The sequence below is a fragment of the Chenopodium album genome, chromosome 10 (genome assembly GCF_948465745.1).
Source record: "Chenopodium album chromosome 10, dcCheAlbu1.1, whole genome shotgun sequence".
Classification (NCBI taxonomy): domain Eukaryota; kingdom Viridiplantae; phylum Streptophyta; class Magnoliopsida; order Caryophyllales; family Amaranthaceae; genus Chenopodium; species Chenopodium album.
The window spans coordinates 17,540,317-17,612,405 of record NC_137843.1 but is presented as its reverse complement, the minus strand read 5'-3'; the positions used below and the strand labels follow the sequence as shown (position 1 = coordinate 17,612,405).

At 33.9% G+C, this 72,089-nt stretch overlaps 2 protein-coding genes across 5 annotated transcripts in view; one reads left to right on the top strand and one right to left on the bottom strand.

Moving 5' to 3' along the window:
• Positions 1-6,470, bottom strand: part of LOC145562309 (uncharacterized) — a 6,506-nt gene extending 36 nt beyond the window's left edge. Inside the window, exons 1-4 of one of the 3 annotated variants that reach the window (XM_081622534.1) lie at positions 6,320-6,470; positions 2,239-2,460; positions 2,012-2,143; positions 1-934 (exon numbers count right to left, since the gene is read on the bottom strand). The exon at positions 1-934 is cut by the window's left edge and continues 36 nt beyond it. In XM_081622534.1, coding sequence (XP_081478660.1) covers positions 216-934; positions 2,012-2,143; positions 2,239-2,416 — 1,029 coding nt within the window. In that variant the 5' untranslated portion in view covers positions 2,417-2,460; positions 6,320-6,470 and the 3' untranslated portion in view covers positions 1-215. Of the gene's footprint in view, positions 935-2,011; positions 2,144-2,238; positions 2,461-2,734; positions 2,935-6,319 lie in introns of those variants that run through there. The other 2 variants (XM_081622536.1, XM_081622535.1) reach the window with 2 other exon arrangements.
• Positions 6,471-36,259: 29,789 nt separating this feature from the next.
• On the top strand, positions 36,260-57,368 carry LOC145562307 (phosphoinositide phosphatase SAC7-like). 2 transcript variants are annotated; one of them, XM_081622532.1, is made up of 22 exons: positions 36,260-36,449; positions 36,779-36,947; positions 37,066-37,149; positions 37,911-38,038; positions 38,131-38,222; positions 39,152-39,209; positions 41,521-41,577; positions 41,747-41,780; positions 41,868-41,948; positions 43,727-43,833; positions 44,455-44,541; positions 44,668-44,745; positions 45,555-45,625; positions 45,712-45,810; positions 46,604-46,703; positions 46,987-47,095; positions 47,354-47,426; positions 53,371-53,464; positions 54,537-54,629; positions 54,749-54,815; positions 56,725-56,897; positions 57,015-57,368. In XM_081622532.1, exons 2-21 carry the CDS (start codon positions 36,800-36,802, stop codon positions 56,853-56,855), a joined length of 1,791 nt encoding a protein of 596 aa, XP_081478658.1. In that variant the 5' UTR covers positions 36,260-36,449; positions 36,779-36,799; the 3' UTR covers positions 56,856-56,897; positions 57,015-57,368. The 2 variants fall into 2 exon arrangements, with proteins under 2 accessions (XP_081478658.1, XP_081478659.1); XM_081622533.1 differs by having other exon boundaries at positions 36,261-36,449; positions 56,725-56,904.
• The last annotated feature ends 14,721 nt before the right edge of the window (positions 57,369-72,089 follow it).

Sequence of the window (72,089 nt, the reverse complement as noted above, 5' to 3'; positions counted from 1 at the left end):
GCCAAATTACAGCATGGTTCAAAATAAATAAAAAAATTACCTGACAACTTTCACTAGCGCATGCAAGATATATATACAGCTCAAAGCCTTAGCACACAAACGAATTTGGGAAAGAGGAACAAAAGTTCCCCCAACACTATAATCCTAAATTCCTCGCTAAATAAAAAGAAATGAGAAAGGGGGATGCAGGGGCAGTAGAAAGAAAAAGGATTCGTCTACAATATATGTGGAAGCTGAGAATCTAATCTCTGTTGCAGTTCCTTCATTTTGGAAGAGAGCTCATCCTTCTGCTCCTTGAACCCTTCTATTAGATAGTCTTTCCCTTCAACTATTTCTTTCAACCCTCTGATTTCTTTTTTTAGCATTTGAATTCTTTCATCATCTCCGCTTTTCTCATGGAACCCAAAATTGGCATCCCCATTAAGGTACCCATTGGCATGACCATTTCTTTTCTCTGCCGGTGAAGTTGTGGTAGAAAGCTTTTCGTTAGGGTCCCCATGTGCCAAGCAATGATCTGCAATAGCTTTCCTCAGTCGTTGGATCTCTCTCTCGGAATCAAAGAGTTCCTTGTTTGTAGCATCAAGTTGTGACTGTAAGTTCTCAGAATGAGACATCTGTGCATTAAGGGCATTCTGTAGTTCGGCAATCTGATCCTGCATCTCCACTATCAAATCATCTCTTCGCTTCAACTGCTGCCTGAGTTTCTGTATTACATCCCGCTTGCTAAACATGTCAGAGCCAGATTCAGAGACACATGGTGAGTCAGAATTACTTGAATGTTGAAACGGTTTTGGAGGTGGGTCACCACGCTCTGGAGATGATACCCAAACCATGCTGTATTCAGGTGCCGGAACAGTCACTAAAGGTAGTGACACCTCAGGTTCTGTCATAATAGGGCCGTTTGAAGAGCTCTTAACATCTGTAACACGTTCTCCTACATCAACAACCCAAATGAAATTTTTATAATAAAATATATCCCCTTTATTTAATCTAATCACATGCAATGATATATAATGCTCCTTTGTTTTATATTCTTTTTCTCTACGACTATGGCTTTGCCACTTATCAAATACTTCTACTCCCCTTCTGTCCCATACTTGCCCCATATCCTTAAGCACAAGATTTTATGCAAGTGAAAAAGTAGAGAGAAATAATAAGGGTGGTTAAGCATGGGACTTAACTCAAGAAAGAACTTCGGGACTTAAAATTTCTTAGAGAGGAAATGGTGCAAGTGAGGGACATCCAAAAAGGGAAAATAGGGCAGCTAAATTGGGACAGAAGTATTAATAATTTACATAGAGACGAATAAGATCTAAAAGTAGCAATACTATGAAAATAGATGGTACAGAAAATAAAATTAAAAAAGGTGATGGGTTCACAAAGGAAGCAAATTAAAATGGAGAGAACTGAACCATATCCATGTACAATCAGTTAGATATATATGGTGGTTTAGAGATCTGTATAGCCTTATAAGTAATATATCTTTTACTATCTGCAATATGTATTCAGGATCATGTAATATCAACTCACAGCAATCCAAAAACAGCAAAATTACTATTTGTACATGGGCAGTTTAGGGTTCAAATAGAGAATACTCATCCCTACTCCCAAACTTTCAAGTCAGTTAATATCTGGCTCTAGTTTTGAGTCAAGTATTGACAGATCCACAAGTAATGCATCATATGCTCGACTTATCTTAGTTATCTATCATTTGTCATTGACACCCATAACAGTAATTATGATGCCTCTCTTCTCTAATCTGAACCAACAGAATGGAGCTATACACAAATTATCCTATATCATGTATTCTAAAACTTTTGCAACCTTTGAAAAATTCTCAGACCATCAATGTGAAAAATGCAAGACATGTTTAGAATTGACTGTCATTAGAAAGTTAAAAGAAAAAAGGGAAACATTTACTCCATACAAACTTGCAGCATCTTCAAAATTTCCATCTACCACAAAGACATTGAAAACGACAATACCTATATCAGAATTTTTTTGAACCTACCAAAGGTAGTAATCTTGTGGTAATCGCTACCTGAAGCACAATTATAGCAGTTATTCTCATCCAATACATAAGAATGCAAGCTAGAATTTGAGCGACAATTTCCCAACCTCCGTCCAGCAGTTCTTTCATTACCTAAAATTTTAGCATCAAAGTGAGCTACAGAATAGGAAGTCAAAAAAAAAAAAAAAAAAAACCAATTAAGCACAAAACCTTCCATAAATCCAAACCTTTCAAGACAGAATTGTCTTGCTGTTTAGAATCAAGTGCCTGTTTCAATTTGAATCCAAGACGTACAGATAATGTACTTAATAAGGCACCACCTACAACGAGCACCCAATTCGGTCCCTCTCCTTGAACATTCTTAGGCCTCTGAGTCCTAGCTTCACTACTGACTCTTGATTTCATTCTTAAAGCAGAAGTTTGAAAAATAAACCATAAAGGGAAATTACCTAAAACAGAATATTCCGAAAAGATAAAAGTTAGCGTGCCAGTAAAACGTTAAGGAATAACGTGCATAAAATTCACATTTTACAAATAACACTCCCAAGGAACGAAAATAAGCAAGCAGAACCATTGCAGAAGGGACTTCTGTTCAGAAGACACTAAGGATCACTAAATCACACACAACTAAGGAAGATACTGAGCAAGAATGAAAATTATTTTAATTATGTAGCACCAGCTGGTGGCAAACCTACTTGCCAGCCAAAATAACAATTACCACACCTCCTGAAAGGCAGAGAGCATTTCTCGGACATAATTGGATGATATTGATATTGTTCTCGGATTTTAAGTCATCCAAATACAAAATACAAGCTTCCCATGATTCCAAAATTTATTCAGCTTTCTAATTTCAACTCTTTCAAAGAAGTTTCAACATATATGCTTATTCTAGTGATCCTATAATCTGGAAGAGGTCAAAGAAAATACAGAAATCAGAAACAGCCATCTTAAGAATACTACATTACTAAAAGCATTCGAGAGAACTGAAAAAGAAGGTATACATGCCAGCATGTGGAGATGTATGCATATACTATAATTCACATGCACACTTGTGCAAAGCAGAGCTAGAAATCAATTGTGTATGGACACCTAAGACTGCTAAGCGTATTTAGGATATTCTGAATTTGACCAAGAAACTTGACAGGAAAAATCTCATCTAATAGCCGTCTTTTGAAAAGATACTGAACTTAGCATTTGTCCAATAATAATCCCAATTATTAAAGACACTAAGGATCACTAAATCACACACAACTAAGGAAGATACTGAGCAAGAATGAAAATTATTTTAATTATGTAGCACCAGCTGGTGGCAAACCTACTTGCCAGCCAAAATAACAATTACCACACCTCCTGAAAGGCAGAGAGCATTTCTCGGACATAATTGGATGATATTGATATTGTTCTCGGATTTTAAGTCATCCAAATACAAAATACAAGCTTCCCATGATTCCAAAATTTATTCAGCTTTCTAATTTCAACTCTTTCAAAGAAGTTTCAACATATATGCTTATTCTAGTGATCCTATAATCTGGAAGAGGTCAAAGAAAATACAGAAATCAGAAACAGCCATCTTAAGAATACTACATTACTAAAAGCATTCGAGAGAACTGAAAAAGAAGGTATACATGCCAGCATGTGGAGATGTATGCATATACTATAATTCACATGCACACTTGTGCAAAGCAGAGCTAGAAATCAATTGTGTATGGACACCTAAGACTGCTAAGCGTATTTAGGATATTCTGAATTTGACCAAGAAACTTGACAGGAAAAATCTCATCTAATAGCCGTCTTTTGAAAAGATACTGAACTTAGCATTTGTCCAATAATAATCCCAATTATTAAAGATATATATTATAGTATACCGGACTTGCATGGCATACTATATGGTAGTTTCTGTCTTTTTTTTACTCTCTAAACTCAAAAAAGAACTTAGCTTCCCTTTCATTTCCTCACACCAACTCCCCTTTCTGATTCACCTTACCTCCACTAAACTTGTCATCCCTCTCTTCAAATCCAAGAATATCCATTCTTCTCATTATTTATCCCTTCCAGAATCCACCTTCAGTACCACATCCATTCTATGTCTTGTGTCCATGATTTCTAATTCTCAATCAACCCACTTTATAAGGTTAAGCAGACACACCTTTAGTGACTTTTGCAGCTTGATTTAAACTTGTCTTCTATATTTATCAACCAACTCAACAATAAGCAATACTTTTCTAAGGTATCTACTACCTTCTTTAAATTTGACTGCATTTCTCAAATTTCAATATTTAACAAACCCAATAGGTAAATGGTCTAAAATCTAAAGTATTGAAATTATATACTACAGGATTTAATCTGATTATGTATAAGAAACAATTGCTCAATAACTTGCATATTTATTAAATGAGCCTCATTGCTGTAGCATACAACATTTAACGCAATGGAAGAAAACAAAAAAAAGGGGGGGGGGGGGGGGGGTGGTTAGTGAGGGAGAGTTTGGCGTGGAAAGAAATAGTGTGTTTCACAGGAGGAAGATATATTATCGAAGAGTTGGGGTTGTTCCCAGATTTATATATGAAGTATACTGGGATTTTTTTATAAAACAGGAATTGGTGAAGAATTGTCTTATCCTAAACTCAATTTTCTCACACTAGACTCACATGAACTAAATATCTCTCTTTCTTTGTCTCTTGCAGCTGATCTAAGCACTTCATGATTTATTTACATTTAAGAGAGGGTGCAATTCAGTCAATACAGACCTTCACAGGCTGAAGCCAGGACTCTCAAACAATTCTACAGAGATACCCAAAAATGAAGTGAATTTCACAGAGCTCACTCAAAATGCAAGCCTTTTCATATTTATTTCAGCAGCGACTCTTTCTTCAAGATAAAGTATTTCTAGAACTTCCTACAGAGAAAGATAATAATATTAACAACTCTTTGCACCAACATAATCTCAACAAACAAACCTATTGGGGAGAAATAACAGTTCATTCACTAAATTTAAATCTCAATGTTGTAGAAACACAGCAGACTAAGCACGATGGGAGTGTTTTTTGGTATTCCGGTTCACCTTTTGGGCTAATCCGGATTCAGGGATCAATTTTGGATGGTTAGATTCCAATCCCCTCCCAACTGTTGTTGCGGGGGATCAAACACGGGTCCTCCCTACCAAGTCCAGTCCCAATCACCACTGCACCAACAACCAATAATATTAATTTATGCATTATGTGTGTAGATCATAATTAATTTATCTTCACGATGGGAGTGTTTGGTTGGGTGTAAATTACTTTCCAAGAATGTAATGGTAGAAAGCTCACTAATGTTCAGAAACACCAGTACAAAAAAGATGCAAAAGGTAAGCCAAGTCAAGTGGTGAAATTATTCCTAATTCAAAACTTTCTCCCAAATCCTACTTTTCTCCTTCTAGATACACCTGTGAAGGGCAACTAATACACTTCAGTAGCTTGTTATGATGCAAATGATATGCAAACAAGTACAAGAACCGTGAGCAATTTTGGACAAGGAGGATGCAAATGGTATGCAAACTCCTAACTGGTAACCAGGATCACCTTTGACTCAATAAGAAGAACCTGAGACTGTACGGGACATACTTTTAATCCTTTCCATCCTACTTTTCCTCTATTTGTTTAACAACGATGAACAATAAGCAAAAACAAATGTAGCTAACTTTGCCACGCCAAACCAGGAAAACCCTCATTTGGGGATGTCAATCTCCGAAACAACAGAAAGACTGCTAGGAAAAGTCGATACAGAACAGATATTAAGCCAGAAATGTCAAATTCTATGAAAGTTCGTTATATCGAAAACAGTCTTGGATAAACAAAATGACTTGCCTTACATTATAGATAATGAATACGATACTTGTACTACACAACGATCCTCTAAAGTCTAAACTAATAAGCAAGCCGGTCGCCGGGCCAGGAAGGAGCGACGGCCGCCCTCGGCCAAGAAAGAAAAGGTCCATTTTCATGGTTCCTTCCTACAATAAAGGATAACAAACAACAACCTGAAACACATTATCAACCAAATTTGACTCAATTATCAAATTAGGCTCCAAAATTCACATCAGATTTATCTCGCTTAAGAATATCAACGTAAATTGCACACTGAAAACCTCTAGAAACAAAATCAATCGTAAATTGCAAAAAAAAAAACTTGAGTAATTATAACCAAAAGCTCAATAATTCACCTCTAAAGAACCCTAAATTGATTATACAGACAATGAAATTAACGATGAATCCTAGATTGTGAAATTGATAATCGATGATTTGAAAAAGAAGAAATAAAACATTTTACCTGAAAAGCTGCTTCAATGGAGGAGAGAGAGATAGAGAGTGAAAGCGAGGTGCAGCGTAAAAGTGAGAAGCTCTAAATGAGGAAAAATAATGAGAACGTAGGAGCAAGATTAAATGAGTAAATAACACACATGTAGTAGTGAGTAGACCTGTACAGCTGAACAAAAATTATACTCCGTACTACTACTTGTATTATAATTTGTACTTGTATTATTTTTCAACAATTTTGTAGAGTTAAGGTAAAATATATCCCCTTCCGTCCAAAAAAAAAAAAAAAAAAAAAAAAAAGGGTAAAATACATTCCTTGAACTTTGGTTCCCTTAAAAAAAAAAAAAAAAAAAAAACATTCCAGTTATTTGTAGCATTTTAATCCCTCAACTTTTAAGTGAGGCAAAATGGTCCCTCAACCACCAATGACTCACTTTTCAGGTACAAATTAGCTAACTAAGAATAGTTTAGCGACCTTAGTGCATATGTGGTAATAAATTTAATGATTTTAAAAGCAAAGTTTGGGTACCTTCAGATGATGAGTTAGCTTTAATTAAATTAGAAACTAGTTAGTGACCCGGGCGATGCCCCGGTTTATAGATATGGTGATTATAGATATAGTGATATTTCAAACGTTTGGATTTTTTAAATTATTACTCCGTACTACAAAAATTAAGAGAATCAATTCTTGTATATAACTATAAAATTTCATTCCATGATGTTGTGTTGCTAGAATTTTCTACCTAGAACTTGAAATATTTTCTTAAAATTTTAAATAGCATATATATTGAATAGCAAAGAGCAACAATTAAATCTCGTAAATGTAAAAAGAGTCCTGTCAATATGTCTCATTTTTTTCATCTTGTGATGCATCTTTGTTATCTACTGGGAGTTGTTGTTCTTCATCTGCATCTTCTCCTTACATAAGCTTTTCAATTTCCCTGTACAAATTTATATTACAAATTTACGATATTAGTGCTTTTGGGGTTTTTTTGTTCATAATAAACAGACACCCAAATGGAAATATATTCATTATATTTTTAAATTTTGATTTGCGTAATATAAGAAGAGAAAATGAAGTGTCATATGTCAATCATAAAATTTTGTTCCCGTAAAAATCTCAAGAATCTATCAATTCCATATCAATCAAAATACGAGGCACAAAAAAAACTTATGTTGAAATTTACTATCATTGTATTATAGGCAATTAGGCATACAAATCTATTCACATGATGTAAGATGACAATATAACAATGTAAGATGACAATATTTTTTTTTTTGAAACCATGTAAGATGACAATATAACAACGATCAACTTGTATGTTTTAAAAAAAGTGTAGGAAGGCAACAGCCAATACAGAAATTACCTTTCTTTATTCTGGTTTTCTGAATGTGATCAATGACGTTTAGGTGTTTTCGACAATAGTTACGGCCACAAATCAATAAAATATGGATACTTTCATAGTAAAACACATTTGCTTGATCAGTCGACCGCAATAACTACAAACTAAAATCACTGAAATATGGAAACTTTTACAACGATTTCACACCTTTGCTGCATAATTTGGCTAGTTTTATACTGAAAGGTTAAGTGTTAGTAGTTAGTACTAATGTAACGTATATTAATTCAGCCATCAATGCCACAAATTTAGCCCAATTTAACTGTTATAAGATGAGGCAATTCAATGGCTTTGACAATTTTTTTTTTTTTTTTTAAAGAATGGTTTTGACAATTCTAATTTCTCTTTTAATGATTTTAATACTTTATTGAGTCAAAAATATTACAGTCACAAACTTTTTTTTTTTTTTTTTTGAGAGATTATAGTCACAAACTTCATAACGATTACTTACTAAATTAATTTATAATCATCTCAATTTTTTCTATTAAATGGTTTAATTACACAATCAAGACAATTAAATGATTTTAATTATTACACAATAAAGACAATTAGAAACCCAATTTCACCTAGGATACTTCTCAAAATTATTGATCAGTTACCTTTTTTAGGGGTTGCAAGTAAATGCATCTTCTTAGCCCATTGTCATGTACCAGCAACTGAAACTCCTAGACTACGTCGGCAACCAACGATTGAACCTCCACCACGACGGACATGGCTGGCCTTCTCGTCCTCTATTACGCCGACCACCAAGTCCAAACTCTGTGAATCTAATTATTGTTGGAGCGTTTTTTTTTTTTGGAAAAACCATGAAAATTCCATATACTCCTTTGTGTGAGTTTCTCATGTTTCGTGAGAAACAATGAATTCACACTTTTACAATGAGAACCTTTTTTAGTTTACTCCGTATTTCATTTTTGTATTTTTTTTTTTTTGAGGAATGTATAATTTTTTATTGGAAAGAAAGCAATCTTGTAGTACTAAATAAAAAAAATAAAAAAAAATGTATATTATGAACAAAAGTAATGTAACCGCCTAACCGGGTATATGAGTAATGGCTGTAATTTTTTTTTTTAATTTTTTTTATATTGACATTGTTACATTAATATGGGTTGATGATGTGGCAATTTTGATGATGTGGCTAATTAAGGGAAAAAAGTGACACGTGGCGGATTGGAACATCTTGCCCTTGAGTTTTAATAATAATATTGATGAAAGTTTAGGGACTTATAGAATGAGGTGGCTAATGCAATTATTATTGGCCAAAGTTTAGAGACCTATAGAGACACATGACGCTCCCATATAAAAGTGATTATAAGTTTTAACCTATAAGTGTAATTTAGTTCAATTAATTTAATTTGATTTCAACAAAATAATCAAATTAATTTTAGTAAACATTATTAACTTTATAAAAATATATAAGTAGGAGATATTTTAAGTGTGAAATTCATGGTCACAATCCACTTTCTCTCACTAATATATGTTAAGAAATCTCGCTAAAATCTTGCTATAATACGAAATTTGTTTGTGAAAGAAAAATTCCTTCTTAGTTCTTACTCGTTCAGTTAAATATATTTAGTTAATAATCTAGGGCAATTATTATTTTCTCTTAGAAATTAACACAAGAAAAAACAAAAAAAAAAACCCTAAAAAATGTCACACAAAATAACCAAAAATATTGAAAATCATTTAGAACATAAACACATAGAATAGTACTAAAATAAAATATAAATAAAAAAATAATAAAAAAATTAAAAAAAAAAACCCTTGAAAGTTGAAACACAAAACCCAAAAAAAATTGAAACCCTTTTAGAAAGTAAACGCATGAAAATAAATTGTCAATTTGAAGAAAAAGTGGGATGGTATTATTTTTTATTCTGGTTTTCAATCTTTTCATATTTCTATTTAGTTTTATATTACAGAGTTTGGATTTTGTCTTACTCACTCACTTTGAAAACACATTACATTTTTTGGTTTAATTATTTTTAGGATTTTTGGACTTTTACCACCAAAAAAATCAAAAAATTATTTTTTACCCCCAAAACTTCTAAAACTTTTATTTTACCACCAAATTAAAAAATAAAAATTGTTTTTACCACCTGTCGTCAAAAACCTAATGGAATTTTTTAAATTCTTTGATTTTCGTGTCAAACACATGCTCTTTAGGGGTTTTAGGGGGCATTATGGCTCTCGAGTCCAATTTGAGGTCAGAATTGACAAAAAAATCGGAAATGCCTCGATTTGCGTGTTTAAAAATATATCGATTTGCGTAAAAAACGCAAAACGAGGCATTTTCAATCATTTTTTGTCAATTCTGACCTCAAATTGGTTTCATAGGGCCAAAATACCCCCTAAACCTATGAAGAACATGTTTTGTACACAAAATTCGAAGAAATTTTTTTTTAACCGTTAGATTTAACGGTTTTCTTGACGTTAGGTGGTAAAAAACAATTTTTAGAATTTTTTTGGTGGTAAAATAAAAGTTTTAGAATTTTTGGTGGTGAAAAACAATTTTTTGATTTTTTTTGGTGGTAAAATTCAAAATTTCCTTATTTTTATTTAAATTTTTTTTGGTTGTGTCAAATATATAAGGGGTAAGGACTTAAGATTTGAGGATGTGGTTAATGAGTTTAGTTGATTGAGATATATTATAAAAAATTTGATTACGAAAGGCCTGCTCACATTTACTGAACTAATTGGAGCTGATCTGAATATTTTATGAGAGAAGGAAATTAGGAGCTGAACTGAACTGAAATTAAGTTGAAGTGAACTGATTGGAGCTGAACTAAACTGAACTAAAATTAAGCTATAATGAACATGCCAGAAAAAAGGGTAAGAAGAAAATTTATTATAAAAAATATAAAATATATCATGATTATCAAATTTTATTAGCGATTTTTAATTCTTGTCAACTCACTTTATAAATATTTAATTGGTAAAAAAAAAAAAAAAAAAAAAAACCGCTTTATAAATCCCTAAGCTTTAGTTTATATTTAGTTTAATTAATTGACTTGTGATCTAACAACTCTCTAAACTTTTGTTTGAAAAAAAATAGAAATAAATGACTCATCATATTGAATGGTCCCTAAACTTTGCTTAGTTGGCTTGGAAGTCCCTAAACTTTGCTGACTAAGCTTTTCCTCCACCTGAAAGGGTGAGGCTTGGGTGGCTGAGAGACCATTTTGCCTCATTTAAAAGTTAAGGGACTAAAATGCTACAAATACCAAAGTTTAGGGATTGTATTTTACCTTAACTCCAATTTTGTACATAATCGGGTATCCGAAATCAGAACTGGTACCCGGTGATTACAATTTCAATTCCAAAAGTTTAGAAATCAGTTGTAATTGTTCTAATTTTGGTTCCAAAATTTTGGACCGATCCAGTCCTATTTCTTAAATTTTGACCGTGTACCCACTTTGCTCCCCCTTAGTAGAGAGTAATGCTATCAGAAAGTCTAGAAAATGGTGTCTTCTTCTTACCTACAATAGATTTGATCTAGTCATAAGAATTTTTTTAATCAACTTGTTTGATCATTATCAATTGGCACCTTGGTAAAACGTCTTGTATATGCTATTGGTCAATTAGGGCTTTTCTTCTTAAGAAGTGTCAATTGTTATACTCTCATTTGATGATAAATGTTACAGTTAGACTGACACATAATTTTAGTAGGTTTAATTGATACATTAGATGGACTCCTTATGTAAGACAGTAATAAAAAAAAATAAAAAACAAAAAAGGGGGTGTTAAACGCAGCCTGACTTTACTTTGGAACAACCCCACTCCCTTTATTTTTTTTTAAGTTTAAAAAAGAAAAGGAAAAAAAAAAACTTTTGTTTTCTCTCCTCTTTTTCTCAAACACTCCAAGCTAACAATTGAACATTGACTTAACCTAAAATATATTGTGTAATAATTTGCATAGGAGGATGATTTTGATGCTAAGCTAGTTGATTTGAATTTAACAAAGAAGACTACCAATCTTAAATGAGAAAAACCTTGATAAACAATATTTCAAGTAGCAAGACTATAAATAAATCAACAACTTTTTATTAATAATGAGTCCCACATGTATTGATATAGTTACGAAAATGTCATGATTAACCATGTTTGTTGATTTATTTACGATTTTGCAATTTGTTTATCAATAATGTATCAAATTGAGACTTTCTAATCCAAAATATAGATTTCTCATTCTTAAAAAAAAAAGATAGATTTTGTTAAGAAATATGAGAAATCTTAACTAGTGATGTGGTGAATATATTGATGAACTGTAAAATTTACAATCACATGGCTTCATATAAAGGGGTGAGCACGGATCGGATATCCGATCCGAAGTTGGATTTCGGATCGGATATCCGTATCCGAAAATGCAAATATTTGGTATCCGTTCCGAAATCTTCGGATATCCGAAGATCCGGATATCCGAAAATTTCGGATCGGATAGTTCGGATATAGGATACCCGAACCTTGTAATGATTTGGTTTTTTTTACATGTATAATTATGTTAAAATAATAATTTATTGTCAAAATTAATTTGTTTTTAGAGTCAATTCATGACTGCAAACTCAAACTCATAATTACAAGCTACAATTCTTCATATAATTTGAGTTTAATAATTCTAAAAATTTTAGAATATAACAATCCACAAATTTCAAAATCTAAAATCAAAGATTAATAGTAACACATACCAATAGAAAGCAGAAAAAAAAAGCCCCCCAAATAACAAAAAACCAAAATTAATTCACTGTTAAAATGGAATAAAAATTAAAAAAAACTCTTGTAATTATGTACATTATACAAGACAAATAAAAAAACCAAATTAAATGAAAAAAAATGTAGATCTTGAGTGAGGACGACGAAGACGACGAGAGTTGAGTTGAGACTTGTGAATGGCAAGCTTCTGGTTGTGACTTGTGAGGACGACGAAGACGCGAAGGTTTGTAGATCTAAGAGGTTGAAATTGAGAGGCGAGGGGTCTGAATTGTTGAGGGATTTTGAGGAAATGTTTAAGGATTTTGAGGAATTGTTGAGGGATTTTGAGGAAATGTATAATGAAGTAGCCATGTACTCATGAAGAGGAAGGAGGAGATCTGAATTTTGGGAGAGTAAGGAGGAGAGAGAAAGAGAGGAGAGAGAGAGAGAGAGAGAGGAAGGAGGAAACGGCTATATGAGAGAGGAGAGAGAAATACTTAGATTATTAGGGTTTGGTACTTGGGCCTTTGGGGAAATGGGGAGTTTCTAAAAACTGATGGATATTAGAGGTGTTGATTTTTTTCGGATATTCGGATATCCGAAATCGAAATTTTCGATATCCGATATCTGATCCGATATCCGAAATATTCGGATCGGATATCCGATCCGAAAATCTTTTCGGATCGGTTATCCTAAATTTTCGGATCGGATGCGGATCGAATTTTTGGATTTTCGGATTATCGGATAGTTTTGCTCAGCCCTATCATATATATATATATAGGGTCAAATGAGAAGAATAAGAAGGATTTTTTGTGCATATTTTTTAAACTAAATGTGAAAAAAAAAACCTCATATATTGTGCATAAATTTTCTTTTTTCCTAATCATATATACCATGGCATTATAATCCAACGCCTATGAAACAAGTACTAGTCTGGCAATAAAATGTTCATATGTGCATATTCTCATAGTCTAATGTGCATAATATTTACATAGAATATGCATAATATTCAAACAATATGTGCATACATTATGATTGGCGGAAAATGCATGATAAATGTTGAGCACTAATATTGAGCATAATATGGAAATTAGAATATTAGATATACGAGCAAGCATAGTATTAAATTCATCAAAAATGTCTACGACTAGTGGGCTACCTAATCTACTCTCTAATTGACTCTCGCATCTAATTAAATACAAGCAACTCACTAAATTTGTGCTATTGAATGTTGTAATCATCAATAAGATTAGGTGAAATTTATTGTTAATAAAAACGAGTACAGATGCCATGATTTTTGCATAGTGAAAACATGTAGAAGGAAGAGAGATAATCTAAGTTGTACGGAAACGGGAAACGGAAACTGAAAAACGAGGAATCGGGAAAACGGAAATTTTAAAATATTGAGAAACGGGAATACGAAAAAATAAATAAATAAAATAAATTTTAATTAGAACAAAATACCAAATTGTCATAAATAATAACCAAATTTTTTTTTTTTTTAAAATGCTTCCAAATTTTCCTCTTTTCTTACATGTCCCACTCCCCACCTTCAAGGCTTCAATATCTTTCTCTTCCTCTCAAGCAATAATATATGCAGACACTTCAATTGCAAACAAAAACCAAAATTAATCTTCTACTATGCAGTCAAGCAGAGGTCAATGACAATAAGATCGAGGAATTCTTTTATTTCTCCAAATTAAAACCAAAATTAACCTCAAATCAGTTAAATCGGTCGATGGTACTTGCCTTGACATTCTTTGGGCGAGGCGGCTGGCAAAGCAAGGGAAAACGCTTATCTATTCCTTAAATTAAGTTTCCCAAAGGTTTCCAAAGTTTCAAATTATATGAGACGTTTCGTGAAGTAAGGAAACTCTCATAGGCGTTTCGTAACGCGTTTTGAAACGTAGTATTTTTTGAAACGTTTCAGAAACGATACATTGGTGAATTTTAACGTTTCCACGCATTAGAGGAGATAATAGAGCAAGAGTATGTCAATTAAAAGTGCACGTAGTGAAAATTCGGCGAAAAAATTGGTCGAGCTTGATTAAATTAAATGGAAGATTATGAATTAGTGGGAGCTATATGGAAACCAATCCTCAAAGTTCTATAATCTAACGATAGATTTGGTGAGGAAGATGAAGTAAAGCACATAAATTTTTTTTTTGTTTTAATATTAGCTGTTAGATTGTTTCCTATGAATGGCTAAGATCCCGGCCTTCTCATCCTTCTCATTTTAACATCCTTCTCATTGGATCCCAAATATATATATATATATATATATATCCATGATCAAGGCTATGGTTAGTAAGGGCAACATATCGGATTCAGTTTGGATGGAGCTTCACTCGCATTTACTGCTCACTCTATCCGCTCCACTCGATTCACTCTCCGCCCATAAAACCCATCATCCGCATCTGATTCATCCGTCATCCGCAGATGAAACGGGTGGATCGGATGCTTAGCGGGTGATGATTATTTGTTTTTTTTTTTTGAAAAACAATTATTATTATTTCTTATTTTATGAATATATAAAATATTTTGATGTTAATATTAAGAGTGATGGCTATACTTTCAACGAATACATCAAAATTATCGATGTTCGTTTTGTAAAAATAAAACAACATCAAATTTATTAATTTTAGAAATAATTTACATTGGAAATACTTTTAAGTAGTACAGTATTATAAAATATAAGGTCTCAAAAAATTTTGGAAAAAAAATTAATAAGTACTACAGTATAAGGAGTATAATTTAATAAGTACAGTACATCAAAATAACATTTTAGAAATAATTTAATAAGTAATATAATATATAAGGTATAAAAATTTAAAGAAATTATAAATATATATCGGGTGGATTACGGATCGGGTGATAAACGGATAATGGATGAAACGGAGCCCTACCCGAATCCGACCCGATCTGTCACCCGCCCTTCATTCATTTAACGCGGATTTTCCTCCGTTTATTTATATCGGGTGGATTGGATTCACGGATATCCATATATAATTGTCATCCTTGCCATGGTACAATAATTTCTCACATATAGACATATGAGTTCACTGGATTGTATGTATTTTAACATAGTAATCAACTTATTAGGCATTCACATTGGACTTATTTCCTCAACACTCCCCCTTGAATGCCCATACTCATACATGAATAAGGTATATGTTGCCTCATTAATTTCTCATATTATTTGGGAACATGTGTTATTATTAAGATACTAATTATTAATTTGTGAAATGTTATTTGATCGATCATTGATATATGAGATCAAAAGGTTGAGCATTACTATTGTGAATTGCTATTTTTCACAATAGAATTACTCAAGCTATGGTATTAAATGACCTCCATGCCCCTTTTAATTTTGAAAATTACATACTCATCCAACCACCACTAACTTTGACCCACTACACTAACCTTGACCCTCCAAGCTATGGCTCCACCTTGACCATCAACTCCACCACAAGTACCGCCACTAACCCTAACCATCCACCATGACGGGTCCACCTTAACAACTAGCTTGACCACCAACATTGTAGATTCACGACGGTTGACCATCAACGTTGTACTTTCCGACCACTAAAATGAGTCGACGTCGGTATGTGTTCATAATGGAGGCACTTGGTGGGGATGACGAACCTTCGACGCCATCGAGTCAAGTATATGTCGAACTTTTTTTTTACATTTTCCGATGTACACGATCCCATGTATTACGCGACTTTACCATGGTACAGTCACATATTACACGCGACTGTACCATGGGACAGTCGCATATTACATGCAGTCGTGTACCGTTTAAATTTTTAAAATATTTTTTTAATAATAATTAAAAATAACAAAATACATTTAATTAGTAAATTTACGAATTTTTTTTTTAATTTTATTTTTTTCACATGAATTTAATTTAATACTCATAGTTAAATTTAATTTTAATTTTTTTTTGAGGAAAAAATTTAATTTTAATTTTTAATATATCATGCAATAGTTTATAAGTAAAAAAAAAAAATTTAAAAAAATGGAGGGGGCATGGATGGTGAGAAAATTGGGCGGGATGAAATATTAAATTGATAAGGGTAGAAAGTTCATTTAATACTGCGGCATAAGTAATTCCATTGTGGCATTTAGTAACCCCCTTATTATTTTATTCTTGGTTTGAGGCTCGATGTTATATGCCTTAGTCATTAGCATCTTGGTAAAGAGATGATAATCATTAGTTAAGAATAAGGTACACTCTTCATTTTTTATGGTCCTCTACGGTGGGATTTGGTATATATGTTAGTCATGGTTCAAGGTGTTTTTTGGTTATTGAGAGTATTTAAGTTTTTAAACTTGTTGGTTTATTTATTCGAATTAATCATGTCCAAGGCTAGGTATTGAACAAAGAGCGTGACACACTTATTGGTTAAATGAGTTCATCGAGTAAAGGATCGTGTTTACTATATTTGAGGTTGGATTATATAAGTGAAATGCTAAATACCGTCATCCAAATTTATCGCCACCGCCATTATTTCAAGCAAACCGACAATCTTGCCCCTTACTAAACCCTAACCCATTTTTCACCCTTATTTTTTTTTCTCTCTCCTCAAATGCCTACCACCCACCTTTTTCACTACACAACCTCCACAACCACATATTTGGGGTTTACCGGGAAGCAATTGCCGTGCGACCTTAGGCAGCGGGGGCGGCAGAATGGGTGGAAAGGAGGTAAGTAGTTTTCTGATTTGTGTTTTTTTTTCTCGTTTTTTTATGCAATAAGTGGCTAGTAACCGGAGGTGAAATCCGATTTCTAGCACCGGTAACCGACGACCAAATTCTGTTGACCGCAACCAGTAACCAGTTTTCACCTCCAGTTACCAGCGACGGTGAATTGGATTTGGTGTCCGGTTACTGGTAGTGGCAACCGGTTTTCACCTCCGGTTACTAGCTGTAGACACCTGATTGTGTCTCCCCAAAAACCAAACCAAGTGATGAGTATCTTTCACGTGATTGATATATCGAGTAAGGTAAGATGTTGAAGAGTCTCGGGAATTTCCCTTTTTTAAAAATGTTTTAATTAAAAAATCATTCATTTTGTGTCCTATTTATGAAAATATCCAATCCACTTTAGTTTGGTCCATAATATGGATCCAATAATTGTGTAGTTGGATTGGGTTTGAAAAGAGCTTTCGAACGATATATTATAAGTCTAAATCCGAGTTATAATGAAGAAGTTATAGCCAAAATACTAAACCGAGCCTTACCTATGACCCAATGATCATGCGGAGGGTCCATTAACCTTCACCCCATTTCTAAAACAATTATTAGTATTTATTATGAGCTTCTAGAATTCTCTAGAAGGTTCTATTCTATCCTTTTTGAAAGATAAAGATTAAGAGTTTAAAATTGAATAAAACTCCTCTTTTTGAAAATCCTAATTCTATTCGAATTGAAAGAAATTCAGATATGATTTTTGTTCCTCATAATTTTTATCCAAGTTTTAGATGTTTGGATAGCCCTTGAAATTATCTTTCCAACGATATATTATAATACCAATTTCGATTTGAAACAAAAAAGATATGAATGAAATACCAAACTCTATCCAAAACTAACACCCTTCCACTATTTCAGCCATTTCTTTTATTCTACAAAAGATTTTAATCTGATTCTAATTGGGTTTGAAATTAGACTTCAAGAGCTTTCCAATGACATATTATTTATTTTAATTTGATTTCAAGATAAAAAAAGATATGATAAAAACAAAAACCGCAAAAAATTGTTTTGTATCGAGCCGCGAATATTCCTATCGCCACGCGATGAAAGGAGTTATATTCCGATTCGAATTCTGACTCTTTTATGATCTTTTCGGTGGTTTTCCTCTATAAATAGGGGATGATGCCCTCCGTTTTTATTCACCAACAATCACCATCTCTTTCTCTCTCTAAGCTAAATTTTATTCTCTTTCTCTCTTTCTCTCTTAATTTTCTAAGCCTATCCTAAACACATCAAACACAACTCTTTGATTCTTCTTCGATTTAATCACCATTCCTCATTTATGAGACTCGAATACACCTAGCCAAGGTCGAAGTTGCCTTAGACCTCGACGTGAAAGATTGATAATTCTGATTGTTTGGTCCCAAATCTATATTTCAATTCTTATTTGATTTATTTATTTGATTTGATCCTTCTTGAAGTTACTAACGTGTGTATTATTTTGATCGAAAGAGGTACGAGGCATCAGAGTGAGTAAGTCTACTATCTTAATTATTCTTTTGATGTAAAAATCATGCTTAGAATATTGTTTTAATTCCTAGTATCATGTATTATGATTCCTAGTATCATGTTAGGATGTCTTTATGATTTCTAGTATCATGTTTAGGGTGTTAATTAATATTCCTAATATTATGTTTTCTAATATCATGTTAGGCTAAAGCTTTGATTTTTATTATTTAGTGACAGACTAGGATTTGTTATTATTAATCTGTTTAGTATCATGCCTAGGATCTTGCTAATATTATTATTTTGATGAATATTATGATGATGATTGTTGTGTCAATATTAATAATTATGTTGCTTGATTATTTATATATTTGTAGGGAATTATTTCAAGCATCCCACACTTGAGCCCCACTGTGATCATACACTTAAGTATGGTGGCGTCTAAAGGGAAGGAAGCTAGAGCAAAAGAGTCGCCAACAAGTTTTAGAAACTTGTAAACCATTCACAGGGTGAAGGTTACACCCCTTCACGATCCATGAGATCGCTAACTCTATAGTGGTCCTGAAACATGACTGGATATTCGGGGATGAAGGTACAAATCCAACCTAAAAGAGTTTGAACCTGCCCTAAAAATAGGCCTCTACTTTATTCTTCTCATATTCATGTGCGCTTTCTGACTAACATACAATCAATATATTAATCCTAAACCTGTTTAATCTATGTTGGTTGATTATTAATGCATAAACAAATATATTATTCGCGATCTGATAACTTGTTATTTGATACGATTTTAGGGTGATTTTTGAACCTTGTTTACTTGATATATTAGCATTTTGGTTCACTTCTATCCTATTTTCATTCAATTTTTGTGTATCCCTTGCTTCACGGGTTTTTAGTGTTTTTGTTGAATTTTTAGGTCCAAAAACCGATGATTTGAAGCATATGGATAACAAACCGAGGTTAGAAGCCGTGACAAAGGAGCAAAACTGAAGAGAATGTGAAGAAAAGGGCTTAGAAGACCCTGCACGGCCGTGCCATGTCCTGCACGACCGTGCAGGAGTGTCCTAGCCAAGTCAAGCCACTGCCTGATTTGGCACGGACGTGCAAGGCTTAAGCACGTCCGTGCAAGTTAGCCAGCACGTCCGTGCCAGAAGCTGCACGGCCGTGCATCTCACTTGGCCTAAGTTAGAGCTACTGCCCGATTCTGCACGGCCGTGCTTAGGGTGGCACGTCCGTGCCACTAAGGCTGCACGTCCGTGCCACTCCTGGCACGTCCGTGCGCCCCTGTAGCCGTACCCGACTCTTGTTTTCTCCGTCTTTTTTATTTGAGGGTCATATAAATACCCCCTTTTGCTCAATTGTGCGGCAGCCAAGTTTTCAGTACTTCCTCTTAGTTTGTAATTGTAGAAACATAAATACTCTCAAATCATTAGTTAGATTTCAATTATTAGTTTGGAATTCTCAATCTCAATCATTGTAGAAGACAAGTCCCTCCATTGTTATTCAATTTCAAGCTTCAATTAGTAATTTCTCCAACCTTTTTCTACTTAATTTCTGATTTCATTTGCTTTTGCATGTTATTTAAATCTTCTTAAGTTCTTGGTAATTTGTTATTGGATGATAGTTATTTCAATCGTTAACCACTTTTCCCCAATTATTGAAGTAGTTAGAACCCTAATTGTTGATTGCATGTTGATAAATATGAGTTGTGAGTAATCTTCTTGCTAGGGGTTGGGTGAAGCTCAACCTTTTGGGTTAGTTATGCAAATATGGGAGAAACATTGATGTTTGTATTGCAATTAAATTGATTATATGAGATTGCTTGTTAGTTCTTCATGATAGGATTAGCTACCCTTGACTTAGGAGCTTGAAAGCATGATATGCCTAATTTGACATGGAAGTGTAAATTGAGTATGTCATTACTTATTGTAATTTGATTATGTATCATCTATTGCTAGACTAATGAGGAATCTAAGTTTAGTAGTGTGAGTTGTTTTCTTATTGCATGAGGTTGATTTTACTTATAGTCATTGCTATAGCTTATCTATTTTACTCCCCGTTTGCCTAATTGCCTTGGTTGAGTGGATCCCATTCCCTAGTGTCTTTAATCCATTGATTTAGAACCATAGTTTGTTTGTCTACTTGACGAAACCCAATTCACCATTGACTTCGAATTAGCTTAAGTGTTAAGATCTTTAGCAACCATATCCCATTCCTTGTGGACCGAACTCTTACTTGTCATTATGCTTGGTTTGTAAGGTGTTTGTTAATAAATGTGTTTGATTGAGTGTGGAATGAGCGACCGTTCTAACGCCCATCACGATCACTTAAATTAAAATCACATTAGCCTAAACAAAATTGTTAATTATCTTATTAAGCGTGATTTCAAATACAAATTCCCTTTAAACCTGGAAGAGAGAGCGTGATCAAGCAATAACAATAAATATATCAAGCAACGTAATATTATTGATACAACAAATCATCATCATAATAATATCCTCAATCTCATCAAAGCATAATATTATTAGCAAGATCCTAGGCATGATACTAACACGATTAATAACAAATTCTAGCATGTCACTAAACAATAAAAATCAAAGCTTTAGCCATAACATGATACCAGCATGATAGGAGAAATAGGAAGCAACCTAAACATGATACTAGAAAGCAATAAATAACATCCTAACATGATACTAGGAATTAAAATAGTATAAACATGATTTCTAAAGAAATAGAGCAATTTAATTACTCACTTTGTTACCTCGTATCTCTTTCTATCAAAACAATACACACGTTAGTAACTTTAATGAAAATATTAAATCAAACAATTAATTTAAATAATAATTGAAATAGGGATTTGGGACCAAACCCTCAGAAATTATCAACCTTTCACGTCTAGGGCGAAGGCAACTTCGAGCTTGGCTAGGTGTGTCTAAGTCTCCCGTGATGGACGAACGTTGTTTTTTGAAAAGGCAATGCTAGAAAGAGGGAGAAAGAATAAGCTTCTAGCTTTGAGAGAGGGAAGAGAAAGAAAGATGATTGTTGATGATCGATCGTGATTGAAAACAGGGAAATATCGAACCTATTTATATAGGAAAACATCCGAAAATGATAGAGTTTGAAATCGACTCGGAGTAAAATTCCTTTTGACGCGACGCGATGGAATTATCGCGGCGCGATTAAAACAGTTTTTTTACGGATTTTGTTTTTATCATAACTTTTGATTCAGAAGTCCAAATAAGGCATATCATATGTATTTGGAAAGCTCTTGAAGTATAATTTCCAGCCCAATTGGAATCAGATTAAAATATTTTTTAGAATAAAAGATATGGTCGAAATAGTGGAAGGGTGTCAGTTTTAAATAGAGTTTCGTATTTCTTTCATGTCTTTTTCGTTATAGCTCGGAATTATAATATATCATTGGAAAGATAATTTCAAGAAATATCCAACCATATAAGATTTGAATAAAAGTTATGAGTCACAAAAATAATATCTGATCATCTCTGAACGTCTTTCATTTCGAATAGAATTAGGACTTTCAAAAAGTGGAGCTTTATTCATTTTCAAATTCTTTAATCTTATCTTTTCAAAAAGGATAATTAAAATATTTTAGAAAATCATAGAAGCTTCTAATTAATCCTAATTGGTTTAGGAATATAATTAAGATTAATGGACCCTCCACATGATCATTGGGTCGCCCATAAAACTCATGCATTTTAGGCCTAGTTTAGTATTTTGGCCATAACTTCCTCATTATTCATCGGAACTGGGCTAATATAGTTAGAAATCTCTTTTCGAGCCCCATCCAACTACATAATTATTGAACTCGGATTATGGACCATACTAAACTGGATTGGACGTTTTTCATAAATAGGATACGAAATGAATGATTTTAAAAAACAGAAAGAAGTATTTTTATTAAAAACAAGTGAATCACGAGACTCTTCACATTTCAACTTTCTCGATATTCAGTGACGTGAACGATATTCATCACTGGGTTTGGTTTTTGGGGAGACACAATTTGGTGTCTACAATATTATTGTTACTGCTTGATCACGCCTTTTCTGTAGGTTTAAAGAGAATTTGTATTTGAAATCACGCTTAATAAAATAATTAATAAATTTGATTTAGGTTAATATGATTTTAATTCAAGTGATCGCCAATAATAGATTTATTTGTGCATTAATAATCTACCATCATAGATTAAATATGCTTAGAGTTAATTTATTGATTGTATGTTAATCGGAAAGCACACATGAATATGATAAGAATTAAGTAGAGGCCTCTTTAGGGCAGGTTTAATCTCTTTTAGGTTGGGTTTGTACTATCATCCCCGAATATCCAATCATGGTTCAGGACCACTATTGAGTTAGCGATCTTTGTGATCGTGAATGAGGTGTAATCTTCACACCCGTGGACGGTTTACAATTTCTTAAAATTGGTTGGCGACTCTTTTGCTCTAGCTTTCTTCCCTTTGAACACCACCATACTTAAATGCATGATCACAGTGGGGCTCAAAGTTGAGTGTTTGAAATATTCCCTACACCAGCCACCTGTTTTTTTGGAACTTTTTTTAAGAAAATTGAGCAAATTTTGAATTGAGCTCCGATTACCGTCCACGGTATTTGGTTTTTGCCCGGTTTTGGCCTCCGGTTACCGTGCATAACCGAAGCTAGAAACCAATTTTGACCTCCGGTTACCGTGGACGATTACCAGTTTTGACCTCCGATTGACCATGGTAACTGAAGACCAAAACGGAAAAACCAATTACCATCCACGGTAACCGAAGGTCAAAACCGGTTATTATGGAGCTCCGGTTGACCTTCAGTTCGTTTTCCGTCGAGCCACCTCGATCACCATTCATTTCTCGTCGACTTTCACTGTCGTTGTGGCTGTCTAGTGTAGAAGGTGGTGGTTGACACGGTTGTGGTTGATGGACTAATGTTAAAGAAAGAAAATGGGAAAAAAAAATTAGTAAGGGATAGATTGTCAGTTTGGTTTGAAATGATGGCAAAGACGATAAATTTGGATAGCGGTATTTAACACCCTTTTTTGTAAAGGTTATATTTAAAGGATCGTGTTATACTTACCCTTGAGTTATATAAGTGTAATGTAGTTTCTAACTAAATTTTTAATTGAGCTAGTTATATTAATCAATTTATAATTTATCATATATTCTGATGAGTTGTGGGTACTTAACTTTCAGTTGATGTGTGTGTTGTTTAGTTGTGCTACTTGTGTTTGCGGCCATGTCTTTTTCTTATGGTGGCCCTGCGATGATCTATTGTAATACCCTGTAAATTTCCTTCTTTAAAAATACACTTTCTACTCTAAATAAAATGTAACGCCCCAATAATTCTCTCTTTAAACCTGTAAATACCTTTAATAAAATCCAAGAGAATTACTGATGTGCTACCTCCACGTGTTCAAACGTTAAGGCTAATTCAGAATTTAGCAGCGGAAAAACTAACTCAGTTACAAATAAGTTTCAAAACCAACGATCAAAACCAAATTAAGTCTTAGAACTTGGAACCATTAAGGCCCTTATTCAAAACCCAAAATAATAAAAGTGATAGGTAAATGAAACTGAGTCTAAATAAATTCAAAAGCAAGAAATAAAGTAAATTGTGAATGTAACCAACACTCCACTCAAAATCCCACCACCTAGATGTAAGTTCTGAACATGTAAAAACCTGTGGTTAATCTGCTCCCCAATATTACAAGTGTAAAAATTGGATCGTCACAGGGTCATTGAAAGGCGAAGGCCATGACCAAAGAAAGACACACAAAATCACGTAATCAGCAAAGCTGAGTACATACAAGCTACGAAATATAATAAGAATTTCCTAGCATGCTACTAATATTCAACCATCACAACACAATTAAATTATAGACTCAACCACACGACTCAATGGTCAACTTTACTAAGACTTCACTAGTTAATAATAATTAAATCATTTCATTTTATTCATCGGATTAAGCAATAGACAAGGTTGTCCATCCCATGCTCCATTTGGAACATCAATAAAAGAAAAACCCCATGCCTCCTTTCGGAAACATCAATAAACATCCAATGGCCACGGGTGCGACTCCGTGACCATAGCTAGTGTAATACCCCGTATTTTCATACGTGTTTTCTAATTAATTAATTAGGAATTATTTTTTAAAAGGGTATTTTAGTAAATTAATTATTTGGAGCCAAAATAATATTTGAATTTTGGCGCCAAAAGTATTTTGAAAACTAATCATTATTTGGATAAGATTTCTTATCCATTTATCTTATTTTAAAAACTGGATTATTTACATATTTCGGATATTTTAATTAAAGCAAAATAATATTTTATTATTATGGTCGAAAATTCCCAATAATGAGTTAAGGAATTTCAGATTTTCCATGAATGGAAAATCTGATTTTCTTGGTTATTTATTGGTAAATAATTGGTAATTAATTAATTAATTAATTAATTATTCTATATTATTTATACAATTATTTATTCCTTAAAAACCGAGCAAAATCTTCCTAAATATATCTAGAGGAATCCGAAAATTTGAGCTATGGTAAGCTCAATATTTTTGGCCCTTTTGAATTATTTTGGGGGAATTTATTTGGTAAAATTATATTTTTAATTATCTCCCAAAATCTCTTATTTTCCTTAATTCTATTTCTCCATTTTTTTAATATCTAATCATCATATTTTCTTGCCATTCATTCTTCTTAATTATTCCCCAAGTAATTCCAATTTCCTTATTATTTTTCATGACATACATACATTCCATATTCAATTATACACAATCACCTTAATATCCAAACTTTCCTTAATTCTTTTATTCACTCCTCCAAGTAATCCCTTAAACCCTACTTACCATAATTCTTCCTACATTTTCCTACCATAATTCATGCTTACACTAGCCTATAAATACCCCTTCAATTCAGATCAAACCGTCACACAAATTCTCATAATTCTCTCTTAAATTCTCTCTCAAATTCTTTTTATTTTTCTTTTTCTCCTTGCGCCAACCACCACCACCGAGCACCAACTTCCAACCACCACCGGCAGCAGCCACCTGCCATCGTGCTGCTGCCCTTGCCGCCACCTCCCCCCTTCTCTTCTCCTTGGTTTCTTATCTTTTCTTCTTCTTTTCTCTTATTCAATTAATTATAATTAGGGAAATTCTACATGGTGGCCTCATGGTTTTCATTTTTCTACGTGGAAGACGAAGTTTTTTCCAACTCTCTAAAGTGGCCCCAAGGTTTTGAAGTATTATGCATAGTGCCCATTTTTTGATTTTTTGGCTAACTTTTTTAGCTTTTGGTTAGCCATAAGTAAAAATAAAATAAAAAAAATATTTAAAAAGAAAAAAATAAAGAAAACCACCAACCACCAGCGAGCCACCCACGGTAGCCGGCGCGCCACCACCCCCTTCCCCCCACCTCACCGCACCCCTCCCCGAAACCACCAGCCGCGTCGCACCACCACCCCCTACCCACCGGAACCCTTCCCCTCCCTTTCCCGCAGCCGCCTCGCCCCCAAAAACCACCAAACCCAAAAACGCACCACCACCCCCTACCCAAAAACGACCACGAATTTGGCCGAAATTGGCCGAAATCGGCCGATTTTGGGGCTTAGTGGCCTTGATCGGCCGATTTCGGCCAATTTCGGCCAAATTCGTGGTCGTTTTTGGGTAGGGGGTGGTGGTGCGTTTTTGGGTTTGGTGGTTTTTGGGGGCGAGGCGGCTGCGGGAAAGGGAGGGGAAGGGTTCCGGTGGGTAGGGGGTGGTGGTGCGACGCGGCTGGTGGTTTCGGGGAGGGGTGCGGTGAGGTGGGGGGAAGGGGGTGGTGGCGCGCCGGCTACCGTGGGTGGCTCGCTGGTGGTTGGTGGTTTTCTTTATTTTTTTCTTTTTAAATATTTTTTTTTATTTTATTTTTACTTATGGCTAACCAAAAGCTAAAAAAGTTAGCCAAAAAATCAAAAAATGGGCACTATGCATAATACTTCAAAACCTTGGGGCCACTTTAGAGAGTTGGAAAAAACTTCGTCTTCCACGTAGAAAAATGAAAACCATGAGGCCACCATGTAGAATTTCCCTTATAATTATTATGGGGAAATTTTTAAAAAAATTATTATGACATGTTTTAATTATATAAAATCAGATTTTTAATGATGTTTATAAAAATTAATTTAAAAGGTTCATGTATATATAGTTGGGAGGTTTTTAGTTTAATTATTGTGATTATTTGTTAACCTTATATTAATTAAGGTTATATTTATTTGTAGGGTTTGTTCGATCAAGAATCTTGAGGTTCCGTTTGTGTGTTTTGATAAGCGAGGATCAAGGTACGTTAGGTGGTTAGATACCTTGAAAAAGATTGATTTGAATGAGCATGTTTGAATGATTTTTTTTTTGTGATGATTGAATTAAATTGAATTGAATTATGATTATGATTATGAAATAAAAGTATGTTTAAATAAATTGGTTTTAATAAATAAATTGGAGTATTGATTTTATATCATATTTTAAATGAATTAATTAATATTCATGTTTAAAAGGATTTTATTTTAAAAGCATGTTGAATTTAATAAAGAGGAGTTTTGGAATTATTATTAAAAGTTGGAAGTATTGGATTTAAAGAGGATTTATTATTATTAAAGCTTTATAAGCATGTTAGTAATCCCATTATGCGGATTTGGTTATTTGATAAGACTTTGGACTTTGTATGACCGAGTCTTTCCTCAAGAATAGCCTTGTAACATAAGGAGACTAGCTTGAGGGGTGTGCACACTTGGGAGAGGAATTGGAATTGGTTTTTGAGTAATTGGAATTGGTTTTGAATAATTGGATTTGGTTTTAAAATAAGTGGAATTGGATTTATTGGATATTAATATTGGTTATTGAAATTGGTTTTGGAATCTTGAGTTGGAATTATTGATTTAATTATTGGAATGGATGGAATTGATTTCAAAAGCATGTTTATGAATAAATTGAGTTTAATTATCTTACACTTAACGTACTTAGCATATTTTGCTAATCCGTATTTCTTATTTTGTTTTGGTTTGCCCTGTTTACCTTAATGGTAAGCATTGTTGACTAATTTCAGGTGAAGTCATAAATGAGCATTTGGAGTCCCGGGAATGGTTCACCTAGATTAGGATATGTTGGTTCTTGTATTTATTTTTGAGTACTCATGACAATGGTTATTATTTTTGGTCTATTATTAAATAAAGAAGAGTTTTGAAGTTTCCGCTGCAAAGTATTGGTTTGTTTAGTAAGTTTGAGTAGCCTTGCGTAATCACGCGGTGGTAACACGCCTAAGTCTATGTCTACGGTATAATTATACGTATTATACTAGTATTTCCGTAGAGGGAGATTTGGGGGTGTTACAGCTAGTATGAGATCTCATCTAACTCCTAATTTTTGATAAGTATTTGAAACAAGAGACTCGTAGATCAGACGGCCTCTAGAAAAGTGCACGGCCAATACCCCGTGTACCCCAACCCCTGATTGTCATTACTCTAGATGTGCACCAATCCTGAGTTTTATTGCTCATCCATCCTGCACATTACATGATTTACAAGTTTAGACTTGGTGATGACTCGTATGCAAAACAATACAATCAATCAAATATCAAATCATCTAAGCAATCCAAGTTTCCAATTCAATTCTTAATTATTAGTGACAAACAATATTTATTATTGATTCCTTTAACTACCTCGGTGTATAAACACCTTAAGTGCATGAAGCACCCCAAACTTTAACCTCGTCTTTTGGAAACTTTAATTCTTCCTTTACTCATTCCATACCAATAATCATGAACGAGTAATAAAATAATTCATTCCACATACTCACATACATTTGCCTCTAAGCGCATCTTGCAAAATAATGCATAACAATACATACAAGGTAAATTAATACACAACATATGGAAATCACAATGTATAACCAAACAATTGAGCCCAGTCTTCTCTATACATGATACTAAGTTCTCGATACATCCCTAAACATCCTTCTAAAGGCAAGATTTCGTAACTTGTACGTACCTTGAGAAATGAATTGGTATGCCACTTTACCAACTAGAAACACCTTCTATGAGGTCCTCTCCTAAACCAAACAACAAAATCTCAATCAATACCCAAACAACCAAATTTACAGCAATACTAACTTACTTTAAAACCTTCAAAATCCAATTAAACACCACTTTAAAACCACCCTTTAATTAGAATCAAAAGCTTATACATAATTCTTTAGATTTCCTTCATAAAAACCTTAAAATACACCTTTATACATAAAATTACAGCAAGTTTAAAACTTTATAAAAATTTGAAAATTTATTCTATACATGAAATCTTAAAATTATAATAATCTTTGAAACTACCAACATTATACATTAAGTTAGTAGGCTTTAAACCCAAAAATTCACCAATTTAATGTAATTAGAGGCCTCAAAATAATAAACAAAAATTTGAAAATTTAATCTTGAAACTATTCTTCAAAATTCAATGCTTCAAACTTACAAAATAACCCCAACAATTATTTGTAGAAACTAAAATCATGAATTGATGAAATTACCTCAAATAAAACCCAAAATTAAAACTTTAACAAATCTGAAAATTGGTTTTAATCATCAAAAATATAATTTTAACATAATATAATCACTATATATTTAAATAACTTGACTAACACGTTTTTAAGCCCTAAAACCATGAAAATCAAGTTTTAAACCCTTATTTTCTTAATTAAATAAATCTAAAATTTTAGTCACTAAATTAAACATAGTATAATTCATAAATTTGTAATCTTTTACAATTTATATACGTAATCAAATCATAATAATAACAATTTAAGAAGAAAAACTCAATAAAGATTAAAACTTTATTCAATTTAACAAAAGAAAAGAAAGAAGAAGGGAAGGAAGGCCGCCATGTGGTGGTCGGGCTGGTGGTTGGCTGATCGGAGGTCTCCGATGACAGGTGGTGCATCGGACTTCTGGGCGGCAGTGAGTGAAAACTCGCGTAAAGAGGAAAAGGAAAGAAAGAAAAAGGAAAAAGAAAAGAAAAATAAAGGAAAAAGGAAAATAAAGGAAAAATAAAGAAATAAAATAAAGAGAAGAGAATTTACTAACCTTTTTGTGTGGGAAAAATTTTGGGGATGTATGGGGCATTTATAGGAGAGAGAGTTATAGGGTAAGTAGGAAGATTGGGCCTCATGAAATTAATGGAACAACTAAGTGAATAACAATGGACTAGGCTTTGTTTGTTTGGACATATATTGTAGAATGAAAGTGCATAAAATAATTTGTACCAAAATAATTTTCGACCCAAATTAATAATTTGAAACTTTTGAAATTAAATCCCGAAAAAATACAAATAAATATTATGAATAAAATAAAATTTCATTTATGAAATATTTAAAAATACGGGGGATTACATAAAACTCTTTTTAGGAAATATCCAAATATTACCGCCACCGTGACAACGGCTAAGGCTATTTTTCAAAGTCACACGGTGGAAGTCTAAAACAAAAACCAACTTTCAAAACAAAACTTGAGTTCACAACCTCAAAACAAAAGTAAGATTAAATAATTCACAAGTTGGAACCAATCTAAACATGACCCTTTTAATATCCAACTTAAAATAAACATAACAAAGTTAGTCCATAATCAATAATCCAATAAACAAATAATTCAAAATATAAAACTAGGAAAGCATAACAAGTAACTCTCGACACTCATTCCCATCATGCTCTTCATACTTCAAGTACCTGTCACTTCCCCTTTATTTCAACCCTCTAGTTACCATATAAATGGGGGAAAATTTGCAAATTGCAGCCATTTAAAGTTCGTATTTTGCAAATTGCAGTCATTTTAAAAAAATTGCAACTTGCAGCCCAAAAGTTCGTATAATTTGTAAATTGCAGCCCGATTCAACTTTTTCATCGGTTTACATGTCGAAAAATATTTGGTTAAGGTTTTAGGGGCCATTTAAGCTCTTAAGGGTCCGAATTGAGCTCGGAATTAGCAAAAAAATAACGCAAGTGCCTTGTTTTGCGTAACAAAAATGTATCAATTTGTGGGAAACTGTAAAAATGAGACACTTACGTTATTTTTTTGCTAATTCCGAGCTGAATTCGGTTCCCTAAGGCCTAAAATGACCCCTATAACCTTAACCGGAGATTTTTCAACATGTAAACCGATGAAAAAGTTGAATCGGGCTGCAATTTACAATTTATACGAACTTTTGGGCTGCAATTTGTAATTTTTTTTAAATGGCTGCAATTTGCAAAATACGAACTTTAAATGGCTGCAATTTGCAAATTTTCATATAAATGGGTCATAAAAGGGCCAACCAAAGGAAAGCCAAACACAAACACAAAAGTACGAATCAGCAAAAGCTGAGTACATATGCACCACACTAACATGTATATCCTATCATCATCAATAAAATAATTAAAACATGCTTACATACAATCACAAGTCAACTTACCTTTGACTTATAACTAGCAATATTAGTTATTAAATAATAGCATTGGATTACGCATCGAACGGGTTTCCTTCCTTAAAAATAGCTCATTAAATCAGGGAGCTACCCCAATTGACACCTACTATGTCACACTTGGTGACGGAATTCCAGCGCATAAATAATAAAAGAAAGTACAGCGTCCTTTACCCATGTAGAAGTTATGGTAAAATACAAAACTCCATAACTCCCCTCCATATGTTCATACTCAAGGTATATATGTTCCATGAGTTCTGGTGCGTATCCTCTTACGTGATTTACTAATTTAAAATGTGATGACTCCAACCAATCACTCAAAAATAAACATAACAACATTGTAGGCGTCATTCGAAGTGCGCCTACGTTAAGCATGTGTGAATGTGCTTGGCACTCATAGGAAGTAGGAATTGACGTATACGATTAGGGACAAATAAAGTAGGGAGCCGCCAACAAGTTTTTAAGGAACTTGTAAACCGTTCACGGATCATTAAAGGCAACCACGAATAAAGGGACAACGATAGGCAACAACGATTGACCCATGAAGGTTACAACCCCATTCATAATCCATGAGATTACTAACTTCATATGGTTCGGAATCACGAAGGGAGGATCGGGGATGATGGTACGAAGTGAGTCATGGAGTCACATTCGCCCGTATTGGCCTCTACTTGATTCTTATTGCGAAAAGCATTCCTGTGATCTCAAAGACATACACACAAAATATTTAATTTGCTCCAAACTATTATTATGCTAAATTGGTTGAATATTAATGCACACACATAATTCTAAAATATTTGTGATCACTTAATTAAACAAGATTAAAAAGGAACCTAAATCGGTCATCCAAATTATCTTATTAGGCGTGATATTCAATTACATATTCTCTTTTAACATGCAATATGGTGACCAATAATAACTATAGAATAAACATTAATATTGGAAGCAATTTAACTATAATATCGTTAGTCTAATCAAATAACAATAATAACCCTAATCATGATACTAGCAATATAAAATAAGATAAGTAATTAAATTAATTTACTCACATTTCTCGCGCTCCTTTAAATTGCTATATCATGAATAAATTGTTAGTAACTTCAATAAAATATAAATCAAATTGAAATTAAATTAAATAAAAAGTAGAGTTGATTTGGTACAAACCCTCAGTTAATTCTACCTTTCACGCCTTGGTTTAAGGACAGAACCTCAGGTCAAGTATGGACTCCTTGAAGTGCTTAGGGGAAGTATTATGATGTAATTAGGAATATAGGTTTAAGGCTTAGAGTATGAGAGAGATAGAGAGAAGAGAATGATTTTTGGTGTAGAAGAGAGGAAGAGAGAATGATTTGGTGACCGGCCGAATTGCAGAAAAGAGGGGGGTACTTATAGAGGAAATGAATATTGGGATGCACAGAACCCTAGAGTTGTAGATAAACCCTAATTTGGGCGCCATGACACGGTGTGTCTGCCGTGTCACAGTATCATCTACCGTGGCGTGGCACAAAGTTTTGCCCTAAATACAGCTAAACTGATAAAGCGCGTGAAGAGCTGTACGCGGAGAGTAGGCAGAAAAATCCCGTGTGACGGTATGTCATATGTGTACCGTAACACGGCAAAGGAACCCGCGACACGGCACTGTCCACCGTGGCACGGTATAACACACCGTGTCACGGTGTACAGTTTTCCAGAAATGCGTCCAGGTTCATAAGCGCGTGAAAAAAAATGTGGAAAAGACACGGAAAAGCACCGTGATACGGTGAAAATTACCGTGTCACGGCACCAGGCACCGTGCCATGTCAGATTTAGCCGCGACGCGGCGTTTTAGCTGCTGTGCGATAATTCCAGTTTTTTACGCATTTTTAAAACTATGGTAACTTTTGATCCGTAACTTGGAATAAGGCATATAATATATCATTGGAAATCTTATCAAGTCTAATTTCCAACCCAATTAGAATCAGGTCAAATCATTTGTATATTTTAGGATATGGCCGTTTTAGTGAAAGGGTGTCGGTTTTAGGTCGAGTTTAGTATTTTGCTCATATCTTCTTCGTTTTAAATCGGAATTTGGCTTATGATATATCGTTGGAAATATTATTTCAAAGCCTATCCAACCAAATAATAATTGGATTAAAATTATAGGGCCACAAAATCAGTTTCTCTCGGTTTTGTGATGTGGACACGAAAAATGGAAAGTAAGTTATGGTTTAGGGAAATGAGCTAGGAATTGGATTGGTTTATGAAATGTATTGGGAATGAATATGGATTTAAGCACTCCAAAGGTTATATACTCAACCCGAACAATAATGGTGGTGAAAGGTTGTTCATCATCGGGTTTGGTTTTGGGGAGACATTTTTAAGTGTCTACAAACATCAATACATACTTCCAATTCATTCTTGAATCAATTAGTGAGCACATACTTATTATTTTAATTAAGGTTTCTTGCCTAATTTTGTGCGCAAAATTGCATGATTACTACCTTGGTGCATAAAATACACTAATAAACTTCCTTGATTGACTCAATCTCAACTTACTTGAGCGAGTAAATAAATAAACTAACTCCTTGACTCAACACCAATAATAAATGGGTGAAAATTAAATTCATGAATCATGCTCAATAATTCTAGTTATAGCTTTTTTAAACATACATAAGTCTTGCTTATTAATTTCATGCTTCCTTGATACTTGAAAATAAAACATACTTCCATTTCATATATATTCAACTTGTATCATGCTTCAAACAATACATTCACACGCTTGCATAATAATTCAAGTTCATCCAACATCAATTCTAAGCATATAATCAACCAAACATGCTACCAATTCATCACTTAAATCATAAATTCACAATCTTAACATGATAATACGCATACACAAATATTTTTGTGCACATACGTACCTTGAATATTGCCTAAAATCGGCCACACTCACTGGAAATCACCTAGCTCGAAACTTCCTACAAATAAAAAATACATAACTATAATTAATCCACTATTCTCACAAATTTCGAACAACTATAATACTCTTTAAACCTTACTAATCAACCCAATTTAATGACATAAAAGCCATAAAACCTTTTCTTTAAGTGGGTACTTCAAATCCTTTCAAAAAGACTTGGTTTTCATAACTTAAATAAAATTCCAGCATACTTATTTAATATAAAGCATCACTTTTAGACTAATAAATCACATTTAAATCATTAAAACCTTTTCCCCTTTTAGGGATCATCAAACCCTAACTCAATAATTAAAGAGTAGTGTGTATAATAAAATTACAGCATTAAATTGAGGGCTTTACTCATTAAAAACATGTTTAAACCATGAAATAATCAATAACAACAACCTAACATCAATCTATAACCAATTACATAAAATCTCCAATTTCTAAGGTTCCTAATTTAGGGTTCTTGATTGAATAAAAATCTGAAATTTATATCAATAATTTAACAATATCATAATTCCAAAATCAATACCAAAACATAATTAAAATCATGCTTTTAAAACAATAAAACAATAGAATTCAATTAGGAAGAGAAAGCGAGTTTTTTTTTTTTACTACCAAACCGCAAAAGAGGAGATGGCCGGCGGTGGTGCGTCGGTGGGGGGAAGAAGAGAGGGAGAGAGGTGTGGGAGAGAAGAGAGAAAAAGAAGAGGAAAAAGATGAGAAAATAAGGAGAAAGAGGAGAGAGAAAATAAAGAAAAAACCTTTGAAACTTTTATAAAATCCGGCAATTATGAATCTTGAGTGGAAAAATCTAGAGGTTTTTAGGTATTTATATTCTCCTTTTAAAACAAAAACTCATAATTACAACATTGCAATTATTTAATCCTACTCCCCCTCAACTTTTCATTTGGGCCAACGTATTGGGCCTTTTAAGTTTCCTCAACATCTCAATAAGTTTGTCCACTCATTTAAATACGATTGATCCAATTAAAAATGTTTTTGTTGCCTCAATTCATGATTTATTTAATTTATACACACTTATATTTTATTTAAATAATTAACTTCTTTTTAAAATGAAATGAATCATTTTAATGAATAAAATAAATAATTTATATATATAAAAATATACTCGTAATAAAAATACGGAGTATTATATGTATTTTAGAATTTGTCCTTAATGTTGAGCAGTCAAGGTTATTTAAGCAGGTTGATCAAGTGATCGTAGCTAAATGAGTTCAAGTGTTTCGATTAGTGTTTTTAATAAGTTTGTTGTATAAATAGCCCACTTAGATTCATAGAGTTGTGCACTTGGGATTTTGTAAACCTTAACACTTGATACTCCCTCCGTTTTTTTTTTTTTTTAAAAACGCATCACTTTGATTTTTGCACTATTCACATACCATGGTTGACTTAATTTTTTCACCTTTATAAAATAAATAATTGTTATTATATAATGTATCATTAGATTCGTCATAATGTCTAGTTTCATAATATAATTTTGTTATAATTTTTACTAATTAACAATTAAAGATATTAATGGTCAAAGTTGCATCTCGGCAAATGTGCCGGTCAAACTGATGCAAATAAAAAAAAAAACAGAGGGAGTATGTTTGTCAAGTGTGGCTGTAACTCCTCTGATTTAGGTTTATGCTTTCTTAATTTTATTCAAAGGTTGTTTATTTTCCTTTAATTCTTGTTTATCTTTAGTTAGTAGATAGGGGGTGTTACATGAATTAACCTAATCGAAATTAACCTGACCCAAACTTGAACTGAAGGTTAGATTGACCTGACATAACCTGAACTTGATTTGACCCGACCTGAACCTGACTAGAATACGTGATTATACAAGTATTAACCCGCCCTACCTAAATCTAAATTTACCAATTATGAACTTTCTCTATGTATAATAATATGAACTATGTTAGTTGTAGGCAACAAAATAATAACCATAACTTATCGTTTTAGGAATTAAGTAAGTTGTCAACATTATATCATAAAACAATACGAAGTAATTTAAATGTCTAAACCTACTTGACATGAATTTTCGTTTATGTTCTTAAACTAAATATATCGTAACCGGTAAATATATTAGTGGGTAAGGTAAACTAGAAAATAACAAAAATCTAATCGTACTTCTATTAGAGGCAAACCATTATAAGACACTTGTAATTTGATTAATTTGACTCAAAAAAAAAAAAAAAAAATTCCTATTTTGGGCAAATTGAAGGAGGATGAAATTCAATTGAATCTCCTTAACTCTCGTAACTGAGAACAGTTTTTACTAAAATTCAAAAATCAGGAACCTTTGACGACACAATATTCCTCAACGTGCACGACATTTCTGTCATTCACTCATTCTTAATCAATTCCCGGTTTTATTTATTTTCTCTCTCTTTTATCTCCGATCACCACCTTTCTTCTCCGGTACGTTTCTCTCATCATCTTCATCTTCTTCTTCTCCTTTAATTTCCAAGTTGTATAATTTTACTTCAATTTTCGATTTATATACACACAATTTCTAACTTAGATGCATCTTCATATATATATATATATATATATATTTTAATCAATGAATTGAAAAGCAGACTAATTTTGCCTATTTTTTTTTTTAATTTTTTTTTTGATTATGGCTGTTTGTTATGTTAATTATTTTTATTTTATTTTATGCTTGGTTTATTTTAGATTGTTGCTGTTAATATGTTTAATTGGTGAGCATGGATCTGAATAATTTAAATTGTTGTTGTTATTGATAGTGAAGTGGGGTACAATTGGCAATGATGGGGAAAGTAGATGCTGGACACAAATTACATGCTAGAATGAGGCTTTGGGAATTTCCAGATGAGTATGTTGTTGAACCCACTGATGGCACCGGTGGCTCGTTTTTGTCGGTCAGCCGAGTCGACGGATCCATGAAGCTTCTTGGTCTGTTTTAGATTTTACCATTTTTAATGATGTTTTGTGTATGGGATTATTGTTCTATTTTTTGGATGTTTGATTGAAATTGTATATATATATATATATATGTATATGTATTTTTCAGATGAACTCCCACAATGTAGCGCTGTGCACGTACCAAAAATTCAGTCGATTTATGGTGTGATGGGCGTGTTAAAGCTCTTGGCAGGCAAGCTAATTTACATGGTTGCTGGCATTAATATGTTGTTGCTTGCTATTTTATTGACAATATTGAACTCTAATCTTGATACATCTTGTGTTGACCATTGTACTAAAAGCTTTATGGCATTGGCTTTTGCAATTCCTTTTCCATCTCATATTTTATTTTTGATTTCTTCCTTACCATTATCACATGCTTAGAGTTATCGACCTATTAGATTTATAATTGATTTACCACTATTTTGCAAACTGCCTCATGATTATTATTTTTTGTCTTTATTTCCTTAAACTAGTAGCGGTCTAGCGGACTAGAATATTAGCAAGAATGGACTTTATATCAACTATCTTAATAATATTCTTTCTTTTTTTTTGTTAGGGGGGGGGGGGGGGGGGGAAGGAATGGGCGAGAGTGGGTGTTTTCATTCCGGGTTCATGACTTGGTACAGTGAGTATTTAGCGTAGCACACAAAATTTGAAATCATGTTCGTTAATGGTATATGGGCTTTTCAATCCTTCATAGTTTCAAGGACCTAAATAATTACCAATTTGCAAGGATTAATTTCTGGTAGGTTTGTGAATATTGGAAAATATAATTGTACGTGGACTTGTTAATTCAATTTTACTTTACTCACATGTCTGATTTGTTGGTCTAAGTTCTGATTGAATGCTGAAGAAATGCATGGAATCTCTCATAACAAATTTAAGCTGCAACTGATGCTTGATGTCTTTTGATCTGGTTGATCTACAATCCATTTGTGTTCAACATTGCAGGGCTATATTTATTTGTGATAACTGAACGTGAATGTGTTGGATCATACCTGGGCCATCCTATCTATAAAGTTTCATCCATGAAGATATTGCCTTGTGACCATTCTCTTAAAAGTTCCCCTGCAGAGCAGGTATCACTAAGAATTTTTTTTTTTAATTTTATTTTTATACTTCTTCCATTATAAGTGATTGAAACTCACTCTAGGCTGACTAACTTTGGCAGAAAAGTAAGGAGACAGAATTTTCCTCACTGCTAAATTCTGCAGAGAAGACTCCGGGATTGTATTTCTCTTATGATGTCAATTTAACACTAAGGTATCTTATTGGTTCCTATCCTTCTTTTCTGCTTTTCGTTATTTCAGTATTCTTGTCTTTATAATGTTACATATCTTCCGTTTTAACTACCCACTTAAGAAGCAAAATAAATTTCATTTGTGAAAGTAGTAAAGTACTTAGTGTTGTCTTTTAAGTGAATATCAGATTCAGAATACCGATAGTGGAAAGTTTTTGGGAGTATTATACCTAACAGAAGCTTAGTGCCAAGTCTGCCAACTATATCCCACACTATTAGACGAATGGTGACCTGATTTAACTTTTTTTTTTAGTCTACGTTCATAACTGAACAATATTTAGAATAATGTCGGCGTTACAGAAACTGCTTAGGCACTTATGGACCCTGGAGGTATATAGTGTGGCCGTTAGGTAGATTGGTTTTCATGAGTGGTTCTATGTTCATCACTGAACAATGTTGAAATTTTTTTTTTTTTTTTTTTTTTTTTGTGGGGGGGGGGGGGGGGGAGGTGCACTTTATATTCCCATGCTCTTCTATTAGCTGAAAGCAGGTTACAGTTGTTAAGGATCAGAGTTCTATGGATTTTTGGCAAGATGATGCCTTGACAAGATATTATTTTGCTCTAGCTTTTGTTTTGACAGATGATTGCTACCTTTTTGGGTTTTTCCTAGTCTATTTTTTTCACTCATAAGGCAGCTTCAGAGCTTGTTTATTATTGGCATTAAAATATGCCTGATTCTATTGATTTAGTGCTTGAGTTTTTGTCAATTGGTATTCCTTTGTTAGGGGAGGGGTGGAGCTCTGGGATACTGATGAGGGAATTATGTATTTTGACTGTAGCCCCTATTACACAGCTTTGCAGCAGGTGACTGCATAAGGCAGAGGGTTGGGGGGAAGGACAGATAGTAAAGCATGCAATGGTTTAGGAATTACTAATATTTGTCTATTACAGTATGCAGAGATTGCATGACTTAGGCGATGAAGCAAAGACACTCCCTCTTTGGAGACAGGTAATCCTATTCTTTGTCATCAATGGATTTTTAATTGTTTTTAGTTGGTCAAATTAACTTATGAACATGTAGTATTTTGAACGCATCATCATCATTATTCTCGTGCAACTATTTAGTATCTTCAAGTTTTAATTCTACCTCCATTACAATATTATAGGCTACAATGCTGAATTGGAGATGGTGTTCAAAGCTTGCTATTTTTGATGATTTATTTGAAGCCTATAGTTTGTCTAAAAAAGCACCAAACTGAAAACCTAATAGTAGTCAATACTAGATATAAAAAGATAACCCCTAAAAAAAAGGACATTAAAAGATAATTTTTCACTTGAACAAATTAGCCAAATCATGCAAAAAAGATCACCAACTACCAGTATCAGAACCCTCTTTTCAAAATTTTACTAAAACTTGCTATCACTTTAAAGATCAACAGTAGTCATTGCAAGTATCCTAGGTTTCCCTCGTCTTGGCTGCAAAACATCATGATATCATTTGGGAAAAACAACTAATTTAATGCAACTATGCCGACATAACAATTACTTTTACAATTTTTCTTGAATCTAAAGTTATTATCTTAAATTTTTGGCCAAACATGTCTTTAGTGTTTGGAAAGAATTTTGAGGCAGCCTTTGCTATTGAAAAGTGAAACTACAAAAGGAATTTTGCTTCTTCTATATGCCGGGAGTTTTCATTTTCTAAGGCAAAAAAAAGTAGGATATTTCTGGTGACATGATCTTTTGCATTGGAAATTTAAGATTGCATACTAAGCCTTGGAGCAAGCTGGGTACTTAGAGTGTCATTGTCGCTTAGAAGGATTTAATTGAGTTGGTAGTTATATTGGATTGTTAGGAGTTACTCATAAGTGAGTAATTAAGTTACCGTGGGTTGGTTTTGCAAATTTATAAAGATCTTGACCAATATGTACTAACATATTAATTCTTAATGGTTCAAATGGAGTTTGATGTCTGTTTTTTTGTGCATCAACAATATTAAGGCTAAAGGGAAAACTTAATGTACTACTATTATAATATCATTGTTATTAAATAGGTTAAAATCTTGGTTGTTAGGGAGGATCATATTAGGAAGACGAGTGTAGCATATGTGTTTAGGTGGGTGAGTAGGAACACTATTAGGGATAGAATAAACAAGACTATATTTATATAGAAGTGAAGCTTCTTATGTATCTCGAATATCGTAGGCCATAGCTTATGTTTTGCATGTAATTTCTACAGTGCTTTTAGTAGTAACTAGTAAGTAATTGTGGAAAATATTTAGTGTTAGTAAAAAGCATAAGAAAAAACTTTGACTACAAAAAATCTAAATGCATTCACAGTATAGTGAAACATAAAAGTTACCAATTAGCCTGCCATATGAACCATAAAACAAGTTACTTTGGGAATTAAGTTTTTGTAACAGTTCTAACTTCCGGTAAGGAGGCTTGAATAGTGGCAAAGTGTTGGATTGCGAGGGGTAAAGGTCTAGGGGAAGACCTAAGAAAACTTGGAAGAGGGTGATTGACAGCGATATGAGTGCGAGGAAAATATGAAGTTGGATAGGGCAGAGTGTAGGGAGAAAATTAATGTCGTAGACGTGTCATGATATAATATGTATACATATATACTTTTGTTTATTTTTTGTGAAAAATTAACTACCATAAGTTGAACTTTGGGTGGTCTTCCAATATTGAGTTCAACTTATTGTGGTTAATTTTTCCAATATTTTTCGTATTTACTTTTATTATTTACTCAACATGTGTTTTGCAAACATTACTTATTTCATCAGCTAATGTTTTGTCAAACCTTTTTTTTAACTCACATTTATCTCCTCTCCTTTTTAATCCCCTTACCCTATTTTAAACTCTCTTAAATTTTATTTGTATACTCTTTCCGTTTCTCACTTTATACACCTTTTTTTGCTTCAAACTTTTATTCAATTGATTATCTTGTTATGCTCTTGTTCCTTTTCAGACGGTTTCTTATGACAATTCATGTTAGCCGACCTTCGATCGTTTTGGGACTTAAGGCTTTGTTGTTGTTGAACAATTGGTCGTGTCTTTTTTCTTTCCCCTTTTATGGAAATATGAGATGTGTGTATATTATGAAAGCCACATAGCTTACATCATCAAGGCTTGCTATCTCCTTTTGGGATGGGGCATTTGGGGCTTTTAGGTGCTATATATAATTAGAGTAATGCACAAGAATTTAGTTAATTTGTTATTTCCACTTCTGCTTAAGGACTTCCAGTGGTTTTTTTTTGGAGTCTTATGGATTATAAAAGTAGAAAAATTGTCAATGTTTATTCATTATTGTTACAGGCAGACCCAAGATATTGCTGGAACAACTACATGATGGAAATTCTTATTGATAACAAGGTTTGTTCTGCGTCTTATTTATCTGTGTTGTTGGTTTCTGAATTGACTCAACATCACAGTCAATGTATATTATTATTATTCTTTCTGCCGTTTCTAATTTTCTATTACTCTTGCCTTTGGTGTTTGCTATTAATGAGATTGGTGACAAAGAACATTTTTTCTTTTGCAGCTTGATCCATATTTGCTTCCCATTCTGCAAGGAAGTATCCTTTTTATTTAGTTTTTCTGTGATTTGGATGCAACTTTCATCAATATCTTCCTAGTCGACTGGAGTCCTTAACAATGTCAAGCTTTCCATAATTTCCAAACTGCTATAGGAAAAGATACTATTGACGTTACGTTGGTTGCTCGCAGATGTACCAGGAGAACTGGTATGCTATTTTATTTTATTGACTTCACTTCTCCATCAGGAGCCTTTTGTGCCTATTGTTTACTGTCCACTTTAATTTCTCTTTGGATATCTTTTATGCACTAACCCCAAGACCTTTAAAAGTGTGAAACAAGGGTTTCATAACACAAGGAGTATTGGAAAGCTTTATGTTGCCAATGTACTCGGAAACCTACTCTTAATTGCTTGAATGAAATATGATGACTAACCTTTTTATTAGTCTCATCACAAATTATGGCTAATAATTATGACATCTAGTAATGATGTTTTCCCTTGTCCACTCATCTGCAATTGAATGCCAACTGAACTAAACCGGAACAGTAATACTTAGAAAATAAGAAAACACAACTGATGACATAAATGATACTTTTTCCCTCCTCTTTTAATACATTGCCTAAAAATGCTAGATATTGGTTTAATTCCAAGGAAAAAGCATTGGTGTTCTGCTTTTTTTCCATTTTGATATTTGAGGTTTTTTTTACCTCGCTTGCTACATGAATTAGTTCACTGCTCTGAGTAGAATTTAGAATTTTTCCTCTGATAGATCAAGCAAATCTTTTCTGTATGCTCCAAATTTTGTGAATATTTTGGAATTGAGTCCATGTGTCACGGTTCGGGAGTTTGGACCCCGAAACGTGCGGCGCGCTCTAGTCTTTTGGCGGCAAGAACGCTAGCCTTGAGCGGAAGAGGGGCTTGTGAGCACAAAGCAACACAAGCGGGCAATTGAATTACGGGAGCACTCACATCTATTTTGGCAACGGAGTGCAGGTGGTTGGGGCTTGTGACGGCCGATACTTCAAGGCTGGCACAAGCGGGTCCGAACCACGAGTTCTTAGTGCATCAAGTTGGGTTGGAGGGGAGCTAATATGCAAGTAAGACACAATATCTATAAAAGTCTAACAACAAACAAGCATAAAAGCAAGGCAACACTTGATAGAAGGTTTAAGATTTTATTAATCATTCACCCTCTAAAGAGTTTTAATTTGATTACAAGGAGAATCTCTAGTGAACACTGAAGTGACAGTCACACAATAATGGGACCTCAAGCTTAGAAAACATAAAGTAAACTCTAGGAAAGCATCTAAAGGGAATCTAATACATCAAAGGAGTCGGATTCTAACACCATGGCACAAATTTGACTGCAAGATGTAGTTTGATTATCTGGAAAAAGCTTCTTGTTTATCCACAGGGCTTACCTAGCATTCTTCTTAATCTTTATAGTTTTTTTTGTCCAAGGAGAGGGGGGGGGGGGGGGGGGTTGGGGGAAGGTTGATCTGGACAGGGATACCAATTGGCAACTAATTTTCACTACAAGTTACTACATACCTAATATCTTTTGTGTGTTACAAAACCAGTCATGTTATGTTACTTCATGTGGATGATGAACTTTCTCTTCTGTAATTCATTGTTTTGGTACTTCTTTGAAGAATTCTGAAGAAGAATTTGTGAATTGTATGACACTATGGTGTCTAATATTTTGATCCTTACTTTTCCAAGAAACTGAAATGGTTACGTATCATGTTTTCCTCTTGATTGGTAGGCTACGCCTTTACTTCTTTTTTTTTTTTTTTTTTTTTTTAATTATAAAAAAAAGATAGGCTCCTATTTTGGTTACTAGTTTCTCCCTAAGAATTTCCTACAGCTTAAAGGAAGAGAAGCAACATGAATCTGTGCATCTTTCACTTTTCAGTGGTAGGAAATAGGGCTATTCTTCTTTAACTGAGTCATTGTAATGATTTATGAAGTCCAATTTTGTTTAAGGTACACGAATGTGGAGAAGAGGAGCTAATTCTGATGGATATGTTGCAAATTTTGTTGAAACTGAGCAAATTGTGCAGATAAATGGCTATACAGCATCTTTTGTGCAGGTAATCGAGTAACACACTGTCAGGGGTTATGGTGGAAAGTGGCATTTTAATGATGAACAAAGAATCGTTTATTGATTTTGCTCTGTGGGAGATTTTAAAAAGTTCTTTTTATAGGTTTAAGTCTTTAATGATAAGCAATAGGATCCCTAGATTCCAATTGGTTTTTTTTTTATTTGTTTACATTAATACTTATAAATGGTTTATGTATGTCTTTTACTATGCATATAAGATAAGTCATATTGGGATTTGGGACTATTATCCATTTTATTTAGTGATGTGTGCTGGAATGCTGGTTAATTTATGGATGTAAGTCTATTATTATTGGTGTTAACTGTTGTTTATTCTTTGATTGGTATGAAGAATAGGTCCACATTATGATGCAGTAATTAGATCCATGGTATATAATATATATGGGAGAGAATCATTGAAGATAGTATTATGCATGTTTATGAGAAAGAACTTGTTTACCTCTTCCTTTTTGCTGAACTCCGATTTATCTGAAATTCTGATCTGCGTTGGGTGATGACAGCGGTTACTTACTACAAAATCTTATTGTTGTGGCCTGTGGGCTTTGTATGTAGATTGTAGCTATGAGTGACACCCTATCCATAATGTCTGCAGGTTCGTGGGTCAATGCCATTCGAGTGGGAGCAAGTTGTTAATCTGAAATATAAACCAAAATTCGAAGTCGTGAATCCAGAGAAAGCAGTCAGTTATTTTTTTTTTTTTTTTTTTGTTTTTTTTAGCAGAGGTGTGGGACTTACATGAATTTTATAATTTGATTGTTTAATGTACTTTTCTTGTTATCAAGTATTTGACTTGTGCCATGTGCAGCCACAAGTTGCTGAAAGGCATTTTCTGGACTTGAGAAAACGATATGGTGCTGTGCTAGCTGTTGATCTTGTCAATAAGGTTTGCCAACAACTCCTATGGATATGGAATTCTATATTAGGCCTGTAGGTATCATGGTAGATGAATTGTACATCAATCAATGATTGTGAACATAAGTTGAGGCATAGATTATTATGGGAAGGAGATTATCATTGAAAATGTGTCAGTTACAGAATCATGGTAACTTTCATATGCTTCAGTTGACTTGTTTCTGCTTGATCCCGTTGGCTTCATTCTTAAGTTATTCTTTTCGTGGATTTATTCCAGCTGTCAAAAGTCAAAATAAGAACATTTAGAAACGGAGGGAGTATCTTTTAATAACTTAGTTATCATTGAGAGAATAGCAGTGAGTGCTTATCTGGGCTTATGTCGTTTTGTATATTAGTCCACAAGATTTAATTACGTAGTATTTTATAGCTGTTATGTTTTTCAGTTTTTCTCCTTATGCTCTCTCCTTTGTGCTGTTCTTTTGTTACCTGAAAACCCATATAGCTCCTGCCATTTTAATACAAAAAAGGAGCAAGGTCTTCTTGGTTATAAGTCCCTTAAAAATGGATTATTAAGACTTTTTTATTTTATTTTATTTTATTTTAAAATAATACAGTATCAATATTTTCATATTAATACTAGGGACTACTTTCCGAAATTAAATTCGGAAATTTGAATAGGATCTTAATTTATATAGATATACTCTTGATGTTCATGCATGAGCAAATGCATACAGGCAGACAGCTTATGTATAGTCCTTGCTTTTTATGTCAGTATGGCGTAAGAATGCATTTATAAATTTTTGTTGTTGATAATCTTAGCTCTTTTGCTATTCTTGTCAGACTGGTGGTGAGGGCCAATTGTGTGAGATGTATGGGAATGCAATGCAGCAGATTGCCAATGAGGAAATAAGGTGTTTGAGATATTCTGTTCTTTTTCCCCTTAATGCAATCTCTCTTCTTTGTGCTAATATCAATTTTTTTTTTTTTTGGGTTGTAGATATTTGCACTTTGATTTCCATAGGATATGTGGACACATGCATTTTGAGAGACTTTCACGTCTGTATGATCAAATTTCAGAATTTTTGAACAAAAATAGGTATGACTCCCCTCCTTCACCCCCCCCCCCCCCCCTTCTTGGGCTTATCTTGATGGGATTCAGGGTATTATTAAAATAATTTTGCTTGTCTTTGTTGTAGCTATAGGTAGTAATATCAATGCCTATTAATTTCTAGTCTTTGTTTAAGCAAGGGGTAGTTTATGCACTGAATTTCAGAATGAAGTACTTTCAGTTTTATTTTGTAATGACAATTATGTGAATTTGAATTGAACTTGAAAGTTAGAGAATTAAAAAATGTGACGTTTGCCAGAGTATATATAAATCACCAAAGACAGTTAAAGTAACTTAATGAATACCGCAAAAAATAGAAGTGTTGCAACTAAATAAAAACGGAAGAAGTATTAAATATAACACACGAAGTAGTATATAATTACATAGAGGAAGTATTTAGTATGCTTATAAAATTTTGCAAGTTTCTCATGAGTTATAAAAGTTCCTAGAGTTGGCTCGAGAATATATCGAGTCAAGCTAACTGGAGTTGAAGTATTGATTTAGTTGATAAAACTAATTTTGAATTGTCTTGCCTCCTTATATCAACCCTTTTTGTATTAATGATACCTATGATATTTCTAGTCTTCGAAATCATCCTTTTTTTTTTTTACATCTTGATTAAATTTTATTTCATGTTTGGCAAATAAATTGTTAAAGTTATAAGGTTATTAGATGATGGAAACTATTTAGTTGTGTATTGGAAAATCCTATGTGTTTGTTAGCTGTTAATTTTCATCCGTAGGACTACTCATTTATTGCTGTAAGTTGGTCTATGTCTTAGATATCTCCTGCTGAATGAAAAAGGAGAAAAAATCGAGGAGCAAAGTGGTGTTGTGAGAAGTAATTGTATTGATTGCTTGGATCGCACCAATGTCACACAGGTGGGTTTGTTGAATGGTTTCTGATTTATTTGTGCTATAATTGAATAAGAATCCATAAGACTGCATTTATGCTTTTAATTGAACTCCTTTACATGGGGTGCTGACTAAAAAAATCTTTCCTCTGATATCGCTGTGCGCAATTCTTTGCAACACCTTTGGTTTGTGGTGATCAAGCTTCATCTGATCTCTTTATTTTGCTTCACTGCAGTTATCTTTCTTTTATGGGACAGTTATCTTATTTTCTATAGTCTGGATTAGTTTAAAATATGAATTGTGGTAACAGAGCATGATAGGACGGAAAATGTTGGAAATGCAACTAAGGCGAATCGGTGTTTTTGGTGCTGAAGAGACCATTATCTCACATCCTAAATTTGATGAGAATTTCAAAATATGTGAGTACTATTGTTTGTATTATTTTTTTTTTTTTAAATTTTTTTAAATGGTGCTTGATCATTAGAATTTTTTATGTTCATTATTGTATTATTTCTTGAAGATATTTGCCCACTTATGCACATTCAACAATGTTGGAATTGCAACTAAAGGTTTATAGGTGCTCTTGGTGCTGAAGTGACCATCGTTGTATTGTATTAGTACTTTAGTAGTATAATGCAACAGTGTTGATTAATTTCCTCTTTCCTCTCTCTTTATAGTGTGGGCAAATCATGGGGATAATGTAAGCATCCAGTATTCTGGCACTCCTGCTCTTAAAGGGGATTACGTCAGGTATGTATTGTTATTTGCTATGGACACGCACATTTTATTTCTGTGCTTATGGTGGAGTATATGTTCCTATGCGCATTTCTTTTAGCCAGAAATGCCCCTTTGATAAAAATAATTCTTCTTTTTCAGAAAGTTCAACTCGCTTATTGTAGACACTTGTTTTTAGGAATGTATGGAAAAAGTGAGTGGGGAAAAAAGTGAATTAAGTAAGAGAGATGGGGTATAAAGATGGGTGGGTGTAAGAAAAAAGTTGATAAAGTATGAAAGAGTATGTAAAAAGGTGTAAATAGTGTGTGGGAGGGATAGATAGTAAAAGGGGTTTCTAATAAAGGAATGAAGTAGAAGTGAGTCGAACTTTTAGGAATGGAGGGTTTATTAATGATTCTGATTGGCCTTGGTGTTTGCCGTATTATCTCCAAGACTCCAACTTTGATGTGGTTTCGCTTTGACATGAATTATTGCAATGTAATTTATATTTGTTATGTGTAGCTTTATTTTTATTTTATATACATGTCAACTAGGATGCTTGACCAACCACCCGGCCGTACGAGTGTCAACACGATGCACCCGGGTGCGGACACGGAATTCAGGTCGGACCCTTGGGTGAAAAAGTGGACTCTTCAGTCATGAACCCTAAATCTAAAATAGAAGGGCAGATTCACCAAACCAAGAGCCTAAACCTTAGGGGTTTTGATTGAAAGTGAAAAGCGAGCAGCCTGACACTAAGAGGTTGTCGGATTTCTATTCTGGCAACAGGAAACTGGTTCTTCGACCATTCACCTGTGCAATTTCTGTTTTCTTTTATTTATTTTTTAACGGGTGGTGGGGGTAGGTAGTAGTCCATGTACTAGGTAGGGAAATACTTAGTATAGTATTTATGTGGGGGGTAGGTGGGAGACTCACGTGATTTTTTTACTGTTGCTTTCTATTCTTTCTTTTTGTTTTTCCCTCTTCTTTTATCTTTTTTTAAATCTGAAAAATAAATACTTTTTTACTTCTACTTTGACCTTTTTTTACTTAGCTTAAAATCTGTGTTTTTTTTTTTTTTTTTTTTTTTTTTTTTTTTTTTTTATAATTACCGTGTCCCCGAGTCCAGATTCAAAACGTGTCCGCGGAACCTTTGGACTCTTTCAAAACGTGTCTGCGGAACCTTTGGACTCTTTCAAAACGTGTCTGCGGATCCTTAAATTTATAACATTCCGAGTTTGACACTTGGACCCTTACCCGAGTCCAACACCCGTACCCGAGTCCGAGCATCCTAGCGTCTAGCATGTCAAAATGATGGAAAACAAAGAATTTCTTTTACATATCCACCTAGTTTATCAATTTTCTGCGTTCTACAAAATCTTCCTTTTGTCTGCATTTAGCATTGCTTCATTCCTAAAACATTTGAATTTGTATGATTTAACCTGAGTCCTTTGGAGTGCTCTGTATATGGCTCGTCTCTGATAAGCTTAAGTTTCCTTGCAGTTACTTTGCAGACTGTCAACTTATTGCTTAATAAATGTTGACATCTTATGAGATCTATTTATTTTGGAAATATAATTTTAATTTCTTTTTTCCCCTTTTTTTCTTTTATTGGAAGAATATCTTTTACTTTCTCTATCTTGTATTTAAGTATCATCTATCTTTTGCACATAGATAAAGGAGTGTGAAAATGTATGGAGAAAAAAGTGGGTGGATGATTTGGAACTTAGAGATAATAAGTAAGTGATAAATAATTACTAAAAGTAGTGGTTCACTTTCAAGCTGGGATATCTTTGAAATAGCTGGTGTTAATTTAAAACGGTATATAGAGAGTGTTTCACTGGGTTTATATGTCCCTGTAACTCTCATACTTGCCTACTTTTTTTCTTTTTTTTTTTTTTCTTTTTTTTTTTATACATACATCCGTCATATTTGTTACTATGCTAGCACCTAGTGATATTAGAAATTAATATGTTGGAATGAGATAGTGGCAACTTCGTCAAAACACATTACTCTGTAAAAGTCAAATAAAATTTTCAAATTTTTTAAGATGTTAAAGTTTATTTATTTACAGAGAATACTATTATAATAGGAGTAACTTATGTTTTCCAAAGCCTGTAGTTGTTTGATTCAAAAGTTCAAATTGAAAAGCTATTACTTGGAAACTTGTTGTAGCAACCTATATACGGTTTGATACATTTTTAATACCCCTTGAAATAGAGTTTCTTTGCTCCAATCTATTTTCCTTTTTCTAGATGTAGGGTACTTTCAGACTAGATGCATTGACTATCACACTTATTTGCTTTCCCATTTTGATACAACTTGCTGGCAAAGTCAGTCACCATAAGCAAGTGGATGCTTTTATACGTGCTCTATTTACATATGAGTGTGTATCTTCTTTTGTCATTTGGATGAAGAATTAAACATCTGACTTTGTTGCCATCAGTGTTAAAAAAGGGTATTTGGTGCTTGCCCAATCCCTGATAGACCATGCTCTAGTTAAATTAATTTTTTTTTCCTTTCTGATTGGACGTCTTCTGCTGTTAATTAGAAGATGAATGTGGTGATTGTTATTTACTAGTTTTACTGTAATTGCAACAATCTGCAATTAAGGGAGGATAAATGTCTTCTATTCTGGTGCCCACTGCAAATCATGTATTTACGAAATTGACAAACAAGCCTTCCCCTCCATAAAAGAACAAGTTACCATTCTAAAAGACCCTTTGTTAGTGGGGAAGGGGAGATGATTGGCGTAAAAAGTCGCCTTTGCCTAGATAACATGTAGGAAAGATATTTTAAATGTTGTGGCCGTGTTGAGGAGACTTCACCAATTTTGGGAGGTTTATGATGAGATGGTTCTTGGAAACCCACAATCAGAATTCTGAAAAAGTTTGTATTGTTGAGGATCTAAATGGGCATGTAAGGACAAGTCGTGGATATGAAAGGGTCCAAAGAGGGTTGGGGTATGGAAGGAGGAATGAAGGAGGAGTGACTTTGCATTTCATGCAATCATATGATTTGTTTCTAGTAATTGCATGGTTTAAGAAAATAAGGGCTTGGATTTGGTGACTTCGAAGCGGAACAAATAGACCTCAAATATTCTTTTTCGTAACAGGGAGTGAAGATAGGTTGCAGAGTGTAGCCGCGCCACATATAAGTCTTGGAAGTTCGTAAGAAGGCTGGTTCAAGGAGAGGAAAAAACTAAGATAAACCAAGGATAAGATGGTGGAACTTGAAAGAAGACAATATCAAGGATTTTAATGATAGAGTGGTATAAGAAGCCGAAATCAGAGATGAAACCCGACTTTGCTTGGAATTGTTTCTATAAAGTGGCCAAGGAGATTATATGAAAATCAAAGAGGAAATTTTTGGTGTACCAGGATACATCGTAGTGGCATGTGGACTCTAAATCACCAATCAAGAAGAAACTATAATGTTATTTGGCATAAGGAATTTGTAGGAATGAGGCGACATTGCAAAATACAAGTTCTAAAGTCAAGAGCAGTGTGGTAGAAAAAGTGTTTGAAATTTTGAATTTATAGGAAAGGGAAAAGTATATTTCTAGGATGGCAAAAAGAAGACAAGTGATGAACAAGGACCCATAGCTAATGTAAAGTATAAAAACTAGAGGATTTTGCTATAGGCTAAAGACATCAAGAAGAGGTGGATGGGATACTTCAATGAGTTATCCAATGGATGACCATGAAGTCAGCTGGAAGTATATGAGAAGAATTGTGAAAGAGGTGGTAGAGAATGAGGCTAAAGAAAGCAATTGGTCTACATGATATTCCTATTTAGGTTTAGATATGTTAAGGAAAAATGATTTGGAGGACAAACTAGATCCTATAGTATTGGAGATAAAACACCTCGGTACCGAGTTAAGAACAAAGGTTGTTCTAACAGTCATGGGATAATGCTTATGAATTACAGCATGTGATTGTGAAAGAGAATGATAGAGTATAGTCTCCAAACTTGGGTTCTATGGTTTTTTCCAAGGTGTTCAATTATAGAAGTGACTCATGAGATAAGGAAAATGATGAGTACTACAATGCGAGATAGGATTTGCTTTTGATTTTCATTGTCCTTCTGATGTCTTATAATAAGGTTCCAAGAGAAGTATTTTGGTGGAGACTACCGAGAAAGGTAATCCTAAAAAATATATGGACCTAATTAAGGATTTGTATTGAGACGTGAATACAAGTGGTAGGACTTGCAGTGAAGTAATGAAGGATTTCTTGATTGTAACTCAATGTCATGAAGGGTCGGCATTAACTTTTTTTTTTTTTTTTTTTTTTTTTCTCTTTGTAGCAATTTAAGTAAAATGGTCTATCTAAGATGAGGCACCGTGACATATGATTTGAGACTATACATAGATTAATGTTTAATTGGAGTAGTGGAGATATATGTTAGAACTTAGAATCCTGCTGGTTTAGACAATGCCGGGATAAATTGGAGCATATCGAATATTGATTTAGTACTATGAGGGAGTCAAGGGGATTTAGTTGTTGTGGATGGTAAGGACTTGTCCAAAAGTGAGTGTTAGAGTTTTCTTGGCTCAATTCTACAAAAGAATGGAACTAAAGGATTAATCAGAGTGGACCTAGGTGAAGGGAGTGTACCAAATGGATAGCTACAATTAGGGTATTATGTGGCAAGAGCATACCCCTTGGTGTTAAAGGGAAAATTTACCGGATGGCTATTTGATCAGCGTTATTTTATGTTATATGTGTTTGACTTACTAAGAACGATTATGTTAGAAAGATGGAGTTGTAGAGATAATAGATGTTTGACAATCACTTAATGGATAGAATTAGGAATGAAGATATACGTAGGAAAGTTGGAGTTGTTGATATTGATTGAAAATAAGGAAGAACTGGTTATGCTAGTTTGGGCATATGAAACGAAGTTCGAATTCAGCACTGATAAGGAGCATAAAAAGATGGGATTAGGAGTCTCATAAAAGGCCTAGGGAGACATAAGATGACTTGAGTTAAGAATGTTATCAAGAAATAGGGTTTGAGAGAGAGAGAGAGAGAGAGAGAGAGAGAGAGAGAGAGAATTGAAGGAGAGCATCATGCTCAACTGTCGGAGATGAAATCTTGGTTCATGTAGCCTACTCCATGATTGGGATTAAGGCTTATATTTTGTTGTTGCCTAGTTTAGGGAAGGTATTTTAACTTGCACCTTAACCTGACCCAGGTAAGGCACTATGTTACCTTCATTTGTACTAGGTCAAGGTTACTAATCCTTTGATTGTTTCAGAACAAGCTCCACTATCTTTGAGCTTCACTTGATTTTGGACTTTTGGTGGACTGCTCTTTGTAATTTTCCTTGTTTGATGGCAATCTTATCTTATTTGTATTAAGAAATGTTATGTTTGTTTTCCTTAACTTGTACCTTTACCTAGTCCAGGCAAGGCAAAATGGTACCTTCATCTGTACAAGGTGAAAGTTACTATACCATTGATTGGTTCAGAACGAGCCCTACTATTTTTGAGGATATTTTTTTGGCATTGTTTATTTATTTATTTTGCTTGATTTTGATGGTTTGCTCCTTGTAATTTTCCTTGTTTAATGGCAGTTATATCTTATGTAAATTAAGAAATGTTATGTTTGATTTTTGCATTGACTTACAATATCGGGTCAAGCTGACGAGGAGATTTTTCATATTTGTTCGTTGGGTGATGAGATTTTGGCCTTTGGGTGTTGATAAATTTTCAACATCGATCCTTGTTGATAGACTCTCAGCATTGGTCCTGGTTGTCGATAGATTAATATGACATCTAATTGATACAAATTATCAATCTGTTAACACTGACTGGTTATTTTACTTTATGTTTTGCACCACAAGTTTTGTGTCTGTTTAAGAATGAAATGTTATCATTAGTTTATATGGGAGATAACTTTTTATATCTTGAATTGTACTGATGAAGTTAATATTTAACATACAAATTGGTTTAATGCAACTTTGTAATTTCCAGATATGGCAAACGAACGTTTGAAGGTATACTTAATGATGGGTGGAATGCACTTTCTAGATATTATCTGAACAACTTTTGTGATGGAACAAAACAGGTTCAGTACCTTTTCTTGTATATGCTCACTGAGTTTCTTTTTTGTTGACATATGTTATCTGTTATTTTCGTCTCTTGTATATCTCCTGCGTTTTAAAAATTTTACTTTCAAAGGAGTGAGTTGTATTAATTTTCAGTTTGGATTGATTAGGAAAGGTAACATGTTGCTTTTAAATAACTTGGGCAACTATTGAGGATTAGACAAAATGGAAATTGAAGCTGGTTGGAAACTAGTAAATAATACAACTACTAACATTTCATATTATGTGCAACAAAGGCTTTGACATGGACTCCTAGGCAAAATTTGTTTGTGAGTGTTAAATAGAGAGAGAAAGAGATGCATGTGATGAAGAGAGAGATAGAGAGAAATGATAACTTAAAGAGGAAAGAAAACATTTTTTGTAAGTAATGTGTAGCATCCATTTTAGTAAATGTTGCACATTATATGAAACGGAGGTAGTAAATGTGTAGTAATCCATACTATGTACTTTAGCACTTCAGTTGCCTTCTTCAAATATGTCAATCAAAGTGCATTACTCCCTCCATTCCTTTTTGTATTACTCACCTTCTGTTTTGGGGTGTTTCTTTTTTCTTTTCCCACTTCTTTTATTTATTTATTTATTTTTGGCACACACTATAACATCTTACCCCTTACCCTACAATCTATCTAACTTTTTTCTGTACATGCATCCGCTTACTACCCTGTCTCTCTCTCTTATTTGATCCACCTTTTTTCGTTCACTCCCTTCCTCGGTGTATGAATCTACAATAGGTGAGTGGAACGGAAATGAGCTTAAGGAGAACTATTCCTGCTTTTTTTGTTTCTCAAAAAAAAATAACTCCGTAAAAACCTTCAAAAAAGACCTTTTTTTTTAAAAAAAAAAAAATCTAGTGCTCAGTATGGATTTCGATTAAACTGACTATTCCCCTTAAAAATTTAAAAAGTAACTGACTAATTTCATCATATCGCATGTTGTTCAGTTGCATACTTATTTATTTCTTATGCTCTTGTAAAAGATTTCTTACAATTGGATCCCTTATCTGTTCTTGAATTTTTCCTCTCATGTTTGCAGGATGCCATTGATATGGTGCATGGACACTTCATTGCTTCTGTGAGCCGAGATATGACTGCACAACCTCAAAAAGGAGGCCTTGAGGCTTTTGCTGTGAGTGATTACTAAATCTTATAGCTAGAATCAATGGCTACCTTTTCACCCTGCGTGCCCTTTTTTCTTTCTCTCAGTCAATTAAACGTGTAATGATCTGATGACTTTTCTTATTGTAGTCTCTTCGTTTAGCTTTTTCCTTGGTCTTGGCTGGAATAGTTTTCGCATTCATGTCTCTGAAGCAAGGTGTGTTTCATACTATTACTCTCTCTCTCTCTCTTTTTTTTTTTTTTTGCTGACTTTTCTTATGCTGTCTCTTCCTCTAGTTCATTTCCCATATAAGATTTTATAATATAGACCAAAAAATTACAAGTTTGCTCTCGTATCCAATGTTTATATTTGGTGTACTTTGTTGTTTCACCTTTTGACCTAACAAAGGAAGAATCCAAGAATTTGGAGTCTTGGTGTTCATATTTACATCTATCTTAAATCATGGATAATTGGCAAAATTAATTCCAAGATAAAGAGTTTTGTGCAGGGAAAAAAAAAAAAAAAAAAAAAAAAAAAAACCCAACTAGGGAGTATGCGTCTAATAAGTAATAACACAAACATACAAATTTTGTGAAGAAACTAATTAGAAATTAACAATTCAGTTTTTTGAAGACATCAATTGCATTTAGATATGGTGGATTTTCATTGCAAATATTTGAATGAAGTATTTTGTATCAATTTTCAAGTGGAATCTAATTGTTTGGAATCAACACATTATGACATGTTTTTTTTTCTCCAAACATATGTTCAATAATACTCATCGAATCAACATAATGTGAGTATGGTATTAATGGAATGCTTGGAGTGAGTGTATAAGTTTTGAAGCAAAATTATGGGATACTTATTTTGCATTACTGCAATGTATTAATCCATGGAATATGTAGGAAAATTTATCAAAACGGATCTTTTGTATTGGCCATCTTGTGAGAAAGGACCTTAAAAAAATGTCACTTTGGGACCTAAAAAAGTAAATTTTTTTTTTCTCATCTGGATCTTTGCTTGGATTTTGGCCATTGAACGCCGCTTTCCTCTTTTTCTTTGTTGACCAAAACCATCATGTGAGCGGGCATGTGACTTCAATTTTTCCTCCTTTTCTTTTACTTGTCCACCACCCCTAGCCATGTCTTACGTCCTCCTACCAGTCTACCAGCATTTGAAGACCATTCCACCACAACTTGACCTTTTCACCACTACACTACCCTTGTTTAACCATCGCACAAGTTGCAACCACATCGTCATCCACACAAACACCTTATACCTATGCTCACATGCTCCCTTTTTTGACCTCTTCCTCTGTAAACCCACCACACTGTCCATGATAACCCCCTTTGCGTCGCCCTCAGCCACTCTTTCTACCTTTGCTACCCGTGCTCCCTCTCTGTATGTTCCTCATTCTCTCTCCCCCTCAGACTTAGCCAACAGCGCAGCCCCTTAACCCCCTTTTCTCTTCCTTGATCCCCCTTTCTAATTCCTTTATACTAGAAAATCGAAATTGGTCAATCAATCAAAGCCTTAATCCCATAAGAAAATCGAAATTAATCTTGGTTTAAAAACCAAAATTTGATTTTTATACATGATGTTGAGTAAGATTGTGATGGGATGGTAGAAATGGTAATTGGGAGGAAGAAAGGGAGAAAGTTGAGGCTTTTGATGAAGTCACATGTTTTGCACGTGATAGTCAACACCAGAAAGTGGCGATCAATGGCCGGAATTCAGGCAAAGGTCCTGGTTAACAAAAAATAATTACTTTAAATATCATGGTGCCATTTTGTTAGAAGGTTTTTTCTCACAAAATGACCAACATTAAAGGTCCTTTCTGACAATGTCAGCCTCCGCAAAGGGTAGGATGAAAGTGTTGCATAGGAAAGTGCATTGCAAAATAATACAGCTTCCTGAAATTCAGTCTTCTAAATGTGAAGTCGATGTGGTGTCCATCTGGCATGATTTTTTTGCATTATTCTAGTGCATTTTTGCTTCAGGCACCTTCTTTATGTCAATGCTCCTTTTTTTTTTTTTTTGGTGCTGCATTTTTTTGGATTTCCGATATTTTTACTAGGAATAATTGCTTACAAAAAACATCTTTTGTTGCAATGTTGATTAACAGCTCGGTTAGAGTGGCGACACCTATTCTTTTCGCTTATGTGGGCAAGCTTAAGTATTGCTATAGCTATATTTGTGAGAGCCAATGGCCGGATGTTTTGCAATCGACCCCGCCTGTCAAAGCCTCGACGCTGATTATAATCTAATAATCTTTCAGATGGAGTGATACATGTGGAAGTTAGTGGTTGGCTTCTCTTATTTGTCGTTGAGTCTTATTTGACCTTTGAGTTTCTCATTCCTATTCGTTGATTTCTTGTTCAATTTCTATTTGACCCGGGCTTTTCTGATCGGCAGGTCTCTAATTTGCCTTACAGTATTACAGAAGTTTAGGTGAGCCAACAAGTGCTCTTCTTTATAATAACTTACTGATATCCTCCCCAAATAGTTTGAGTAGAGGGAAGAGTATTATTATCCGAAGTTGATAGTTCACACGAACCCCTTGAACTTTATTTCTTTTTCGGCTGGTTAGTGTATCTTAACCCTTGAGGGTATATAATGATATATATTGAACTTAATCAAGTCTGCTGCATCTTTGTACATATAAAGCTGTCCTTTAACGACAGTGCAACGATATGCTACAGCCTATGCTGAACAAAGTATATCTTGTGATTCTGGTTCACAGTGAGAATGTACTGATAAATGTTTGTTCAGGCTAATGTGCTTGAATGATTGTCTGTCTGACCATCACTTGAGCCGTCAGTTATTTTCTAGTTTGATAAGAACAGGCGTACTTTTGTGGATTGGATTAAAACTAACATCCAAAATTTAGCTGTCACGGCAAATTTGTATAATCTGAAAGATTTGGTCATGTACCCTTAAAGTAACTCTCGAGTTCCTGATTAATCTTAATCAAGCTTCATCATTACAAAGCTCTATTATCTTAAGCTCCTGATTAGTTGTTGATTTACTTTTGTTGCGTTTTTGCCACTTTGGATCCAAAGCTTTCAGAATTATACTTATGAATTAATGTGTAGTATCGAACAGCAAACCTTTTACCTTTAAAAGAGAAATGTTATGAGATTTCGAGTGATTTGATTAAACATTCAGGGGCGTTTGATTAGAACAATGAAAACGAAGTAGAAATGATATAAATAAGAGGCAGAATAGAATATTTAACTGTATTTTTTCATTTGTTTGGTTTAACTATAGAAAGAAATTACTTTGTGTTTGAGGAGAGTAAGAGTATTTTTTACCTTAGGTTTTAGAGAGGTAATAAATAGGTGGATTATCTTATCCTTAGGTAAAGGTGATTATTATCAAATCTTCTAACTAAACATTCGTTAATGGAATGGTTCAGCTGAATCCGTTTCCAATCCAAAATATACACTAACCAAACATGCTCTCAGAAAATTCAATCAAGTCTAGTTATTGTTTTGTACATCTTTTGGGCAGGGGATTAGAGACAAACCACACAGCCTATAAAAGAGCTTTATACTGCCTCGACAACCAGTACCAGTCTATAAGGTTTTTTTCAATCAAATTCCATAGCTTTCTCCATTAAGGAAACATAGAGAAATACTCGACATCATTTTATTCATTGGACATTGGTGTCATTGTCGCACCTCAAAACATTTTTTTTAGGTAAGGAGATTCCCTTACAAGTAGGGGAAAAGTTGGGGATCCTACTTAATTGGGGTGAGAATCGAGCACCTTAAAACATTTGGGGGTACAGGTGCATTACACTCCTGACGTTGTATTAGAAACAATTGTCAATATACAGCCATAGTGAAAAAATTGCGGTAGTAAATATACCGTCAAAAAAAAAAAAAATGGCATTAATTGTTGAAATTCCTGTGCCACGTGTAAATTGTCCCATATTGATGAGAGCTAAACATATTTGTCGATTATAAGCTTTAGCAGCTTTCCAACTGAACTACTTGATGATCTTGGGGATGAATCTCTTATGGGGTAAATGGTCCAAACTCTCATCCTTATAAGTTTTTACTAAATATATTTTTCTCAAATCAATCTTAGTTGTATATTCTCAATTCCCATGCATATATGTAACACAATTTATCAAAATTAGATAACAAAAATAGGTTTTACCTCTATTCTATTTACTTTCTTATATATGCACTAAAAAAAACCTTAATTTATGTATGTTTAATTGAACATATACAAGCATTACAATAAAACCCTTAGATTAAAATAATCAATAAAAAGAAGCAAAACATAGAAGTACAAGTGAAAAACATGCAATGAAATACTACATTTGTTTCCTATCATTTGCATCAAAGGCATATTATTTGTAAGATAAAATATCTCTTTATTGCAAATAATAAAAAACGGAGGTTGTAGATGAGAATGTACGAATTACACGGAAGAATAATTATGGTGAATTATTGTACGTAAAACTAGCTAAGATAAGCTAGGTAAAGGCATGCAAAGGGTGCAATGTAACACATGGTGGGCGCATATAGTGCCTTTGTTGTTACCTAAATGGTATTACATTTGATGCACGAACAACTATCTGTCTTTTCTATTCTATCTTTTTAACGTTTAAAGCTATTGAATTGATGTGAGAAGCATCAACCTAGTAGTTTATTTGCTGTTAGTTGTTTCTTCATAACTCTCTTTAGACTACTTACTGCATTTTGCTTTGAATTCAGCGGCAAAAGCTGATTCCTAGTACACTTACATACTACTATCCTTATTCTACCTCGTCCACTTTTGATCTCTTAGCTTCTTTCCTTTTTCAAAGTGTTCGTACTTGTACTATTTGTCGCGTAAACTGCCCACATGTGCATGCCGCGATATGATGTCACATGCCGGTTTATTAGTGGCTATGGCTATTGTCCGTTTGAATTATACGTTTCGGTATTTGAGTGCATGCTTCATACTTGGGAGTACTACATATTTAGTGTCAGGGTATTTAGGTTTGCGTTGATATTCGTGTTTGTACTCGTAAAAAGACTGTATACCTTTGGACTTACTTATCAAGGAGTCAGTTCAGCTTAGGGCCTGTTCATATTTACTGAACTGAATTGATGAATTGGAGTGAAGTGAAGTGAACTGAATTGTTTATGGGAGAAGGAAATTAGGAACTGAACTGAGCTGAACTGAACTGAAATTAAGCTGAAGAGAGCAGGCCTTTAGTTCAATCCATTTATATATGTTTCTCTCTATATTCAGTTTGATCATTACTATACCTTTTAATTTAATGAAATTAACTTTACTCCGCAGCTTAGTTCTACTCATATTCAATTAATCCCGCAAATTAAACTTTCGGGATAATTCACTTGTGTCAGCCATTATAACATACTCATCACCGTCCTACCTATACTTTAGTTAGTGCTTTATATATCTACAAATTGGAGCTGTTTTTGGTGTACATTATATTGTACGTTTAAGTGGCACTGGTCGATGATATAATTTGAATTAGAGAGCATTATATCGTAAGGCATGATGCAATATAATTGGCATCACTTCATGCAGATGGTGTTAACGTCGTCACTTTAATTTTAATTTTGTCTTAGGAAGTGGTCTTTAATTAAAAGGAAAATAATGATGCCGTAAGCAATGACATAATAATAATGATCATAACTATAAGTTAATGTGTTTTAAATTGTATTTAGTAGGTGAAGCCAAAAAGATAATGTCAACCTACGTAGGTGTAAACTAATTAACTACATTACATATATAGGCACAAACTCTTCACCAAATGAAAAAAATATATAGGCACAAGCTAATTATGGATTAAACAAAATGGGGAAATGGTTTTTGTTTTTATTTTTGTAAGCTGTTTTTCTCTCGGTGAAATTATGGAATTGTATTTACTCTTTTTCCAAACAACATCCTATAGTTTTTGAGTTTATAAAGTAGCGATTTTTATTTTTTCATTGCGTATTTAAACCTTTTTTTAATGGTAATGTAAGATATACAATGATATACATACATTTTCTTTCAAAATCGTGCATGCTCAAGCTTACCTAAAAAGGATAATAAAATAAGAAAACTTACTATTTGTATCTAGAAAAGGAATGATATCTATCTTCATTATAGCGTAGAGTTGTGGAATATATATATCACTGAGGCAACATAATCAGTTGCCCTACTAGCTACATATGTTGAGATTGAAGAATCAAAGGACTCGAGGAGCATTTTGATGTCGTCGATAAGCAGATGAAGGTTCCATGGGCAATAGAAACTAATAAGACAAGGGACCAAGGCCAATTTTATACCCTTGTCGATAAGGCATGTGACAAACTATTTTCTCAGCGATTAAGGTAAAGTTAGGAATAGGGTTTAGTGGTTTACTATCCTAGGCTTAAGTTAAGTTCAATTGAAGTTGTATTCTTGCATTGATCTCACAATCTGGTTTAATTTGTTTCCTCCGTTTTTGGAGTTATCATAAAAGTCTTTTGTTGAACCTTCCTTTCAATTTGTTACAATAGTACGTGTTTAATTAGGCTTATGTATGTCAATAAATTAAAAGCTATATTGAGTGACATGCCTCCCACCTTTGCCTAAGCTAGCTTCTCTGTCTTATCCCATGATTATATATGGGTGGCGACCTTGCTACATAGGCCACATTTAGTTAATCCAAAAAAAAAAAAAAAAAAAAAAGCTACAAGTTGATATTTTTGTAGATCCAAAAACGTGTGTGAAAATTTTAAGTCTATAGCTTAAAAAGCATTATAAACAAGTAACATGACATATACTTTATATGTTATTAGTATGAACTATTAGTCTAAACCTTTTAGTAATGTATGTATAGCATTGCTTTTACAAAGAGGAATTCAGTTGCTAATTAAGAACCTTAACAACCTTCATAAGTGCGAAGCACATTACACTCACTAAGCTATAGCTAGCTACAATTAAGGATGCTTACTTTTACCTTGTTCTTCTTCTCCTTTTCCCCCTTTGTTTTAACATATTTTCCTTGGTATGTAGTATAATGTTTCTTCATTCCTTACTCTTTCAACAACAACTAGTAGGGAAGTCAATGGACTTTGATTTTTCAACTTGATCTGAACCATCATGCATGCCATTTAGGGTAACCAGAAAGATCTATATTCCTCTCCCTTTAGTACACCATCCCTCCTAGTTCCTAAATTAGATCAATTTGGAAGAAATATTTGAGGGTCTATCTCCCCCTCCTCCTTTTCTTTTCGCTCCCCATCTTTTACTTGTTATCCATAATTGATCCACTGATTTACTACCATTAGTCTGTTTCTGGTTTAATTATTGTGTATGTTTGTCAATGCACTTACATCTTTGTCATTTATGTTTATAATTACATACAGTATTGTAAAATTTATAAATTGATACATGATTGTGTTTAACCTTACTAATTAGAAATAATATTAAATATTACCTCAAATTGTAAAAATTAGTAAGATTTCAAACAATACAAGAAAATCCAAAAGAAACCAAGGAATATTTCGTGTTATTTATTTTTTATTATCCTCTCTTCTTCATTATTTTTGTCTCTACTAGCATTTGGAGTATTTAGTTAAAGAAGATGCACCAAACATAAAGTATATAGATTCGACCTAACCATAAATCCATAATGTAAGTTAACCTTATAACAAATTACACACATTATTTGTCCTGACCAGGCAACAACTTAGACAGATCTGACCAACACACTACCAAAATCTACCATACTAGATAATTGTCATTAAATGGAACTCTATATCTTGCTTAATTAACTTATATACGTACGTACAACCTACGTGGCATACTACTATGATGTTGATCCAAATAATATTAAGATTAAAAAAAAATCACATTAATAAAGATACTGTTAAGTACAAATCATATATTCATATGTTGGGAGGTAGAATCTACATCATAGTTTAATTAAATCCTTAAACTTTGGGGTTGATCATGTGCTATTGTCTCCCATGTAATTAATCCCTATGATAATCCTCCCACCTCCACTTTTATTATTATAGTAATTATAATTAGGACATCATCTTGTATTGTTTGTGATAGCCGTCTACTTGTCTCTCACTTTAATGGCATTAATCTTGTCTCATATTGATTGACTCCATTCACGGACTTCCTAGCTACTTAGGCTTTGATTAATCATTATAAAATTTGTTTTTTTCTTTCTCTCTCCTCTTAAAAAGATCTAATAATAAAATCTTGAGGCGGGCATGCATATGGGTCGGGCTGGCATGAGGGCTAATCAGGCATGACACCAAGAAATTGACCCGACTTGTCATGAGCCCTGGCTGAAGCCTGAGACAGCACGAGAGGCACGCCAGTGGGCCATAATCCCTAGGCAATGTACGGACATCATTTGCAAAAGTTGGCATGAGTTCAGCATGAGCATTATGGATCAACTCGCATGTCCCAAATTACCAACAGTATCAATATTACACAAAGGGCAATTGGCTTGGCACGGCATATCACGTGGGCTAGGCCATGCATAAGCTTTAGTTTATAATGCTTGACACAAACTCAACAAAACACATTATTTTTTGGCCCGTTTCAGGCACAATTCACTTGAGCATGAGACACGTTGGCATAATATATAAGTCTATATGATTTGTACCCATCTTATTATAATCATAACCAGTAAAATAATTTAATATAATCACAACCAGTAAAATAATTTAAGAGAATTGTATTTCATACATAGTATTTACTATTTGGGGTTGCTAAAAACTATTATAAATAAGTATAGATAAATTGCATATACGACATTTTATCTAGCCACTAGCTTTAAGTATAATTGTCTATTGCCCTAACCTTAGTGTATTTTACCTTTTCCAAAACAAACTTTTATTTTTTATTTTTTATTTTTAATATAGTTTGTCTATAAAATATCAACCACCACATAATAATTCCTTAAATGTAAAAGAGACAGAGCAAATGCATTATTAATATATGCATCCTAACTTTCTAGAGATGTAAACTATACTTAATAACATTAGGGTTGTTAATATATTAATTTAGTATAGGGTGGAAGAGAAGTCATAACACATGGCCTAAGCTAACGCCACCCAACATCCAACTTATTGGCTACATTCTAACATAGATATCAAATAGGATGGAGCCACAATACTCCTCCATTTGAGGGTCTACCTTATTAAGTGATGGAATTTTCTATCATATGTAGACTAAATTAAGACTACTTCAACGTCAATTTGACGTTGTAATCGCATTACCAATTTTATAAGTTTTGTTTTATTAGTTCAAAACATTTGACCATTAGGTAATAAATAAAAAGTTCTCCATTTCTTTTTCGATCTCCGGTTTTCATCTTCATATAAAAAGTGAACTAACTCCGCTCGTCTAAGATAGATAGTGAATCGATAAAAAAATAATACAATTCCTTATAATCTTTTATCAGTTATATATCCAACTTATTTAAACGTATATGGAAACTAGAGAGGAATCGACTTTTGACATGATTCAAATTTTTTTAGAGAAGTGACAATTTGCATCACTACAAAACTGCTCAAAAGCCATCGAACTAACTTTTGACAATTTTGAAGTAATGAAAAAAATAGTCAATCCCGTTATATAATCTAGAAGGCAAAGTTGCATAAGATGTTACATATTGCCTATATAAGTGCCAAAGTCTCAACAAAAGCAGTGTAATGCCAAATTGAAATTGTATGTGGTAATTTCCAAATACCTGAATAGTCGTTGAGTTTGAGTAGCATTTATAATTTGAGTTTAGTTTACCACTCCTTTTGTTTTTAAAATGCTACCGCGTTATATATATATATATATATATATATATATATATATATATATATATATATATATATATATATATATATATATATATATATATATATATATTTTTCATTCCTTTAATTAATTAAATTTCTACAATAGTAATCTGCTGTCAACATGATAAGACATATTGGACTACAATTCTACAAAGATCTCAATCAAGTATTCAAGTGGTATAACTTTAAGCTTAGATCATTGGGAAAAAGTGATACATCAATTATGCATGCAGCATACTTATTATATTAATCAACTACGGGCCTGTTCTGATTGACTAAACTAAGCTGCACTGAACTGAAATGAATATTTTATGAGAGAAAAAAATTAAGAAGTGAAATGAAAATAATGTGAAGAGAACAGACCCTACATTATGCTTACAAATAAATAATTTTCTTCAACTAACTATACATTGGTGTATATATTGTATGGGATGTTACCGGCAAGGCGGCTATCGATACGCATGGTCTAGACATATGGTCTAGATCCTTTTATTTGGACCCTGTTCATTGTCGGTCTTAGCATATCGGCCTAAAATTATCATCCATGTGAAAAGCTACTTTCGATCAAATGGACACTTTCCACCCAGTTGCCATGACCCCCCCCCCCCCAAATCCGGTCAGTGCGACATGTTTGGCTATTTAAGATATTTTATAAATACCCCATCACATCAATAAATAAACTTATATTAAAGGCGAATGTCAAATGATACATGTCATTTAATAAATAAAATAATTAGATAATCTTCTTTTTTTAAGAAAGGTGATAGAATATAGGATTAATATTCTTTGTATTCTGTTATAGTAGAATGTATTTTGTAGATATTCTGTAATTATCTCTTGAGATTTCCTAACGAGATTATGACTCACTCTTGTAACCCTATATATATTGATTAATGGAATACACTCCAATATGAGAAGTTTACATTTTCTAACATGGTATCACAGCCTAGGTTTTGATCCAACCTAGTTTCCGCAAATATTTTTTTCTTTTTCTAATTTTTTTAGCCGCCACCCCTCTTCACCGTCCCTTCCCTACAACCGACCACCATGACTAAGGATGGTGATTCCTCATCATCTTCTGAATTTCACCCTGCTTTCGGGGTTAATAACATCAAGAATGTCATCCCTCTCATCCTTGACCGCGAGAAAGTGCATTATTCAAATTAGGTTGAGTTGTTTGAGTGTCATGCTCATGCATACAATGTTCTTGATCATATAGATTCGAAAACAACGAGAACGGAGGGCATATCTGATGATCTGTGGAAGAGACTAGACTCGGTAGTCAAGAATTGGATATATGGCACAATTTCTTTTGATTTGCTGGAAACGATTCTTGAAAGGGGGGCTACGGCTCAACAAATCTAGAATATACTCAAGGAAATATTTCAAGATAATAATCAACTAGGGCGGTTTATCTTGAAAATTAGTTCAATTCCTTGCATTTATCTAATTTTCCAGATATTTCTTCATACTGTTGGCAATTGAAGATCATTAAAGATCAACTCGCTATCGTTGATCAATCCGTATCGAAGCAAAAGTTGGTAATTCAAAGAATCTCGTAAGGCCAATGACACAAGTTCTTCACCATCATCTTTTGTAGCACAAACGGCTCCCACTGCACCATCCAATACTGTCGCTTTTTCCCAACAGCAGCAACAGCCCTAGCAGGCAGGGCGTGGTGGTGCGCCAGGTGGAAAAGGTCGTGGCCGCGGTCGTGGACGAGGAACCAGCCCACAACAGCAGCCTCAGCAAGCCAGCCAAGGACCACCGCGGTGGGGGCAGTCTCACTGGTCTGGCCAGCAGGGTGCTCTCTCTTGGGGGTAGGCCCCTTACCCTTATCCGCAGCAGTGGGCCGCGCAACGCCCAGCTTTCCAAGCTCCTCAACCTCAACCTCCTGCTGCCCCTGGTTCTTACTCATACCAACAACAGCCTCAACCTCCTGCTGCCCCTGGTTCTTACCCATACCAACAACAGCCTCAACAGGCATATATGGCTCAAGGGTTGGAGTATGGCGCTACTATGACTCCAACAGAACTAGGCAACGCGTTTGCAATCATGGGATTTCAAAACTACGACTCGGCTTGGTATATGGACTCCGGTGCTACATCCCACATGACAAATAATGTCAGTAATCTCTTACCCCTATTTAATTTAAGCACTAATAATTATATTCAAGTGGGTAACGGTCAACGCATTCCAATTACGGGTTATGGTCACTTTAATATTGCTAATAAATCTCTCTCCTTACGTGATGTTTATTTAGCCCCTCAAATTATCAAAAATCTAATTTCTGTTAGAAAATTTACTTTTGATAATTCTGTGTCAATAGAGTTTGATCCCAATGGTTTTTCTGTGAAGGATCTTCAAACGGGGAATCTAATAACCAGATGCAATAGTACCGGGAACCTTTATCCTGTGACCACAACACCGTCAACTTGTCTAGCCACTTCTCTCACAGCTTTGTCTCCAACCACATGGCATAACCGTTTAGGACATCTTGGGGCACCCACTTTTAATTTTCTTAGGAGTAAAAATTTGATTGATTGTAATAAGGAGCTTGACTCCACTTCTTACATAGGTTGTCAATTAGGAAAACATACTCGTTTGCCGTTTTATAATTCCAATAGTACTACTTACTCTGCTTTTGATATTATTCATGCCGATTTGTGGACTTCTCCTATTCGCAGTGACAAAGGTCACAAATATTATTTAGTGCTTTTGGATGATTATACTCATTATGTGTGGACCGTTCCTCTTGTGTACAAGTCTCAAGCCTTTCCAACCTTTCTCAATTTTCGACAATATGTTTTAACTCAATTTGAACGTCCTATAAAATCCTTTCAAAGTGGTCATGGTCGTGAGTTTGATAAAGACCCGTTCAAATTATTTTGTGTCAAAAATGGATTGGTTTTTCGCTTCTCATGTCCTCACACATCCTCTCAAAATGGCAAAGCCGAGCGCATGATTCGAACTATTAACAATGTTAAGCGTACTCTTTTGTTTCATGCTTCTCTTCCATCGTCGTTTTGGCATCATGCCTTGGAAACGACCTCTTATCTCCTAAACATACTTCCTACCAAAACTCTCAATCAAATCACTTCGGCTCAAGCTTTATTTGGGGTTGTCCCGTCCTACAATCATCTTAGAGTTTTTGGGTGTCTTTGTTTCCCAAACCTTTCCGCAACCATGCCTCATAAGCTTGCACCTCGCTCTTCTCCTTGTGTTTTCTTAGGCTACCCTCCCGACCATAGGGGATATAGGTGTATGGATATCACCACTAATAAAATCATAATTTCTCGCCATGTCACTTTTGATGAAAACACTCTTCCCTTTAAAAATATCACTAATTTCCAATCGAATGCATATGATTTTTTAGCTTCGGATGATCCTTCACCATTATTGCAACGTCATTTTTTACAACCTCCTATGCGTCCAAGCAAGCAGCCCACTCCACAAGGGGGTTGCGGCACACCCCAACATGCCACAACACCCCTGCGAACCTCTTTGCCGCAAGCAACACACCCGGCGCACGCTGGGATTCCCTCGCCCCAGGCAGCACTGCCAAGGCCAGACCCAGCGCACGCTGGTAGGTCACCGGCCCAGGCAGTGCCTGCTGATGTGGGCAGCGACACCCCACTCAGCCCCCCACCTGCTGGCACCTCAAATAGCCCCTCCATGGCTACCGTATCATCCCACACACCAGCCAGCCCTGTCACAGCTATTCCTTCATCCTCTCCATCTTACACACCTCCACCTCTTCATGGTCAACCCCCAATTACCCCTACTCGACCTCCACCACTCTCACCCCAAATGCAAACTCGGTCAAAGCATGGCATCTTTAAACCCAACCCCAAGTTTGGTTTAACTGTGTCTACTCGTTCCTCGTTTCCCAAAAATCACAAACAAGCCCTTTCCGACCCAAATTGGAATGCTGTGATGTGTGATGAATATAGTGCTTTAATTGAAACGGGGACATGGGAATTGGTTCCTAGGCCTACGGAGGTGAACAATGTAAATTGTATGTGGTTATATCGTCATAAATTGAAAGCTAATGGTGATCTTGAAAGACACAAAGCCCGTTTAGTTTGTGATGGCAGGTCTCAGATTGAAGGTGTTGACTGTGATGAGACGTTTAGTCCGGTTGTTAAGCTGGCCACTATTCGAACGATGTTGAGTTTGGCTCTGGCTCGTAGGTGGTCTATTTATCAACTTGATGTAAAAAATGCCTTTTTACACGGTGATTTGAATGAGTGTGTTTATATGCATCAACCCCAGGTTTGTTGATAAGCGGTTTCCAGTTATGTTTGCAGACTTCGCAAGGCTCTATATGGCCTCAAACAAGCTCCGAGAGCTTGGTACCAGTGATTTGCTAATTATCTTTTGCAGATGGGGTTTGTCATTGCTAACATGGACACTTCTCTATTTATTTTCCGACATGGGAAAGACATGGCATATTTACTTCTATATGTTGATGATATTGTGTTGGTTACATCCTCAGATAAACTACGTGAGAGCATCATCACTCACTTACGCAAAGGGTTTCCGATGTCTAACTTAGGTCCTCTGAATTATTTTTTGGGTATTGTTGTTACTCGTACTCCTTCTTACTTGTTTATGTCACAGCAAAAATATGCGCAGGAAATTCTTGAGCGTGCAAGTATGAGTAGTTGTAAACCTGCGCAGACTCCAGTGGATACACAATCCAAACTCAGCGTAGACGCTGGACCTAAGTTTCAAGATCCAACACTCTATCGCAGTCTTGCAGGTGCATTACAGTACCTCACTTTTACTCGCCCTAATATAGCTTATGCAGTTCAGCAGGTTTGTCTATTTATGCATGATCCCAGAGAGGCTCATTATGATGTATTGAAACGGATCCTGCGATATATTCAGGGCACCATTGATCATGGGTTACATTTATATCCTACAGATCCTAAGAACTTGAATACTTATTCTGACGCAGATTGGGGCGGGTGTCTTGACACTCGACGCTCCACTTTCCGGCTACTGTTCTTTTTTGGGTGACAATCTTATTTCTTGGTCGTCTAAGCGTCAGCTTACTTTATCTAAGTCAAGTGCAGAGGCAGAATACAGAGGCGTCGCAAATGTTGTTTCCGAGGCTTGTTGGCTCCGTAATCTTTTATTAGAGCTACATTGTCCTCTCCGGCAGGCCACTCTTGTTTATTGTGATAATATTAGTGCAATTATTTATCTCATAATCCCGTATAGCACCAACGCACCATACACGTCGAAATGGACATTCATTTCGTTCGAGAAAAGGTGGCGTTGGGGCATGTACGGGTCTTACACGTTCCTTCACGGTATCAGTTTGCAGACATTTTCACGAAAGGCCTACCTCGACAACTATTTGTGGATTTTAGTTCCAGTTTTAGCGTACGTCCTCCTCCCGCTCCGACTGCGGGGGTGTGATAGAATATAGGATTAATATTCTTTGTATTCTGTTATAGTAGGATATATTTTGTAGATATTCTGTAATTATCTCTTGAGATTTCCTAACGAGATTAGGACTCACTCTTGTAACCCTATATATATTGATTAATGAAATACACTTCAATCTGAGGAGTTTACATTATCTAACGAAAGGAAATTACATGTTGATATAAAACAAATCTAAAGTAGAACAAAAAACTTCCACAAATAAACAGTATATAAAATTTCTAATCAATAAAAAAGAAAATGAATGCTATTATCATTTTGTTTAAAAAAAAATATTACGTACACTAATCCCCTTTTTTTTTTTTTTTTTTTGTGTGTTTAGAGGTACATCAATTCCTTCTTATTTAATCTTATTACTACTTTTAATAAATTTAAACAATTAATGTATCAATTGATTTTTTTAATAATTAAATTATAATAGTATTTAAATTTATTTTTTTAAAAAAATTAGCATATTCATGCATGCATGGATTCTAATTAAACTAGTTTCTTGAGCCGATGAGCAAATCCACATGTGAGTGAAAGTGTTGTCCCACATTGAAGAGTGTAGAAAGTGTTGAGAAGTGTTTATCATAGTTTCACTTCTAAGGTACAACTATTTCACTCGAAGAAAACCTTGAGGATAGCTAATCTAATTTGACAACGAGCTGAGTTAGATGATTAACCATTATCAGCCCGGCCCATTTTTTTTCTATCTACATTAACCTAGACTACCTAGTACCGATAATAATTAATACTTCCTCTGTTCTTTTTTATTTGACATGTTTCTTTTATCACGCTTGCTAATATAGAACTTTAACGATCAATAACTTTAATTCTAAATGAGTAAAAATTATAAAAGTTATATATTATGATAATAGTTATTGAAGCGAACTTGAAAAGATCCCACATGAATACGTTTTTATTTACACATATATTATTTATAAAAGACGGTCAAAGGAGGGGTAGTAAATAGTATAAAAGTCAAAGCGGGTCAAGTAAAAAAGAACGGAGGAAGTATTTATTACTCCGTATCATATGAAAAAAAAAATATAAAAATAAAAATAAAAAAACAAGTCAGATTCAAAATCATGCCAAAAAATTAAAATAATTTCCATATTAATATTTAAAAAGAATTAAGAAATGCAAATACACCAATAAATATTATACATGACATAGATATCAAGTAGCTTAGGGTTCATTTGGCATTGCTGTGGTTTTCTGTTTTTTGGTTTTTTGTTTTTTAAAAGTATATGATATGTGTCCCATAATGAATCAAAAATTATATAAACTTATTAAAATCATGATAATTTTGAAAACTGACAACAGAAAAGTGGAAACACCTTTTTCTTGTTTCTTGTTTTTGGTTTTTGGTTTTAAAAAAAACAGGAAACAACCAAAACTGATGCCAAACAAGCCCTTAATTAATTAGTTTAAATTTTGGGTACTCAAAATCTCGGATTGAATCTCGTTCACATCATTATTCTCGCCACTATTGTTACTACCATAATAATAAAAATAAATAAATAAATAAAATAAAATTCGATGACAAAAGAAACTATACGTGTGTAAAAAGGATCTTCATTCAACTTGCAAACCAAGTAAGGTACGGGAAATTGATTAGTTTTGATGAATGAATTTCAATGTTAGACCTTTTCCAAAGTTAATGGTAGCCAAAAAGGGGAGAGAGATGATATAAAAAGTTAATGGAAGTTGTATTATGATTAAGATCATGTCTGGATTAATAATTTTCCAAATTAACTTTACTTATAAAGCTTTTAATTGGTTAATTTTCATTGATAAACACCGCGTTTGTGGGCCAGACACAGGATTCGGACGATCTTGAATGATAATTTAAGGGGGGCATCACCTCAATCAACATTAAGAGCAAAAGTCAGTGATTAATTTGATCAAGGTCCCTCCTTATCTAATAAAGTTTGATTTATCTAGTACATTTCTTATTTAGAATTATTTTTTTGTATTCATCTATTTTGATTAATATATATATATATATATATATATATATATATATATATATATATATATATATATATATATATATATATATATATATATAATATATATATATGAGAGTTTTTTCCGAGTTTTTAGAGAGCCATATAAGATTTAATTTTCTTAACGCACCAAGTAGGATTATAAATTTTAATAAATTTTAATTGTAGCCAATAAAATAAGAGATCATTAATTTCTTTTCAAATTAAATAATTCAAACGCCATG

What these genes read in the sequence shown, in the direction of transcription:
- LOC145562307 (XM_081622532.1), top strand. Translation starts at nt 36,800, where the DNA reads ATGATGGGGAAAGTAGATGCTGGACACAAATTACATGCTAGAATGAGG. An exon ending in AAAGTTCCCCTGCAGAGCAG is followed by an intron (nt 38,039 to 38,130) that starts GTATCACTAAGA and finishes TAACTTTGGCAG; the next exon opens with AAAAGTAAGGAGACAGAATT. An exon ending in TGATGAGAATTTCAAAATAT is followed by an intron (nt 47,096 to 47,353) that starts GTGAGTACTATT and finishes CTCTCTTTATAG; the next exon opens with TGTGGGCAAATCATGGGGAT.